The sequence below is a fragment of the Pongo abelii genome, chromosome 23, assembly GCF_028885655.2.
Source record: "Pongo abelii isolate AG06213 chromosome 23, NHGRI_mPonAbe1-v2.0_pri, whole genome shotgun sequence".
In the NCBI taxonomy this organism is placed as follows: Eukaryota; Metazoa; Chordata; class Mammalia; order Primates; family Hominidae; genus Pongo; species Pongo abelii.
In genome coordinates this window covers 56,671,380-56,741,006 of record NC_085929.1, presented here as the reverse complement: position 1 = coordinate 56,741,006, position 69,627 = coordinate 56,671,380, and the positions used below count along the sequence as shown (strand labels likewise).

General features: G+C 57.9%; 2 protein-coding genes and 1 long non-coding RNA gene across 3 annotated transcripts; 1 reads left to right on the top strand and 2 right to left on the bottom strand.

Moving 5' to 3' along the window:
• Positions 1–11,674: 11,674 nt before the first annotated feature.
• IL17REL (interleukin 17 receptor E like) lies at positions 11,675–16,447 on the top strand. The gene is made up of 13 exons (XM_054543836.1): positions 11,675–11,920; positions 12,128–12,237; positions 12,396–12,510; positions 12,749–12,793; positions 13,022–13,161; positions 13,789–13,860; positions 13,946–14,000; positions 14,688–14,860; positions 14,928–14,972; positions 15,231–15,288; positions 15,490–15,653; positions 15,898–15,978; positions 16,110–16,447. Exons 1-13 carry the CDS (start codon positions 11,812–11,814, stop codon positions 16,293–16,295), a joined length of 1,353 nt encoding a protein of 450 aa, XP_054399811.1. The 5' UTR covers positions 11,675–11,811; the 3' UTR covers positions 16,296–16,447.
• Positions 16,448–20,995: 4,548 nt separating this feature from the next.
• Positions 20,996–28,006, bottom strand: LOC129052764 (uncharacterized). The gene is made up of 2 exons (XR_008517924.2): positions 27,421–28,006; positions 20,996–22,113 (listed from the first exon to the last, which is right to left on the bottom strand). It is a non-coding gene; the product is annotated as an uncharacterized LOC129052764 (long non-coding RNA).
• A 19,445-nt stretch (positions 28,007–47,451) lies between these two features.
• PIM3 (Pim-3 proto-oncogene, serine/threonine kinase) lies at positions 47,452–50,800 on the bottom strand. The gene is made up of 6 exons (XM_002831286.5): positions 50,496–50,800; positions 50,288–50,397; positions 50,146–50,196; positions 49,705–50,074; positions 48,660–48,836; positions 47,452–48,585 (listed from the first exon to the last, which is right to left on the bottom strand). Exons 1-6 carry the CDS (start codon positions 50,578–50,580, stop codon positions 48,398–48,400), a joined length of 981 nt encoding a protein of 326 aa, XP_002831332.3. The 5' UTR covers positions 50,581–50,800; the 3' UTR covers positions 47,452–48,397.
• Between the last annotated feature and the right edge of the window lie 18,827 nt (positions 50,801–69,627).

Sequence of the window (69,627 nt, the reverse complement as noted above, 5' to 3'; positions counted from 1 at the left end):
AACCTAGAAACTCCACAAGTGTCTGGCCACAGTCTTCTGGCCCCAGGCGGTGGAAAGTCTCCGGGCTGCTGTCTGTGAAGTGAGCCCTGTTTTGCCAGGAGGGGGAGTGTCTCGCTTGCTCCCGCTGTAAGGAGCAGCCTCCACTCCTCTGTTTGTCTTTGGGGCTGGAGCTGCAGGGTCAGCCTGGAGCCGCTGCCACAGGGCATCCTGCAAACTTGCCCCACTCACATCCACGCTTACCAGTGGGAGCTGTCACTGCACAGCCAGATGCTGGCTGGGCAAGCACTCGCGTTCTTGGGGCTGACCTGGGGCACTTTCCAGAGCCTGGCCATCCCCCGGATTACAGAATGTGGCCTCTCCTGTTCTCAGGTAAGCTCCTGCCTCCTCCTAGGCCCCTACACTGTGGCAGATAAGGCCCTGGTTTCTCCTCAGATGGGTCTGGCCTGACGCTCTCAGCACATCAACAGGTGAGGGGTTGCAGGGCCCTGGGGGGCCTGAGGGCAGCGCTGGTGAAAGAAGGATGGGAGACCTGGCGTGACCCTGCCGAGCTGCTCTGGGAAGTGTTTGCTGGAAGCTCAAGGCAGGGTGAGCCCACCTTGGACCCAGCTGTGACCTCCAAGGAGGCTGTGTTAGAATCCAGGGCAGCCCGCAAGCCCATCCAGGGCTCCCACCCCACCCCCCGCGGCTGCTCTGAGCCATCGGGAACCCGCAACACCTGGGCTTGTGTAGACACCTGCCAAGGAAACACTCGGGGAATGTGCTGAGAGTGAGATGCTGGCAGTGGAGGTGCATGGGTTGGGGTGGAGGGCTCTCGCTGCAGTGCCCACTGACTCAGCCTTACGGGAGAGGGCGCTTCATCAGCACCTGCAGCAGGAAGTGTACCCAGCGTCCCAGGAAGGGGCCCCCATGCCCAAGGCTGGCCGAGGCACAGTGGGGACACAGGCATGGAAAGAGCACGGAAGGTGTCCCTGAAAGGGAGGACTCACTGAGGACCTGCTGGGTGCACCGTTCCTGGCATGGGGACGGCAGTGAGCAAGATGTGTCTTTAGGGCGGTGGCCTGGTCACCTCAGGGGACACTTACGGGACATCCAGCAGCTCCACAGGGCCTGAGACGGGTCCAGCAGAGGGCTCAGCTCAGGGAGGGGAGCAGCAAGGGCTGGAGTGCTGGGTGCCATGGGCAGGCTCAGATCCACAAGGCATTCGTGGAACAAGGAAGAAAGCAGGCTGGGATGTGTGGGAACCGGTGGGAGCAGGGGAGACGGGCGAGTTCAGGTGGGAGGGGTGTCCAACGGATGCCATCCTGCAGTGGAGACAGAACAGGGAGGGGGCAGGCCTGGGGATCCTGGCTAGGAGGGGGAAGGAGAAGCGAGAGATAGACCTCAGAATCGACTTTTCCCTCTGGGAGGAAATGGTCCCTGAGTTGGGAGACCTGGGGGGAGGCGGCCTTGAAATGCAAGCTGGAAAGCTTTGCTGAGGCGGCTGCGGCTGCTGGGTGTGCAGGCAGCCTCCCGGTCCGAGGGGTGATGGCGCTGTCCACGCTGGGACGGGCAGGTGATCCTGGGGAATGGGTGGGGACCAAGACTGAGCCCTCAGTACTCCAAGGAAAGGGGCAGGGGCTGAGGCGGGTGGAAGAGGCCAGGAAGGAGGGGAATTCCTGGAAGGGAGAGGAGAGGAGGGGTTTGGCGGGGCTGAGGGAGGGTCTCATGGAAGATGGGGTGGGGAGGGTTGAGCAGGAGGGGTCAAGCGGTGACAAGAGGAGCGGGAAGCTGGAGGTGGGTGTAGGGGCGCTGCCTGGGCAGCCTTGGACAGGGAGGTGGTTGCGAGGGGGCGCGGCAGCCCCTGCCCGCGGGGGGAAGCCAGCGAGGGGAGGCTGGGGCTACAGCCGCGCCCTGGGGGGGCCCGCGCGGTGACGGCGGGAGGCTGGGCCGCAGGCAGGGGAGCTTGGGCGGGGTGGGGCCGCGAGCAGCCGCCCTGGGGGTTCCCTACAGACCCCCCGACGCCGGCCGCTGGGAAGCCCCGAGAAGCACGACGGAAAACCCCGCGTGGGGGAGGCGCCCAGGGCCCAGGCTCAGCCCTCCCCGCCCCCGGTCCCCCCACCTTCCCCCCCAGCGCGCCGGGGTCCGGCTCCCCGTGCCCCGTGGGGGACGGGAGGGGCGGGGCAGAACCGCGCGACGTTCTGCGCCCCCGACGGCGGCCTGTCCTGCAGCCCCAGCCACTCGGGCCACGGGGCCAGCCCTGGGTGGGCTTCAGGGTCCGGGAAGTCAGGAGAAAGAGCGTTCGCCCTTCGCATCTCCAGCCTCCCCCCGGCCTCCGAGCCCCTAGCGAGGATTCTTTCTCTCCTGAAGTTGGATGCGGGGAGTCCGGGTCACAGTGGGCGCCCAGAGGGGCTCCAGGGCACCTGGTGGGAGGGAGGCCCGGGCACCCACGCCACTGCCCCCCTGCAGTTCCGCACAGCCGGCCTCACTGGGCCTCCCCGCGCTGCCTCCGCCGCTCCCTTTGTGCCCGGGCTGGTCTGGGCTGCCCTCGCCTGCCCACCTGAGGCCTGCTCGGATCACGTTCCCCAGAGGCTGCCCCAGGCGAGCCCGGCCCCTTTTGCCTGGGCAGAGCCCTCAGCAGCCTGGGGTCAGCTCCGCCGGCCCCTCGTTTGAGGCCCTGCTCCCCACCAGGGGCCGAGGCCGGGGCTTCCATCAGGACGCTGGGTCCAGCCTGTATACTCCGCCCACGGGCAGCGGGTTTCGTGGCCGTGGCAGGCGGAGGAGGGTCACGCACGGCGGTCTCTGGGGAGTTATTGGGGTGGTCGGCAAATGGGTGGAGACAGTGAGAACGAAGACTCAGAGGCCATCTGCAGAGTGAGGTCCTGGGCTGGACCCTGGAACAGAAAACAGTTCACTAGGAGCACGTGATTCCACACTAGACTGAATGTCACTAACTGCCCCCGATTCCACACTAGACTGAGTGTCACTAACTGCCGCCACCCATGTTGCTCCCCAGGTTTTGCAAATGCACGGGAAACTGTTGAGATGAGGGGATCCTGAGTAAACTCTCTGTAAATCTAAACATATTCCAAAATGAAAAATATTTAGAAAGAGATGTAGCCACCAGTAATGCCCGCTCGACAATTCAAGGAACAGAAGTGGGCCCGACTTTTATTTTTCCATGTTCCCACCTGGGCTAGGAGCAGAAGTCCAGGTCTCCATCTTGAGCTCCCCCCACCCCCACCCCCACCCCGACAGCCTGGGCTTCCTGGTCCGGTCCGTAGAGGGTCAGCTCTTTTCAAGAATGGAGCGGCTGTGTTGACCACGGGCTGCACAGTCCAACGCCCCAGCTCAGTGGCCGCCCCCAGGGGTCCTGGACTCTGGGGGTCCTGCCCTGCTCTGAGGGCGCCAGTGCCACCCTGTGCTCTCCGACATCAGCTCCCACGCCGTTGGGGCTGGGGTGCCAGGCGCCTCCTGCCTCACCAGCAGGCTGTCTGTGAGCAGCCTGTCCCACAGGACCCTTCTGCCTCGTGGGAGCCTGGCCACAAGTCCTCATGCTCCTCTTTGGGCACCCTTGGTCAGGTTGGGCTGGGGATGATCATAAATCAGGAATGCAGCTTGGACCTGGACCATCCAGGGCCTGTTCACTGCACTGCATGCCCCCGCCCCCGACTACCAACTCAGCCTCACTTCCTTCCAGGCCCATGAAATTGACCTCTATGAGGCCCCCCAAGCACTCCTTAGATTTATAACCTGCACCCCCCCCACACTATCTGGACCCCTCTTGCTCCTCTGGACCCCTCTGTTATGTTCCCACCTCTTTATTTTAGTTACATAAAATATAAGTTGCTGATTTCCCCGGTTTCGGATCGTTCTGTCTCCCCGTTCTCGGAATGTGAGCTCCTGGAGAGGCAGGGATGGATCAGTTTCCCTCTGTTCATGAATTCCAGCCCCTAAACAAGCCTGGCGCATAGTGGGTGCTCTCCTAAGCAAGCCTGGCACGTAGTGGGTGCTCTCCTAAGCAAGCCTGGCACGTAGTGGGTGCTCTCCTAAGCAAGTCTGGCGCATAGTGGGTGCTCTCCTAAGCAAGCCTGGCACGTAGTGGGCGCTCTGCTAGTGTCCACTTAAACGCACAAGTGGGTGGGGGAGCTGGGGCCTGAGGGTCCGGAGGGATTCAGACCACACTGTTTACTAAGTGACTGCTGCATGCCAGCCTTGGGCCAGGCCCCTGACACTGAGGAGGAGCCAGGATTCAGGGCAGCCCAGGACCCCCGGAAGTGAGGGACAGGGCAGGAGCAGGATGGGCTGGGGAGGGGGTGCCCTCAGCCGCTCACCCCTCTCACTGTTCTGTCCCCAGGGCTTTGCCTGCAGGAGCCACAGGAATCGTGAGTACATCTCAGCCCCGGGGGATGCTCAGGGCCTGGACTCCCCACCCCAGGCCACCAGGGCCGCTTTGTCCACCGTGGGAGGCAGGTCTGTCCTGCAGTGTCCCCAGAAGCTGGGGTTCCCTTCTGGGCAGGGCAAACCGCCATCACTCACCGATGCGTGTGGGACCCTGGCCACACCCAGGCAAGGCCACCCTGGCTCCTGGCCAGAGGTGGGCCTGCCAGAGAGAGTCCCACGTCTCCACCTAACGCACAATGCCTCATTGCGTTCCAAACTGGCCGCCCAGAAGCAGCAGGTGGAAAACCCCGTCTCCTCTAGCAAAGCTTTTTCCCTGTGTAAAGTGATCCCTACTAGGCCTTTAACTACCTTGTCTTTGTAAACAGAGTATCTATTTATAAAAGGACTCTGAGTGATGCAGACGCCATAAGGAAGAAAGTTAAAGCTCACTGGAAAGCCTCCATGTAGAAATAAACAGTGTTTACCTAGACAAACATTGCTCTAGGCATTTTGGGTTTTTTTTTTTTTCTTATTTTTGATTTTTATAAGAATAGACCTGAAGTCTTCCTATCTCTGGTTGGTCAACCAAACCCAGGCTGTTCTCAAACTCCTGGGCTCAAGCAATCCTTCTGCCTCAGCCTCCCAAAGTGCTGGGATTGTGGACTTGAGCCACCATGCCTGGCCTGTTCTTGACATTTGTGTAGCCAAATATACAGATATTTGCAGGATAAACAGATAAAAATTATTTTATAGAAATGAAATTACCTTATGTCATTTAAACTATTTTGTTTATTTTTACTTGAATTTAACAGAAAAATAGATGGCTAAACTTTACTTAAATATTTCTTCACCTCAAGGACCTCTAAGCTTAAGGGAGGAGATTAGATCAGCCTGGCCCCTGCGCAAGGATGACATGCAAATTCACAAAGCGGACTATATTAACAAACAAACAAACAACAAATGCAAAGCATGGCTGGTGCGGTGGCTCACACCTGTAATCCCAGCACTTTGGGAGGCCGAGGCGGGTGGATCACCTGACGTCAGGAGTTCGAGACCAGCCTGGCCAACATGGTGAAACCCTGTCTCTACTAAGAATCAAAAAAAAAAAAAAAAAAAAAAAAAAAAACTAGCCGGGTGTGGTGGCACTTGCCTGTAATCCCAGCTGCCTGGGAGGCTAAGGCAAGAGAATCACTTGAACCCAGGAGGCAGAGGTTGTAGTGAGCCGAGATTGCGCCACTGCACTCCAGCCTGGCCAATGGAGTGAGACTCTGCCTCATAAAAACATAAATAAAAAAAAAAAATAAAATAAACCTCTTTAGTATTTCTAATAGATTTCCTATCGAGTCTCCTTTTTTTAATAGATGATCACATATTCTGCAGCTAATGACAGCTTGTAAACCTATGTATTGGGTGAAGGGGGCGGATCTTGTGGAATTGGCTCAGCTCTCCAGGGCAATGTTGAATGAGAGAATTCCTGTCTGAGTCCTGATATTAACGGTAATGATTCCAAAGGTTTACTGCTCAATATTAAGTTTATTGGATGTTTGCACTAGATGTCCCTGATCTAGACAAAGAGGTGCCTTTCTTTTCCTAGTTTGCTAAACATTCTTTCATCATGAATAGGTATTGAATTTTACGAAAAATTTCTGCATCTATGAAAATTGTCATATAGATTTTTTAGTTTAACACCCCCCCTCCTTTTTTTTTTTTGAGACAGAATCTCACTCTTTCGCCCACGCTGAAGTGCAGTGGTGCAATCTCGGCTCACTGCAACCTCTGCCTCCTGGTTTCAAGCAATTCACCTGCTTCAGCCTCCTGAGTAGCTGGGATTACAGGCATGTGCCACCAAGCCCGGCTAATTTTTTTTGTATTTTTAGTAGAGACAGAGTTTTACCATGTTGGCCAGGCTGGTCTCGATCTCTTGACCTCATGATCCACCCACCTCGGCCTCCCAAAGTGCTGGGATTACAGGCGTGAGCCATCACGCCTGGCCCCAATCTGCTCTTAAAAATCACCCGTTGTATTTTAATTCTGTCGCAGTGGTTTTTTTCTAGGAATTCCATTTCTCTCAGGTGTGCCTGGTCCCTCATCACAGCCTTTCCTGCTGCCTGTATTTTCAAGCCTGTTTTCTCACCTGCTTGGCCTGTGGCGTGTTACTGGAGGACACCTGGGCCCACCCTCTCCGCAGCCTCACTCCGGGCTCTCTGCTTCCTGGTGTGCTTGTTTACCTTCAGCGTCTCAAAGTCCCAGGACGGAGGGCCTCCTGGAGGCTGGATTCCTGTTGCTCCTGGGTGGTGCCAGGAGCAGTGTCTGACTGTTGGGGCCGTTTAAACCAGATTCACAGACTGAGGTTTCAAGGGTCTTCCTGGTGGGCCCAGCCTGGGCTGTGAATCTGTACTGGGTTGTGGGCTTTTGGGGGAGTTTTCTCTCCCTGCTCCTCCACTCAGCGACTCTGGAACAGTGCCTGGGCTTTGGGGAGAGGGTCGGTCCAGTTCTGGCTAACTCAGGTCAAGGCCCAGCTCAACGTGGGGAAGTTCTTCCTCACCATGTGCTGGGGCCTCCCCACAAAGCCCTCAGCTCCCACTGGGGTGGAAATGCTCCTTCCATCCCCCACCCCTGTAAAGCAACCTCCTACACCCTGCTTTCCTCAGCACCCCCATCCTGATTATTTTCGCAGCTCTCCTATGTTTCTAGGAAGGTTTTTAAAAAACGTATGTTTTTTCTCCAGCCTAATTGGTACTTTTCAGCAGTTGAGTTGGTGCAAATGGCCAGGTCTCCCATATGAGGGAAGTGTAGTCCCAGCGTGTTTTTATTTTTATTTTTGGTATATTTTATTTTATTTTTTTATTTTTGGGGGGGTGGGGGGACAAGGTCTCGCTTTGTTGCCCAGGCTGGAGTATAGTGGCACGATCTCGGCTCACTGCAACCTCCACCTCCGGGTTCAAGGGTTTCTCCTGCCTTAGCCTCTCGAGTAGCTGGAATTACAGGCACCCAGCACCACCATGCCCAGCTAATCATTGTATTTTTAGTAGAGACAGGGTTTCACCATGTTGGCCAGGCTGGTCTCGAACTCCTGACCTGAAGTGATCCACCCACCTCGACCTCCCGAAGTGCTGGGATTACAGACGTGAGCCACCATGCCCGGCCCAGGTGTTTTTAAACACACAGAGTTGTCCTCAGCCTCCTCCTCTGTCAACACCAGCTTGAATTCCCAATTCCCCATCATGTTTTCCCATTCCCTGCTCTCGCTGCTCCTTTCTGTAACCCACTTGTTCCTGTTGAGCTCCCTTCTCCTTCCTGAAGCAAGCACATCTGTTAGGTGTTCTTTCAGTAAGACTCTGTGGATATTATTTTTATGCCTTATTTTGAATAAGGCAAAACATATTTATTTCTAAGTGTTTATGATGAATTGTGGTTTCACAGTTTTTTCCTCACAGTAACAATGAATTCTGTTTTGTACCACACTAATCTTGTGTGTTTCTGCTTTACTCACCCTTCCTTCTACACAACCTCCTCTTCATTTTGTCAGCTTAGTTGGGACAAGAGCCTGTTCTTATTTTTATACATTTAATTTCACAATGAGCAGCTTCTCCTCCTGAACCCATTTCACTAACTCTGTATATGTCCTCATTTTCCGTGCTCACCATGGGTCCTTCTCCTCCGTGGCGTCACCATTTTTTTTTTTTTTTTTACTTTCTGGTTTTGATTCCTTTCTTGGTTGTCTGGAATAAGTCTTTGTCTTTTTTCTAGAAAGGGTCAAAAGATGCAGATTTCTCATTTCTTGCATAAAGGAGGTTGTCTTTTTTTTTTTTTTTTTTTTTTTTTTTTGAGATGGAGTCTTGCTCTGTCACCCAGGCTGCAGTGCAGTGGTGCAATCTTGGCTCACTGCAACCTCTGCCTCCCTTCCTCTCCTACCTCAGCCTCCGGAGTAGCTAGGACTACAGGTGTGTACCACCACACCCAGCAAATTTTTGTATCTTTAGTAGAGACAGGGTTTCGCCATGTTGGCCAGGCTGGTCTCGAACCCCTGACCTCTAGTGAACTGCCCTCCTCGGCCTCCCAAAGTGGTAGGATTAAAGGCGAGTTGTTGGCCTCACACATATGGATGACAACATACACACCGAGTTCTAAGGCACAGTCATTTCTCTGAAGATTGCTGCATACCAAGCCCCGGGGATGATGCTCCAAGGGAAGGAAACACCAGCCTTGGGAACAAAGCTCCCCTCACTCCCTTCCCCACTCCCTAGAACAGCCTGGCTTTTTATCCCCAAACCATCCAGCTTTATTTTATTTTTAAATTTTCAATTTGTAGTTATTCTTTGCTAGTATATAGAAATAGTGTTTGGGAGGCTGAGGCAGGTGGATCACTTGAGGTCAGGAGTTCAAGACCAGCCTGGCCAACATGGCGAAACCCCGTCTCCACTACAAATTAAAAAATTAGTCGGGTGTGGTGGTACGCACCTGTAGTCCTAGCTACTCGGGAGGCTGAGACACGAGAATCGCTTGAACCTGGGAAGCAGAGGTTGCAGTGAACCGAGATCGCACCACTGCACTCCAGCCTGGGTGACAGAGTGAGGCTCCGTCTCAAAAAAACACAAAAAAACAAAAAACTAAAACAAACAAAAAAGAAATAGTGGATTTTTGTATATTGATCTTGTATTCTGCAACTTTGCTAAACTTATTTATTAGTTTCAGTGCCTTTTTTATAGATACTAGTGTTTTCTGCAGAGACCATCATGTCATCTACAAAGGTACACAACTTTACGTCTTCATTTCCAAGCGAGAAGCCTATTTCTTTTCCTGCCTCATTGTGTGGAGTAGGGTCCCCCCTGCAGTATTGAGTCGAAGTGAGAAAAGCAGGGATCCTTGTCTTGTTTTTTATCTGAGGAGTGGAAATAATCTATTCTTTCACTATGAAATGTGATGTTACATATAGATTTTTCACAGATCGTCTTTATCAATTTGAGGAAATTTCATTCCCTGTTTGCTGAGATTTTTTTTTTTAAATCAGGAATGGATGGTGAACTCCATCAAAAAATTTTTTCTGTGACTACTGAGATGATCATAAGTGGTTTTTAAAATTTTGTCAGTTGGGTGCGGTAGCCTCTCAAAGTGTTGGGAATACAGGTGTGAGCCACCATGCCCGGACTTTTTTTTTTTTTCTTTTTTTTGAGATGGAGTCTTACTCTGTCGCCAGGCCTCCGCCTCCTGGGTTCAAGCGATTCTCCTGCCTCAGCCTCCTGAGTAGCTGGGATTACGGGCGTGAGCCACCACACCTGGCTAATTTTTGTATTTTTAGTAGAGACAGGGTTTTACCATGTTGGCCAGGCTGGTCTCACACTCCTGATCTCAGGTGATCCGCCCGCCCCGGCCTCCCAAAGTGCTGGGATTACAGGCATGAGCCCCGACCGGCCCACTCCCTCAAATTCTCTTGGGTGGTTCTTTCTCCGCCTCTGGTCATTCCCTCACATGCATGAGTTCATGAATACTCCACTGAGTATTAGCAAAGTGCATATTCCCCAGAGCTCTCTCTGCGTTATCCTCTCCCCTCTCATACTCGGTCCGGCTGCCCAGACCCTCCATCCCAGTTCCTCCTCTCAGGGAGTGTGCCAAGCTCCACTTGGGATCCACCCCCATCACTGCCTGAGAACACTCCCCAGAGAGTGGCGCATTCCCAGAGCTCACTGTGGCTGTTTCCTGTCTCCCAGGACTCACTGTCCCTCACTTCCTCATGCCCACTGTCTTGAAACCATTGCTCATGGATTTTGCCTTGGTTTCCCCGCTGTCTCCGGCAGGAGGGTAAATCAGATCCCTGTGAATCCATCCGGACTAGAGTGGGAATTTGTAAGAGTTGGATTTCTGGCTGGGCGCGGTGGCTCACACCTGTTATCCCAGCACTTTGGGAGGCTGAGGTGGGCGGATCACCTGAGATCAGGAGTTTGAGACCAGCCTGGCCAGCATGGTGAAACCCTGTCTCTATTAAAAATACAAAAATTAGCCGGGCGTGGTGGTGCGCGCCTGTAATCCCAGCTACTCGGGAGGCTGAGGCAGACGTTGTAGTGAGCCGAGATCACTCCACTGTGCTCCAGCCTGGGCATCAGAGCGGGACTCTGTCTCAAAAAAAAAAAAAAAAGAAAAGAAAGAGTTGGATTTCTCACCCATAGCATATTAGGACTTCATTCCCATTGCCCCTTTGAGGCACAGAGTTACTGGGTGGAAGTTCTCAACTGTCAGTTGTCTAGGTTCTTGCCATGTTGAACAAAATACACAAGTAAAACAACAAAAAAGAATGGAGTAAGGAGGGCACAGATTTACTGAAGTGAAGGAGCACTCCACAGAGCGCGAGCAGGCCCAAGCAAGCAGCCAAGGGCCCCGAATGCAGTGCTCCACAGGGTTTTCATAAAGCTAAAAGAATTTGGTAACACTCCTAGCTGCCCTTTGGAGGTTTCCGGTGGGTTACACCCTGGGGAGGATAGGCCTGCAACCAATCAGAGGCTGAAGTGGAGTCTCATTATCACAGGAGGGAGGCTGTGGCCTGTGTGCTGCCTAATCTTGCCTGGAACTGGCTGCACCTGCTGTTCTTTTGCTTATCCCTTCGCCCCCGGTTACCCTCATTCCTTACTCTCCTGCCTCAGCAGGGTGCTGTGTTCAGTGTGGGCTCCGCTGAGCAGCAGCTTCACTGTCTCACCAACAGCATGTGGGTCCCATGCCTCGGTGGCCATGCCTTCTATAAAGAGGGTGGCAGTCCTCCTGTGGAATGGCTGGGTTGCCAGGCTCTGTGGCTCACGTGAAGTTCTGCTCTGAGTCCCACCTGCAAACCTGGCTGAGCAAAGGCAGCAAAATTGCTTAGCCCCCAGTGCCCAAAATGATACCCAGCTCCACATTGCCAAGGTCTGGTGACGCTGCCCAGAATGGCTTTTGGTCTCAGAGCAAAAGGCCCTGGGGGCAAGTCCTCCCTGTGAGGATGCGGCCACTTCCCTGTGGACAGAGGCCTGGGCTGCAGCAACCTTGGGGTCGCCTCCCAGGTGTCCCAGCAAGCCCGCGTTGGCCTTTTCTGCTGTTCATCTTTGAGCAGAGGCGACAGAGCTTGCCAGCAAGTCATGGTGGGCTTCCTGCCCCCTTGTTGGCCAGGTGGGGCAGCAGCTTCTGCTGCTCTGATGCAGACTGGTGTGCAGACTGCCCCCCGACCCGGGCCCACTCCTGGGGTCCCACAGATATTTTGAAGTGTGTCTCGGTGGGGGGTCACCACATGCCAGGGGGCTTGCTCCCCAATTGGCCTGGGGCAAGATAGTAAAGACCCCCTGGCAAAGACTGTGCAGCCCCAGGGCTCTCTCCCCCTTCACAGAACCACCCACAAAGCCTTTCCAAGCACCAGGGAACTCGAGGCCTCACACTCCTTCTCCCTCCCCAGGGAACATTTTTAACAGCTTCTGCCGGCCACGCCCTGTGTCCATGTCCAGGTCAGTCCTGGAGGCCCTGACGTCCTCCACTGCCATGCAGTGTGTCCCCTCTGACGGCTGCTCCATGCTCCTGCGTGTACGCGCCTCCATCACCCTGCATGGTGAGAGGTGGCCTCGAGGGTGGGAGGGCCAGCAGTGGGCCCAGGTGCCTTTTATTCCCATCAAACCCTGGGCGTCCTGGTGAGGGAGGGGGGCACTGCTAACCGCACTTCACAGACAGAAGGCAGAGGAACAGGGTCCAACGGCCCCGTCTGGAGGCAGGGGCGGCCCTGCTCTGATGCACCCTGCCGGGTCCTTCCTCCACCCAGAGCGCCTGCGGGGCCTGGAGGCCTGTGCCATGAGCCTGGACACCCAGGAGACGCAGTGTCAGAGCGTGTGGGTGGCCAGGGCCTCCCACCGGCAGCAGGTGGGGCAGCAGGTGAGGCCAAGGCAGGGCTCTGCCACCCAAGTCCCGAAGACTGGGCGCCACTCCTTGGCGCTATCCCTGGCTCTAAGCTCCCGCCATACAAGTGGAGCTGGCCGGGTGGGGTAGGCAGTGCCTCTGAGTCCACGCAGCTCACACCTGCACCTGCTCAGCTCCAGGTGCACTTTGGCTGCTTTGCGGTGAGCGTGGCCCAGCACCTCTACGTCACCCTGAGGACCATCCCTCATTTCTGCGGGGTCCAGCTGGACCAGAGGCACCTCGTGGAAGGTAGGGTCCCCAGGGCCCCCCTGGGCACAGCTGCCGTTCAGCCTCCAGGGCCTGGCTTGGGTTGGGACTTGCCCAGGGCAGGGGCCTGGCCCTCACACTGGACAGATCCCCGCAAGGCCTTTGGCTTAATTCGAGGTCGCATGGCAGAGGCACAGCGCGTGGGTGGGGGGCGGGTGGAGGAGGATGGCCCCTGAGGGCAGGGCAGCCCGCACCCCACCATTGCCTCTGCGGTTTGCAGACTGCGGAGAGGAGGACGTGGGGAGGAGCGTGCCCGACTGCCTCGGTGAGTTCCCTCCTTCGACGCCCCTGCGAAGACCCCCAGACGCTGCGACAGGCTTCCTCTCCCCGGGGTCTTCTGCCCCATTTGGGAAATCCTGAGGGGCCCTCGGGTGGGCGACTCCCAAACGTCTGAACCAAGCAGGAGCCACCACGTCGGGGCTCTCGGGACAGACAGAGCCCCGCGTCGGTGATCGCTGGTCCCAGCGCGGCCTCGACTTGCCGCCTCCTGCAGCGGGGAAGCTCAGCTACTGGGTGGACCGGAGGCGCAAGGCGATTCTGGTGCAGGTGCCCAGGGCCTCCGGGAGCCCCGACTACTACGTGCGGCTCTGCCTCAAGCGGTTCACCTGCGAGGACGCCGGCGCCCCTGTGCAAGTGAGCGCCTGCGCCCCGCCCCCGGTCAGCCTTAGGTCCCGCCCACCTCCGCGCCCCGCCCCCGGTCAGCCTTAGGCCCCGCCCACCTCCGCGCCCCGCCCCCGGTCAGCCTTAGGTCCCGCCCACCTCCGCGCCCCGCCCCCGGTCAGCCTTAGGCCCCGCCCACCTCCGCGCCCCGCCCCCGGTCAGCCTTAGGCCCCGCCCACCTCCGCGCCCCACCCCCGGTCAGCCTTAGGTCCCGCCTACCTCCGCGCCCCGCCCCCGGTCAGCCTTAGGCCCCGCCCACCTCCGCGCCCCGCCCCCGGTCAGCCTTAGGTCCCGCCCACCTCCGCGCCCCGCCCCCGGTCAACCTTAGGCCCCGCCCACCTCCGCGCCCCGCCCCCGGTCAGCCTTAGGCCCCGCCCACCTCCGCGCCCCACCCCCGGTCAGCCTTAGGCCCCGCCCACCTCCGCGCCCCGCCCCCGGTCGGCCTTAGGTCCCGCCCACCTCCACGCCCCAGCCCCCGGTCAGCCTTAGGCTACGCCCACCTCCCGTCCCCGCTCCCGCCCCGTTCGGCCCAGGTCCCGCCCACTCCAGACCACCCCCGCCCTCCCGCGCGGCCCCTCAGCCGCCCTTTCTGGGTTGCAGGTGACCGCCAACAGCGTCTCCCAGGCCGTCTCCCTGCCCTACAGCCAGGAGCTGCCGTGCCTGTGCCTGGAGGTCGGTGGAGTTGTGGCCTGGACTTGAGGCGGGTGAGGGGAGCACAGGGATGGGTGGGCTGCACTGACCCCAGCCCCTCCCACAGGGCTGGTCTGCGACCCCTGACGCGGTGCGGATCCAGATCTGCCCCTTTGAAAACGGCAAGTGTCCTGGGATGCCAATGGGCGGAAGGGTGGGAATGGCTGCGGCCAGCCTGACTCCACCATGAGGACTGACGTAGGGGGATAAGATAAGGGGCAGGCCCAGCCTAAATCCCTGAGCTTGCTCGGAAGGGCCTGTCACCAAGGGAACCTGCGCACATATGTGGATGTGCACACGTGTATGTGTGTGTATGTGTGTGCAATGTACATGTGTGCACACGTGGACCAGCTCACCTGGGAAAACCAAGGCTGAGGGGCCCAAGAGAGATGTCCTGCTCTTGGTTCTGCTCAGGATGCTGCACACACACACATGCACAGACACCCATGAACATACATGCCCATACACATGCACACGCATACACACGCACACGCACACCCATGCACAGGCAGGCACACCCACACCCATGGACATGCACCCATGCACATACACACCCATACACATGCAAACACATACACATGCACACACACCCATGCACAGGCACACACATACATAGGTGCACGTACCCATGCACATGCATATCCACACACATGCACACACATGCACAGACTTGGGCCAGGGCTCAGAGACCCATAGGAGGACTGCTCTGGACCCTGGCCCAGTGGTCACTTGAGTGGATGCTAGACCCCATGGGCCTGGCAGCCAGGGTAGGGCCCAGCTGACCTGTGTTTCGGGGAGGGTTCCTGCAGACACTGAGGCACTGGAGGTGCTGTGGGACACGGTCTACTACCACCCCGGGAGCCAGACACTGAGCTGGGAGCCCGCCTGCCCTGTGAGTGGCCATGTGAGCCTGTGCTGGCGCCCGGGGCCCGGGGCCGGCTGCCGTAAGCTGCAGCAATCCAGCCAGCTGGTGCATCGAAGAGTGAGTGCCTGATCAGCAGGGATGGGGGTGGGCATGGATGCCACAGCCTGACCCGAGCCCTCCTCAGGTGCAGTACCCGCTGGTGGACACCCAGCCCCAGCTCTGCCTGAAGGTGAGGGGCTGCCACAGCCTGCTAGTGCCCTATTTTGGGAGGGGCCAGGGGGCATCAGGGCAGGGAGTGGGGCAGAGGCCCTTGCCCAGCCCTGCAGTCCAGCCTCCCAGCTGTCCCTCAGAGCCCCTTCCTGGTCTGACAGTGGGTGAGCTAAGGGCCTAAGGAGGGGAACTGGGCCCAGAGCACCCTGAAGCTGACCCAGCCTGTCCCTGTCCTGCACACACTCCACCTTCCTGCACCCCTCAACCCACTTTGCAGTTCTCCACCAGTTGGGGGTCCTGGGTGCGGTGCCCTTTCGAACAGCGTCGCTTCCCAAGTAAGTTCTCCATGGGGCCTGCGCAGTGTGGACACAGCACAGAACATCCTTTACGTCACTCTGTGTTGGTCAGGGAGGTGGGATAACAGTGCCAAGCCAGTGTGGGGGAGGTACAGTGGGCAGATGCCAGGCCCACTGGGGAAGGAAGGGAGGCGGTGGGGTGCTGGGCCGGATGGGGGTCTCACCCTTCACTCCCCACAGCCTGGAAAATGACCATCCAGCCTTCGCCCACAAAGGGCCACCTCCGGGCCACCTTCTTCTCGTCCAGCCCCGCCCACTTCCAGGTGCACGTGTGTCACAGGAGGAAGTCACAGCTCCCTGTCTGCCAACGCACACTCCAGGCCAGCCCGCTCCCTTCAGTCTCAGTGAGCTGAGAGAGTGGGGCTCCATCCTGGGGAGGTGGGGGGGTGGTGGCAGGACCCCATCACTTCCCTGTGGTGGTCTCTGCCCCACCCGGGCCCTGAGCCCACCCAGGGTCTAGTCTACCTGGCAGGGAGGGATGGGGGGCCAGCCCTGCTTTGTGGGTGCTCAGAGGATGTGGGAGAAGGACAGTGTTTAGCCTGATCCGCCCCTCCTCCCATTGCCTGTGACCTGCCCTCCCCCACCCAGGGTGACCCGGCAGCCGCCCCTGCCTTTGCCTTCCTGGACCTTCCCAGGGAGGAGGCCTGTGCCCCAGGCATCTGCATCCAGGTGGGTGTCGCTGCTGTGCCCAGCCCCTACCCATCTCCTCCACTGCAGGACCTCAGTTCAACCCCCCTTCCCATCCCCCATCCCCGGGGGAAGCAGGAGGCCGTGTTGACGGGGCTGCCTTATGCCTGCAGGGCTGGAGGACCGATGTACACTTCTCCGTGCCCCAGCAGCTCTGCAACCTCCGCTCCAGCGGGTGCCCAGCTCTCAGGGGCCGCAGGAGGCCGAGGACTAGACCCAGGCCTCCCACAGCAGGCTGGGCATGGCGTGCACTGAACAGGAGACTGGGTGGGGGAAACGGGGAGACCATCCGGCCCTGAGTCAGGTCAGGCTTCTGCACCAAACCCAGGCCTGCGCCCACCACTGCCCTCCAGCCTTGCATTTCTCTCCACCACACACCGCTGGGGCTTCCCGCACGCCCTCCCTGGTCTCACTCTGTCACTGGCCTTGCCTCCTCCCTGGGGGTCCACCTTCCCTGATCAGAGCTCTGGTTCCAACCGCCAGTGACTTGGGATGTCCCTTTGCCCACCAGCCACCGAGGCCCAGGCTCCCAGGACCCAGGGTACATCAGGACAGGACTCTGCCCAGTGGACAGAACTAAGCACGTGTGGCCTGGGTGTGGTCAGGAGCATGGCTCTGCCTTGGAGTCCAGGAAGGGTCAGAGCTAGCTCTCCCACCTGCACCCCTCCCTGTGAGCTCAAGAGCTTGCCTGGCTTCGGGTGGGGTGAACCGCAAAAGCTACAGAGGTGGGAGGGGTGGGAGGGGGTGGATAGGACAGCCGGGCACCCAGGGCCTCTGGATACCCTTTCCAGGGAGCACCAGTGGGCCAGGCAGGGGTCTCTGGAATGTCTCCTCAGCTCAGCCGAGCCACAGCCATTTCAGGGCAGCCTGCAGCCTGCTGCCCACAGGATATGCCCAGGGCCGTGGCAGGACCCGCAGACCTTCAGCTCCCCCTTCTCCCAGCAAGACATTTTGGCCAAGCCTAGGTCCCCCTCCCCAGCAAAGGTCACCTCCAGCAGATCACAGACTAAAGGGGCAACGGCCACCTGCTGGTCAGGTGTCCCTAGGGCTGGCACCTGCCACTGTGGAGTGCCCATGCTATGCTGGGCAAGTCCACGGCCCCAGGGACAGGCCTGGAGGCAGCAGAAGGACTGGGCCTGGCTCAGGTGGGGGGATCTGGGGGTCACACACGCTCTTCCTTCACTTGTCTGCTGAGCCTCCCTGCAGATGGGAGGCTGCTGTCCACAGCCACTGGCCCCCCAGGACTGGGCAGCCCCCTCCCCTTCCCTCACACGTCTCAGCATCACACAGTGGGGGCAGGGCTGGGAGGGGGTGCCCCAGCCAGTACCACCCCTACATCTCTCTCCAGCTGCACCCACCCCCATAGGATGGCAGCCTGAGGCCAGGAATCTCCTCATGAACAAGTAGGTGCCAGGGACACACTGCTGGGGGGCAGGAGGCCAAGGCACAGCCGGACAGCTGAGCCAGGCCCCCCTCAGAGTGTGGGGTGTTCTCACCTGACCGTGGGGCCCAGGCACCTGCTGGTTCTCCTGGGGCTACAGCTCCATGGGGCCCTCAGGGGCTCTGGGTCACATAAAAGACCTTCAGCCCTGTCCTGGGTGCCCTGGGAATAGCAGGAACCTGGGTGGGCTATGCCTTCCCCAGATGGCCCAGGTGCTGGACCCCAGCCTCCCTCTCAGACAATTCATTGTCATGGTCACTGTCCTTGGCCCTGAAGACAAGGCCCTGGCAGCTGCCCGGAGCTTCCCCAGTGCTCTGGGGTGCAGGGTGCAACCCCACCCTTCCTGTAGCTGACCAGGCCCAAGGTGGTCAAGGATCACCCCAGTTTCTGCCCAGGGCACCCCACACTGGCTGGAGTGCACCTCTCCTGTCTGTGCATCCTCGGGTGCTGAGCTTCACTGGGGCACCCGCCCCACTCGGACCCCTCCGGAGGGTCTCAGCTTCCCCAGATCCCAGCCCCACTCACCCAGCAACGGTCAGTCACTTCCTGTGGTCTCAGAGGCCACCTGCCTGGGGGCCACCTGCTGGGATGTGCGGTTCTCAGACATTCCAAGTGGCACATCCAGGCCCCAGCCAGGGGTGCCCAGCAGTGGCCTGTGCAGTGGGCCATGGGGTCGGCCCTTGAAGGTCTCTCGTGTGGGTCATGTAGGCTCCCTGGCTTCCCCGCTGAGCCACCCTCTGGAGCCTGGACATCGTCTCACCTAAGTGCTGTGCAGGACCACGTGCCCGGCCTGTCCCGGTGGTGGTCGCACCCCATCTGCAGATGCACTCCCACCGCAGTCTGGGCCCAGGCTGCCCTCTTCCAGCTGGCCGTGGGCCGCTGGGCCTTCTTTTCCCTCCTGCAACGGAGGCTGCTATGCCCCACAGACTGGAGAGGGGGCTGCAGAGCGAGTAAGTCCCCTCCACTCAGTAAATGCTGGTCCAGGGGTAGCTGTTAAAATGGAGCTTGGGCCTGGCTGGATGGTGACGGCATCACAGACAAGTCTGGAGCGTGGGCGTCGTGGAGCCATCCCCACCAGGCTGGACCCGAGAGCACCCCAAAGGCGTGGGAGGCCGCACCCCCATGGGCATGTGGGCAGGGAGCACCTTGGGACTCAGCGGAGGGGCAGGGTCTCTGGGAGCGGATTTGGGGTCAGCTAAGGTCAGTGTCACATGGTGTGACCAGACATCCCCATCCAAGTGTCCCCATAAAGGAGCAGTGGTGGTGACACCCTGGGGATGCGGAGGTCAGGCCAGGTGAGGGGCTTGAGAAGCTGGGTTTGGGCACCAGGGGCAGGGAGGCCAGCGGGGGGCATGGAGAGGGTGCCCCTCCCTAGCCTGGAGGTCACGGGAATGGGGGGATGCAGGCTGCCACTCACTCAGGTGCCCCTCCCTAGCCTGGAGGTCAGGGGAATGGGGGGATGCAGGCTGCCACTCACCCAGGTGCCCCTCCCTAGCCTGGAGATCAGGGGAATGGGGGGATGCAGGCTGCCACTCACCCAGGTGCCCCTCCCTAGCCTGGAGGTCAGGGGAATGGGGGGATGCAGGCTGCCACTCACCCAGGTGCCCCTCCCTAGCCTGGATATCAGGGGAATGGGGGGATGCAGGCTGCCACTCACCCAGGTGCCCCTCCCTAGCCTGGGGGAGGTCAGGGGCACAGTGGGGGTGGGTGGGACAGCACAAGCTGCCACTCTGCTCTCTCCATGTCTCCTCTGGAGACCCCGTCCACCCCCAGCCAGAAAACAAGTGTCCCGGCTCAGCAGGGCAGCCCCCGCCCCAGGTTCCTGCTCCTGCCTCCTGGACCAGCCAGGGGTGCTCCCTGTGGTGCACAAAGACCCCTGCTCTGACCCAGGGCTACTCCGGGAATCCTGGCTGCTGTGGAGGTGGGGCTGAGGAGGATTGGCCAGAGCAGGGTCCCAGAGCTGAGCTCCTGCCTGACGGGTGTGGGCTCCCTCAAGCCTTCCACAGATGGGGGAAACTGTCTTTGGGGACTCTTAAGAGGCTGTGTTCAGATCTCAGCTGTCCTACTGTCCCTCCCAGACAAGGGAGGCACCTGCTGGAGGACACACGCGTGCTGCCACCAGGCGGCAGTGGCTCTTAGTGCTGGTGCTAAGCCGGATCAGCCGCCCCAGCACCCAACACGGAGGGCCCACAGCCCAGTGCACCCACCGCCTCCTTGGCCAGGGTCCCTGCCCTCCCTCCACCACCACCGCCGGAAACCCACCCCCACACCTGCCAGGAGAAAAGTGCTGAGGACCCTGGGCCCCCGAAAGGGGGGTGCGGTAGGGGCAGGCAGGAGCACCTGCACTGGGGCCCACAGCCCTGCTCACATCTGGGCCACAGTGTAACACGGGTGAGCCTTGGACGCCCGCCTGCCTCATTCACTCATCACGCACAGCTGAGCAAGCCTTGGGCTCTGGGCACCGACCCAGCACCGGGAACAAACAACACTGGCAAAGATCCCGGGCCCTGCAGCTGGGGGACCAAGTCTGGGGCTGCCTGGCACTAAGGAGGGTCTTGGGTCAGCATGTCAGTGCTGACACCAGGACAGTCCCAGGCAAACTGGGATCATGGAGCTGACCTTTGCATGGGAGAGACAACCAGAGCCAAGTGACATAAGTAAGCGAGGGGGCGTGGCTGGTGCCAGTGTGGGGTGAAGAATGAAGCTGGGAGAGCAATTGGGAGTGTGGGGAGCTGCAATCTGAAATAGGGTGGGGCTGGGCACGGTGGCTCCCGCCTGTAATCCCAGCACTATGGGAGACTGAGGTGGGTGGATTACTTAAGGTCAGGAGTTTGAGACCACCTGGCCAACATGGGGAAACCCCATCTCTACTAAAAATACAAAAATTAACCAGGCATTGTGGTGGGCGCCTGTAATCCCAGCTACTCAGGAGGCTGAGGCAGGAGAATCGCTTGAACCCAGAAGGCAGAGGTTGCAGTGAGCCGAGATCACGCCACTGCACTCCATCCTGGGTGACTGAATGAGACACCATCTCAAAAATAATAAACTAAAAATTAAAATGAAATAAAATAGGGTGGGGCCAGGCATGGTGTTGCACACCTGTAATCCCAGCACTTTGGGAGGCCAAGGCAGGAGGATTGTTTGAGCCTGGGAGATTGAGGCTGCAGTGAGCCATGATTGCACCACTGCACTCCAGCCTGGGTGACAGAGCAAGACCCTATTTCAATAGATAAATAAAATATAAAATTTCAAAAATAGGGTGGTCCCTGGGAGGCTCAGACAAGGTAATGTGTGAACAGAGACTGCAGAGGCAGGGCCTTTGCATTGCCCGGCTCTAACAGGGTCCCTGACTGCCTCATGGAAGAGCAGCGAGAGTCAGCTTGTGGAGGCAGGCAGGTGGGGAGAAGTGCAGAAGGTGAGGCCATCAGGGTGTCCTGGCACATAAGCGTGAATAAAAGAGACCAACGTTTTGGCCTCAGCTCCTTGTGGACAAATTTGTGTCCACACATTTGTGGAAAAATTCTTTGTGGACAAAGGATAGACAGAAAAAGTCATCTGTCTGCTCACTGAGATAAATGCATATCTGATTTCTTCCTTTGGAAAGGCTCATTAGAAACTCAAAAGAATGCAACTGTTTGTCTCTTATCTATGACCCAGAAGCCCCCTCTCCAATTTGAATTGTCCCACTTTTCCAGACAGAACCAATGTACTTCTTACATATATTGATTGATGTCTCATTTCTCCTTATAATGTATAAAACCAAGCTGTGCCCGGACCACCTCGGGCACATGTCAGGACCTCCTGAGGCTGTGTCATGGGCTCGTGTCCTCAACCTCAACAAAATAAAACTTCCTGAATTGACGGACACTTGTCTCACATATCTGGGGGTCACAGATATGTCTATATATTGTATGTCCATTAACACAGATTTATAATTACTGTTTTATGAGTTGGTCTTTTGAATCATATAAAAAAAACAGGAGTTACAAACCAAAACTATCATAATCCTTGATTTTCTATTTTCCTGTGTAGTTACCTTTACTTATACCACTGCCCTCTGGTCTCCAAGGCTTCTGATGAGAAATCTGCTAAAAATCTTATTGAGGCTCCTTTGTACGAGACCAGCTGCTTCTCTCTTGCTGCTTTCTTTGTCATTGTTTTTTTGACGGTTTGACAACAGTGTTTGTCACTGTGGATCTCTGAGTTTATCTGGCTTGCAGTTTGTTGAGATTCTGGGATATGTAGATTCATTTATTTCATCAAATTTGGGGAGTTTGGGGATACTATTCTTTCAAGTAATTTTTCTTCCCTTTTCTATTTCTCCTCTCCTTTCGGGACTCCCGTGATGTGTATGTTGGTATACTCGATGGTGTCCCAGGTCCCTCGGGTTATTCCATTTTTCTGCATCTTTTTTCTTTCTGCTCTTCAGAGTGGATAATTCCAATCGCCTTGTCTTCAGGTTCCCTGATCCTTTCTTCTATGTGCACAAATCTGACATTGAACCCCTCGACTGAACTCTTCACTTCTTCCTTTTCTTTTTTGAGACAGTCTCACTATGTTGCCCAGGCTGCAGTGCAGTGGAATGTGACTCACTGCAGCCTTGGCTTCCTGGGCTCAAGCAATCTTCCCACCTCAGCTTCCCAAGTAGCTGGGACTATAGGCATATACCACCACACCTGGCAAATTAAAAAAAAATTTTTTTGTAAAGACAAGGTCTCACTATGTTGCCCAGGCTGGTCTTAAATTCCTGGGGTCAGCATCCCAAAGTGCTGGCATTACAGGTGTGAGCCACCGTGCCCAGCTGAATTCTTCATTTCTGCTATTTTGCTTTTCAGCTCCATACTGTCCATTTGGTTCCCTATTATAATTTATGCATCTTATTGAGATTGCCTCTTGGTTCACACCTTGTTCTTCTGATTTTCTTTAGCTCCATGTCCATATTTCCCTTTAGCTTATTGAATATAAATACACACACACACACACACACACACACACACACATATATATATATAGAGAGAGAGAGAGAGATGGAGTCTTGCTTTGTCACCCAGGCTGGAGTGCAGTGGTGCAATCTCAGGTCACTGCAACCTCTGCCTCCCAGGTTCAAGAGATTCTCCTGCCTCAGCCTCCTGAGTACCTGGGATTACAGGTGTGTGCTACCACATCTGGCTAATTTTTGTATTTTTGGTAGAGACAAGGTTTCTCTATGTTGGCCAGGCTGATCTTGAACTCCTGACCTCAGGTGATCTGCCCTCCTCGGCCTCCCAAAATGCTGGAATTACAGGCGTGAGCCACCGCACCCAGCCTGCTTATTGAATATTTTTAAGATAGTTGATTTAACATTTTTGTCTGTACTTCCAATGTCTGGACAGCTTCAGAAGTGACTTCTATAAAATTACCTTTTTTTTTTTTTTTTCCTGTGAATGGGTCATACTTTCCTGTTTCTTTGTATGCTGTGTAATTTTGTGTTGGAACTGGACATTTCAAGTATTATAATGTGTGTCTGAGTCCACTTGTGTTGCCAAAGGAGCACCTCAGGCTGGGTAATTTATAGAGACTTTGTCTTGCTCCTGGTTCTGCAGGCTGTACAGGAAGCATGGCACCAGCATCTGCTTCTGGCAAGAGACTCAGGCTGCTTTTACTCATGGCAGAAGGAGAAGGGGAGGTGGCACATCACATGGTGAGAGAGACACAAAAACGAGGAGTGAGGTGCCAGGGTCTTTTTAACAAGCAGATCTCGGAGGAGCTACTAGAGGGAGAACTCACTCTACCGTGAGGACAGTACCAAACCATTCACAAGGCATTCACCCCAATGACTCAAATACCTCCCACCAGGCCCCGCCTCCAATGGAGATCCAATTTCCCCATGAGATTTTGAGGACAAATATCCAAGCTATATAAATGTGGTTAACTCTGAAAATCAGATTCTTCCTCCTCAAAAATTGCTGTTGAGGGCTACAATTGTCTTTTTTTTTTTTCTTTTTGAGATGGAGTCTCACTCTGTTGTCCAGGCTGGACTGCAGTGGCCCAATCTCAGCTCACTTCAATCTCCACCTCCTGGTTTCAAGCAATTATCCTGTCTCAACCTCCCGAGTAGCTGGGATTACAGGCACCCGCCACCACGCCCGACTAATATTTTTGTATTTTTAATAGAGATAGGGTTTCACCATGTTGGCCAGGCTGGTTTCAAACTCCTGACCTCAAGTGATCCACCTGCCTCAGCCTCCCAAACTGCCAGGATTACAGGTGTGAGCCACTGCACCTGGCCAATTATCTTTTTTTTTTTTGGAAGACAAGAGTCTCACTCTGTCACTCAGGCTAGAGTGCAGTGGTGCAATCTCAGCTCACTGCAACCTCCGCCTCCTGGGTTCAAGCAATTCTCCTGCCTCAGCCTCCCAACTAGCTGGGACTACAGGCTCCTGCCACCACACCAGGCTAATATTTTTGTATGTTTAGTAGAAACGGGGTTTTGTCATGTTGGCCAGGCTGGTCTCGAACTCTGGACCACAGGTGATAAGCCCGCCTCAGCTCCCAAAGTGCTGGGATTATAGGTGTGAGCCACGGTGCCCGGCAATATGTTTAGCGACTTTTCCAAACTATGTTTGCAAAGTCTGTATCCCTTCTTATGAGTAGTCATTGAAGTTTATTTCATTACCTCTGCAGTCAGCCAGTGATCTAATAGAGATTTTCTTAAATGTCAAAAAGTAGATCTCTTTACATCTTTCAATACAGGCCACATTAAGGAACTAAAAAAAAGAGAGAACTAAAATAACCCAACTCTAGGAGGAAGAAGAGAATAATAAAGATTAGTGTGGGCTGAGTGCGGTGGCTCATGCCATAATCCCAGCACTTTGAGAGGCTGAAGTGGGAGGATCACTTGAGGCCAGGAGGTTGAGAACACCCTGAGCAGCACAGCAAGATATTGTTTCCACAAAAAATTAGAATTAAAAAATTAGCTAGGCATGGTGGCACATGCCTGTAGTCCTAGCTATTCAGGAGGCTGCGGCAGAAGGATTGGTTGAGCCCAGGAGTTTGAAGTTACAGTGAGCTATGATCATACTATTGCACTCCAGCCTGGATGACAGAGCAAGACCCTGTCTCAAAAAAATATATATATATATACACACACACACATATATATGTGTGTGTGTGTGTGTGATTAATGACATATAATGACATAGAGAATAAAAAATAAGAGATATAAACAAAAGCAAAATTAGTACATTGAAAATACTAACAAAATTGACAAACTGTTAGCTAGATTGACAAGGAATAAAACAAGACTAAAATTACTAAGATCACAAATGAACTGGAAACATTACTACTGATTTTACAGAAATGAAATGGATTATAAAAGAATGCTATAAGCAACAAATTGGATAGCTTAAATGAAATGAACAAATTCTTGAATGCACACATACTACCAAAACTGACTCAAGAAGAAATACAAAATCTAAATAGACCTATAACAAAGAGATTGAATCAATAATCAAAAACCTTCTAACAAAGCAAAACTCAGGAGCTGAGAGCTTCACTGGTGAACCAAACATTTAAAGTAGAATTCAAGTAGAATTCTCAAACTATTCCAAAAAATTGAGGAGGAAGAAACACTTCCTAACTCATTTTGTAAGGCCAGCATTCCCCTGATATTAAAGCCAGAATGGCACTACAAGAAATAAAATTACGGACCAATATCTCTCATGAACATAGATGCAAAAATTCTCAACAAAACACTAACAAACTGAATTCAACAGTGTATTAAACAGATCATACGCCATGACCAAGTGGGATTTATTCCAGGAATGCAAGGATGGTTGAACATGCAGAAATCATTATGATTCAACACATTTATAGAATGAAGAGAAAAAAACACATAATTTCCTCGATGCAGAAAAAGCACTTCACAAAATCCAACACTCTTTCATTATATAAATGCTCAATAAACTAGGAATAGAAGGGAACTTTCTCAACATGATAAAGCCCATATATGAAAAGGCCACAGCTAACATTACATTCAATGGTGAAGGGCTGAAAACCTTCCCCCTAAGATCAGGAAGAAGACGAAGATCCCCACTTTCAACACTTCTATCTAACATAGTGCTGAATATTTTAGCCAGAGCAATTAAATAAACAAACAAGTGTCAAATTAGAAAAGAATTAAAATTATCTCTATTTGTAGGTGACATGATCTTATATGCAGAAAATCTTAAAGAATCCACAAAGAAAAACACTTTTAGAGCTAACAAACTGGACAAAGTTGCAAGGCACACAAAACCAATACACAAAAATTAGTTGCATCTGTATACACTATCAAGGAACAATCCCAAACTGAAACTAAGAAAACAATTCCATTTACAATGGCACCAAAAAGGCAAAATACTTAAGAATTAACCAAAAATATGGAAGGCTTGTACACTAAAAAACTTGCACACTGCAAAATACATCTGAAGGAAATTAAATAAGACCTAAATAAATGGAAAGACATCTGTGTTCATGGATTGGAAGACTTGAGACTGCTAAAGTGGCAATACTACCCAAAGTAGCCTACAGACTTGGTGTAATCCCTATCAAAATCCCAATGGTGTTTTTTGCAGAAATAGAAAACTCGATCCTAAAATTCACCTGGAATCTCAAGGGACTTGAATGGCCAAAATAATTCTGAAAAACAGCAAAGTTGGATTCATACTTCCTGATTTCAAAACTTACTACAAAGCTACAGTAATCAAAATTGTATAGTATTGGCATAAGGATAGACATGGAATAGAATTAAGAGTTAAACTCTCACATATGACCAACTGATTCCCAACAGGGGGAAAAGGCCATTCAATGGGGGAAAGGACAGTGTCTTCAACAAACGGTGCTGAGAAAATGTTAACCACATGCAAAAGAATGAACTTGGACCCTGACCTTACCCCATATTCAAAAAGTAACTCCAAATGGATTAAAGATTAAACTTAAGAGCTAAAACTACAAAACTTTTGGAAGAAAAGACAGGAGAAAATACTGGATTTCGCAACGTTTTCTCTTTCTTTCTTTCTTTTTCTCTTTCTCTCTTTTTCTTTCTTTCTTTCCCTTTCTCTCTCTCTCTCTCTCTCTTTGAGGCAGAGTCTCACTCTGTTGCCAAGGAGTGCACTGGTGTGATCTCGGCTCACCACAGCCTTCACCTCCCAGGTTTAAAGTGATTCTTCTGCCTCAGCCTCTTGAGTAGCTGGGACTACAGGCGCATGCCATAATTTTGTATTTTTTCAGTAGAGATGTGGTTTCACCATGTTGGCCAGGCAGGTCTTGAACTCCTGACTTCAGGTGATCCACCCACCTGGGCCTCCCAAAGTGCTGGGATTACAGGCATGAGCCACTGTGCCCAGCTAGCAACATTTTCTTAAACATGACACTGAAGGCTGGGCACGGTGGCTCACGCTTGTAATCCCAGCACTTTGGGAGGCTGAGGCGGGCAGATCACCTGAGGCTGGGAGTTTGAGACCAGCCTGACCAATATGGAGAAACCCTGTGTCTACTAAAAATAAAATTAGCCGGGTATGGTGGCACATGCCTGTAATCCCAGCTACTCGGGAGGCTGAGGCAGAAGAATTGCTTGAACCTGGGAGCCAAAGGTTGTGGTGAGCCGAGATCGCGCCATTGCACTCCAGTCTGGGCAACAAGAGCAAAACTCTGTCTAAAAAAACAAAACAAAACAAAACAAACAAAAAAAACGCTGAAAGCACAAGCAACAAAAGAAAAAATAGATAAACTGGATTTCATGAAAATTAACAACTTTTGTGAATGAAAGGACACTATCAAGCGAGTAAAAAGACAACCCACTGAGTGGGAGAAAATATTTGCAGATCATATCTCTGATAAGGGTCTAGTATCTGGAACATATAAAGAATTTCAACAACTCAACAACAAAAAGACACACAACCCAATAAAAACTGGACTTGAACAGACATTTCTCTGGAGAAGATATGCAAATGGCCAATACGCACATGAAAGAGCTCTCAACATCATTAGTCATTAGGGGACCGCAAATCAAAACCACAGTGAGATTCCACTTCACATCCATTAGGATGGCTATTATTAAAATACTACTGTGGGGCCGGGCACGGTGGCTCACGCCTGTAATCCCAGCACTTTGGGAGACCAAGCCAGGCAGATCACTCAAGGTCAGGAGTTCGAGACCAGCCTGGCCAACATGGTGAAACCCCGTCTCTCCAGGGGAGCAGCCCTGGCCCCGCAGGTGGGAGCCGGCGAGAAGGGGCGCCCGGGCGGTGTGGACGGGCTGCGGGGAGAGCGGGGAGGGCGTTCCGGGCGCGCGGCAGGAGGCCCCGGTCCTGAGCCCCGCAGAGGACGCGAGTCCGGCGCCGCCTCCACGACACGTGGGGACGAACAGCCTCGAGCTGGGGCGCGGGGCGGCCACTTGCCTCTCGGCGAAGACCGACGTCGCTGGGCGTTTTGCGGAGAGTCCTCGTGGCTCCGACTCGCCCCGATACCTGCCCCCGACGGAGCAGACGCCGCCCAGACCTCCCGCCCGGATTTCCGGGTCTGGCGTCCGCCCGCGCGGGGCCCTGAGGGAAGGCGGGGGCGTCGCGCTTCCGGGGGAGGCGAGAGGGAGGAGGGGGCGGGAGGAGGGGGCGGGCCGGGGGCGAGGCTCGGGCTTGGCTTACAGGCCCTGGAGGGCTGGGCAGGACCCGCGGCTGCTGCGGATGAGGGGCGGCCTCCGCGGAGCCCCGTGGCGGCGGGAATAAGGGCGGGGCGTCCTGCCCCCTCCACGCGCGGGAACCGGGAGCGGGGGCTCAAGGTCTCCCGTCTCCCCGCCCCCTCGCTTGAGCTTTTACTGGGGGAGTTGTCTTTGAGGACAAGCTCCTGCCTCAGCTTCAGGTTCCCAGGACGCGTCTTCCCCTCGCCGCTGAGCCACCCCGACGGGGCGCTCCTGGAGAGACCCTCCCTTCACCCCAGGAGGGACCCCACAGGCGCCTGCGTCCTGCGAAGGTGGCGATTCCACTGCGTGGCAGTGCTGCTCCCCCATCCCGGGGGAGTCTGGAGGGAGCCGGGTGGACACAGGCTCAGGGTGACCCTCGCCACCTGGATGGCCTCAGGGTGACCCTCACCACCTGGGTGGCCGGGGAGAGCGTCTCCATCTCTGACCTGTGCCTTTTTATCCATGAACGAGGACCCGAGGGCAGGCTGCCCAGCGGGCCGGGCTCCCACCCGGGCAGGGCCTCAGGCAGCTCTGCGCGCCCTGGAGCAGTGGCAGGTGCCGGTTCGCTCATCTGGAAATGCCCCCGCCCCCAGCTCCCCTAGGCCTTCCCAGGAACACCCACAACGGTTCATCTCAGAATACCGATGACCGGTTGTTCCAGCAGCATTTGCTGAGAAAATTTTCCTTTCTGCACTGGATGGCCCCTTTGCCAAAGATCAAAGGAGATGATGAGTTTCTGTGGGTGTATCGGAACTATGTGTTCCCTTCTGTGGATCTATGCATCTATCACTTTGCCGATTCCACGTGGTCATGACTGCTGTGGCGCTATAGTAAGTGTTAAACTCAGATAGTCAGCTGGCCGCGGTGGCTCACGCCTGTAATCCAGCATTTTGGGAGGCCGAGGCGGGAGGATCACCTGAGGCCAGGAGTTCAAGACCAGCCTGACCAACATGGCAAAACCCCATCTCTACTAAAAATACAAAAATTAGCTGGGCGTCGTGGCGGGCGCCTGTAATCCCAGCTACTCGGGAGACTGAGGCAGGAGAATCGCTTGAACCCGGGAGGTGGAGGTTGCAGTGAGCCGAGATGGTGCCACTGCACTCCAGCCTGGGTGACAGAGCCAGACTCCGTCTCAAAGACAAAGAAAATCGGATAGTCTGAATCCTACAACTGTTTTCTTGCTTTCAAATTTTAGTTATTCTAATTAATTACCCTTCCATGTAAAGTTTAAAATCAGTCTACATCTACCAAAGGAAAAAAAAATCCTGCTGGAATTTTGCCTGGTTTTGTGTTAAATCTGTAGATCACTTGGGGAGAAAGGACCTCTTTACTATGCTGAACTTTCAAATCCACAAACCCAGTAAGTCTTTCCCTTTATTTGATTATTTTCAAGAGCATTTTATAGTTTCCAATGCACAGGTTTCGTACGTTGTGTTGGATTTACATCCAGGCATGTTTTGGAGCTATTGTAAATTATAATCTTAATATTTTTTGGCTTCCTATTGTTCACTGTTTGTATATGGGAATAAAACTGATTGATTGATTGATTGATTGATTTATCAGACAGAGCCTCCCTCTGTCGCCCAGGCTGGAGTACAGTGGCACGATCTCAGCTCACTGCAACCTCCGCCTCCTGGGCTCAAGTGATTCTCCTGTCTCAGCCTCCCTAATAGCTGGGATTACAGGCGCCTGCCACCACGCCCGGCTAATTTTTGTGTTTTTTAGTAGAGACGGGGTTTCATCATATTGGCCAGGCTGGTCTTGATCTTCTGACAAAGTACTGGGATTACAGGCGTGAGCCACTGCGGCAGGCCTTGATTGATTTCTATGTGTTGACCTTGTAACCTGCAACCTGGCTAAACTCATTCATTGGTTCTATGTTCTTTGGGGTTTTTTTTTTTTTTTTTGGTGACAGAGTCTCACTCACGCTGTCGCCCAGGCTGGAGTGTTGTGCTGTCATACAATCTTGGCTCACTGCAACCTCCGCCTCCCAGGCTCAAGTGATTCTCCTGCCTCAGCCTCTCAAATAGCTGGGACTACAAGCATCCACCACCACGCCTGGCGATTTTTGTATTTTTAATAGAGATGGGGTTTCTCCATGTTGGCCAGGCTGGTCTTGAACTCCTGACCTCAAGTGATCCACCTGCCTCAGCCTCCCAAAGTGCTGGCATTACAGGTGTTAGCCATGGCACCTGGCCTTGTTCTTGATTTCTAATAGGTTCCCTGGGATTTTCTACATAGATAATCATGTTTGTCTGCAAATCAGGGCACTTTCATTTCTTCCTTTCCAGGTGGTATGCCTTTTATTTCTGGTCTCTCCCTTTTGTAGTAGCTGGAACTTCTAGCATGGTGTTGATAAAGAGGGTGAGGGTGGAAATCCTTACCTTGACCCTGGTCTTAGGACCAGGGGGAAGGCATCTAGGCCTTCACCACAAAGTATGCAGTTAGCTGCAGGATATTTGTTGATGTCTTTTGTCAGGCTGAGGAAATTTGCTGGACGTAGAAGTCTGAAAAATGTTGTGTCTTTTCTTTGTAGCCCCTATGAGTTCTGATGAGAAATCCAGTCATTCAAATCATTTTTCTTTATAGATAATACATCTGTAGATAGATAATACATCGATTTTCTCTGGCTGCTTTTAAGATTTTTATTTTTATTTTTGAGGCAGAATCTTACTCTATCACCCAGGATGGAGTACAGTGGCATGATCTCACTGCAACCTCCGCCTTCCGGGTTCAAGCAATTCTTGTGCCCCAGCCTCCTGAGTAGCTGGGACTACAGGTGCACGCCACCACGCCCGGCTCATTTTTGTATTTTTAGTAGAGATGGGGTTTTGCCACGTTGGCCAGGCTGATCTCGAACTCCTGACCTCAAGTGATCTGCCCCACCTTGGCCTCTCAAAGTGCTGGGATTACAGGTTGAGCCACTGCACCTGGCCTTAAGATTTTTTTGTCTGTAGTTTTCAGCAATTTAATCTTTGAAGTGTCTTGGAATAGATTTCTTGGTTTAACCAGGATGGAGTTTGCTCTGTTTCTTGAATCTGTTGGGTCTTTTACTAAACTTGATAAATTTTTCAGCTGTTACTTCCTTGAATATTCTTTCAGCCTCGTGGTCTCTCTCCTTCTAGGACTCCAGTGACACAAATATTAGCCCTGTTATCGTCCCACAGGTCCTAGAGTCTCTGTTCATTTTTTAAAAATTCTTTTTTCTCTCTCTTGCTCAGATTAATTTCTGTGAACATACCTTTGAGGTCGTTGACTCCTCTATTACTTCAATTCTGCTATTGAATCCATCCAGTGAGTTTTTTCTTCAGTTACATTTTTCAGTTCTGAAATTTCCCTTTGGTTCTTCTTTACATCTTCTATTTCTTTTCTGAGTCCTTCTATTTTAATATTTGTGTCAAGACTGTTTGCAGTTGCTGGTTTGAGCATTTTTACAACAGCTGTTTTAAAGTCGTTGTCAGATGATTCATGCGAGCCATCATATCATTGGTGTTCGTTGTTTTTCCATTCATGAGCTTAGATTTTCGCTTTCTTCATATACCAACTGATTTTTGTTTCTATCATGGAAATGTTGAGTGGTATATTATGACTCTCTGGGTCTTTTTTTTTTTTTTGTCATTCTTATTTTAGTCTCTTGTGCAATGTGGTTCCAGTATCAGTTCATTTTCCAAGCCTTTGCTCTTCTATTCAGGACTAGCCTTTGTGTGCACCACCTAGTGGTTACTCTGAGACCTCAGTGGAGGTCGGCCTGTTAGATCAATTCTCCAAGTATGTGATATGCTAATTAGAAGATCCATACACATGCAGATTAGGAGTGAACCCGGGAGTTTTAGGCATTTTATTCACAACAGGATAAAAAAACAATAAAATACCATCCGGGCGCTGTGGCTCACACTTGTAATCCCAGCACTTTGGGAGGCCAAGGTGGGCGGATCACCTGAGGTCAGGAGTTCAAGACCAGCCTGGCCAACATGGCAAAACCTCATTTCTACTAAAAATACAAAAATTAGCCAGACGTGGTGGTGTACGCCTGTAATTGCAGCTACTCAGGAGGCTGAGGAAGGAGAATTGCTTGAACTCAGGAGGTGGAGGTTGCAGTGAGCCGAAGATTGTGCCACTGCACTCCAGCCTGGGAGACAAAGGGAGACCCTGTCTCAAAATAATAATAGTAAAATACCTAGGAATAAGTTTAACGAAAATAGTGCAAGACTGGTATGCTTAAAACTGTATAGCATTTCAAAGAGATATTGAAGATCTAAACGAATGGATGGACATTCAGTATTTGTGGATTATAAGACTCAATGTTAAGATGACAATACTCTCCAAATTGGTTTGTAGGTTGAATGCAATCCCTATTGAAATGTGAACAGGCTTTTTGGGTTTGCTTTTTTTTGTTTTTGCAGAAATTATCAATCTGATCATAAAATTTATATGGAAATGCAAAGGATCCAGAATAGCCAAAATAATTTTGAAAGGGAACAAAATTGGAAGATTCACACTTTCCATTTACTATAAAACTACAGTTTTAGTTTATTACTGTATAAAACTACAGTAATAGAGTGTGTGCTGGCATGAGGATCAAGATATAGATCAATGGAGAATCCAGAAATAAACCCAAACATTTAGGGTCAGTTGATGTTTGACAAAGGTGCCGAGGCTTTCAGTTGGGGAAAGGACTCTCTTTTCAACAATGGTTCTATGACAGTTAGATATCCACATGTAAAAACATGCGTTTAGACCCCTACCTCACTCCATACACAAAAATTAACTTGAAATGAACCAGAGATAGACCTAAATGAAAGAGCTAAACCCATGAAATGGTTAAAAGGACGCATGAGGGGAAATCTTCATGACTGACCTTGAGTGAAGCAAAATGTTCTCAGATGCAAGACCAAAGGCAGGATCATGAAGGAAAATAGAGATAAATTGGATTTGATCAAAACTGAAAATGGTGTCCTTCAAACAACGTCATTAAGAAAATAAAAATTGGCTGAGCACAGTGGCTCACGCCTGTAATTCCAGTACATTAGGGGGTTGAGGCAGGAGTATCATGAGCCCAGCAATTTGAGACCGGCCTGGGAAACATAGTGAGACCCTGTTTCTACAAAAACAAAATAGAAATGTAAAAAAATCACGCTTGTAATCTCAGCACTTTGGGAGGCCCAGGCAGGCAGATCACCCGAGATCAGGAGTTCGAAACCAGCCTGACCAACATAGTGAAACCCCGTCTCTACTAAAAATACAAAAATTAGCTGGGCGTTGTGGCTTCTGCCTATAAACCCAGCTACTCAGGAGACTGAGGCAGGAGAATTGCTTGAACCCGGGAGGCGGAGGCTGCAGTGAGCTGAGATCGTGCCATTGCACTCCAGCCTGGGCAACAAGAGTAAAACTGTGTCTCAAAAAAAAGAAAGAAAAAGAAAATAAAAGTTTTTTGTTATGTATATTTTACAATTAATAATAAATATATTTTAAAAAATAAGACAAACCAAGTAAAAAAAGAAGACAAAAATTTTATTAGACATCTCAACAAAGAAGATATATAAATGGCTTTGTCTTTTAAACACATGACAAGATGCTCAACATCATTAACTACTGGGAAAATTCAAATCAAAGCCCAGTGGGAGCCAGCTCTGGCACATGCCTGTGGGTCAGCCCTGCTCTGCAAAGGGTGGCAGGGAAAACGCCCAGTGGGTTACCACTTCACACACTAGCATGGCTGTAATAAAAAAGGGCGACAAGAAGAAGGGGTGACAAGGGCGTGGGAACACTGGAAACTTCATATGTTTCAGACATATGAAAAATGTATAGCCGCCAGGCACGGTGGCTCACACCTGTAATCCCAGCACTTTGGGAGGCCGAGGCGGTCAGATCACTTGAGGTCAGGAGTTCAAGAGCAGCCTGGTCAACATGGCGAAACCCTGTCTCTACTAAAAATACAAAAATTAGCTGGGTGTGGTGGTGCATGCCTGTAATCTCAGCTACGCTGGAGGCTGAGGCAGGAGAATTGCTTGAACCCGGGTGGCAGAGGTTGCAGTGAGCTGAGATCATGCCACTGCACTCCAGTCTGAGTGACAGAGGGAGACTCTGTCTCAAAAAAAAAAAAAAAAAAAAAAAATTAGCTGGGCATTGTGGCAGGCGCCTGTAATCCCAGCTACTCAGGAGGCTGAGGCAGGAGAATCACTTGAACCCAGGAGGTGGAGGTTGCAGTGAGCTGAGATCAAGCCATTGCACTCCAGCCTGGGCGACAGAGTGAGACTCCATCTTAAAAAAAAAATTAAAAAATTAAAAAAAAAGTATAGCCAATTTCTTCAGAAGTAAAATGTGTATTTACTGTCTGACCTAACAATGCCATTCCTGTCTCCACCTGAGAGAAATGACAACATATGTCCACACAAGGAATTGTACCTTCGCTTGAGCAACACAGCGAGACCTCGTCTCTACTGAAAAAAAAAATTAGCCCGGTGTGGTTGTGCTCGCCTGTAGTCCCGGCTACTCAGGAGGTGGCTGATGCCGGAGAATCGCTTGAGCCCAGGAGGTAGAGGCTGCAGTGAGCCATGATCACGCCATGGCACTCCAGCCTGGGTGACAGCTAGATCCTGTCGCAAAAACAAAAAACCATAAACAATTCTACCTGGATGTTCATAGCAGCTTTATTAATAACAGCCAAAATGTGGAAACAGCTCGAACGTCCATCAACTGGTGAATGGCTAAACAAAATATGGCTTTGCTGCACAATGGGAGAGAATTATAGGAACTACCCACCCATGATGCTACAGTGTGGACCAACCTCAAAGGATTATGCTCAGTGAGAGCAGCCAGACACCAAACACTACCAGTTGTATGATTCTATTTATGCGGAATTTCCAAAAAAGGCAAATCTATCAAGGCGGAAAGCAGGTTAGAGTTTGCCTAGGGCTGGGGGTGGGAAGAGGAAGTGACTGCTCATGGCTGCGAGGGGACTTCGAGGCGATGGAAATTTCTAAAATTGGAGGGTGGTGATGGTTGCACTAAAATCATTGAGTCGTGGGTGGATCACTGAAATTGCTGGAAGTGGGTGGATTTTATGGTATGTAAATCACACCTCAATAAAACTGTTTTAAAAATACCTTTCACAGATTTTATTAGATTTCCATTTACATCTGAGAAATGTTTAAAGTGACTCAGTATTCGTTTCAGAGAAATTTTTTTAAAATTAATTTAGCCAGTGGAAAGAAATGAGACTGCCCTGGAGGTGCCCCTGTTGGACAAGAACTCCTGTCCCCACCCCGGCAGCAGGTCCTGGCCCCACGGCCTTGCCCCACAGCCTGTCCCCACCCCGGCAGCAGGTCCTGGCTCCACAGCCTGTCCCCACCCCGGCAGCAGGTCCTGGCCCCACGGCCTGTCCCCCGCCGACCACTCTGGAGCCCCACCTGCACCTGCCCGGCTCCCCGATCCCTCTGGCCTCCTTAGGGAAGGAAGTCTTTCCCCAAAGGAACTTCCACCTCCCTCCCTGTCTCTCTGCTGGGTTCTGCCACCACACACACCACACACACACAGCACACACCACTAAACACCACACACACCACACACAACACCACACATGATATATACACACCACACACACACACCACACACCACAAAACACCACACACCACACCACACACAATACCACACATGATACATACATACCACACACAAACACCACACAACACCACACACAACACCATACACACACAGCACACACCACACACACAGCACACACCACAAAACACATGACACACCACACACAACACACATGATATATACACACCACACACACACCACACACCACAAAACACCACACACCACACACCACACCGCACACAATACCACACGATACATACCACACACAAATACACAACACCACACACAACACACACCATACACACACAGCACACACCACAAAACACATGACACACCACACACACCACACATGATATATACACACCACACACACACTACACACCACAAAACACCACATACCACACACACCACACACAATACCACACATGATACATACATACCACACACAAACACCACACACAACACACACCATATGTGCACACACCACACACAGCACACACCACACACAACACCACACATGATATATACACACCACACACACATCACACACCACAAAACACCACACACCACAAAACACCACACACCACACACAATACCACACATGATACATACATACCACACACAAACACAACACCACACACAACACACACCATACACAGCACACACCACACACACAGCACACACCACAAAACACACGACACACCACACACAACACCACACATGATATATACACACCACACACACACACAACACACACCACTAAACACCACACACACAGCACACATAATACCACACGATATATACATACCACACACAAACACCACACAACACACAAACACCACACACCTCAAAACATCACACACACCACACACAAGACCACACATGATATATACATACCACACACAAACACCACACACCACAAAACCACACACACAACACACACCATACAAACACAGCACACACCACACACACACAACACACAACACCCCGCATGATATATACATACACACCACAAAACACCACACACCACACACACCACAAATACCACACATGATATATACACACCACACACAAACAACACACACCACAAAACACCACACACACACAACACACACCATACAAACACACAACACACGATATATACACACCACAAACACCACACACCACAAAACACCACACACACACTACACACACCATACACACACAGCACACACCAGTAAATGCATGACACACACACCACACACAACACGATATATACACACCACACACAAACACCACACACAACACACACCATACACACACAGCACATACCACAAAACACCACATACACCCCATACACACACAACACACATCATATATACACACCACACACAAACAGCACACACCACAAAACACCACACACACACAACACACACCATACATGATATATACACACCACACACAAACACCACACACCACAAAACGCCACACACACCACACACACACCACGAACAATACCACACATGATATATACATACCACACACAAACACCACACACCACAAAACACCACACACAACACACAAACACAACACACAAGACCACACATGATATATACACAACACACACAAATACCACACACCACAAAACACCACACACCACAAAACACCACACACGCACAACACACACGATATATAACACCACACACAAATACCGCACACCACAAACCACACATGCACAACACACACCATACACACATAGCACACACCAGTAAATGCATGACACACACACCACACACAACACCACACATGATATATACACACCACACACAAACACCACAAAACACCACACACATAACACACACCATACACAGCACACACCACAAAACACCACAAACACAACACACACACAGCATACACAAAACACCACACACACCCCATACACACACAGCACACACACACCAGTAAATGCCTGACACACACACCACACACAACACCACACGATATATTCACACCACACACCACAAAACACCACACACAACACACCATACAAACACCACATGCCACAAACACACCATACTTACTATACCACATACACTATACACAACACCACACATGATACATACATACCACACACAAAAACCACACACCACAACATAGACACAACACATGACACAAATACCACATACCACAAACACACCATACCCACCATACCACATACACACACTATACACAGCACACAATGCAAAACACATGACACACCATACATACCACCACATGATACATACACACCACACACAAACACCACATTCCACAAAACACCACATGACACACCATACATACCACCACATGATACATACACACCACACACAAACACATTCCACAAAACACCACACAACACACACCATACACACACAGCACATACCACAAAACGCATGACACACACACCACACAACACCACACGATATATACACACCACCCACAAACACCAGACACCACAAAACACCACACAACACACAACATACACAGCACAAACCACAAAACACCACACATGATATATACACACCACCCACAAACACCAGACACCACAAAACACCACACAACACACAACATACACAGCACACACCACAAAACACATGACACACACACCACACAACACCACACGATATATACACACCACCCACAAACACCAGACACCACAAAACACCACACACACAACACACATAACATGATACACACACCACACACCACATATCACATAGTCTATATATAACACCACACGATACATACACAACACATACACCATACACAATACACACGATACACACACACTACACACCATACACAAACACCATACATAAACACTGCACACAACCACACATCTTACACAAACACTACACACCACACAATACACATAGCACGCACACACACACACTATACACATCACACACACATCACACCACACACACACCCCCCCTATCTGCTGGAACCTCCCGGAGGGCGGCCACTGGCCTGTGGGGTTGCCAAGGGGGCCGTGGGTGGGACCGGGCCAGCCGCGGGGACCCCAGGCCGGGAAGGGATTTCCTCAGGTGTGGAGACTCGGCCCGGCCCTGCCTCGGCCCCTCCAGTGGGACCAGGGAGGAGGGGGCGGGGACGGGAAGGGACACAGAGCTGGACTGGAGGAGGTGGGGGCGCAGCGCCAGAGGGACCTCCGGGACACAGGAGGCTGGGGGCGGTGGGGCCGGGGTCTGGGGAAGCTAGGAAGGGGGTCCCGGCGGAGCTGCCAGACGAGGGTGCCCGCGGGTGGTCGCGCAGCCCGAGGCGGGGGCGGCAGGCCCAGGTAGGAGGGTCCAGGAGAGGAGGTCAGGGCTTTGTAGGGGGTCCCGCGGACTAGGCGGGGTGCGGCTGCCTGAGGGGCAGGAACCTGGAGGACTCTGCCAGGCTGGGGCGCAGGGGAGGCGCATGGGGCGTGGGCGCCCCCCCAGAGGCCCACGTGGGAAGCCCCCGCAAAACCCGACGTGGGCACCGAGGTGGTGGGGACGCCCCGACGGTGCCCCAAACCTGGCTACCCATTCCCGCCGTAGACCCCTCCCCCGCAAATCAGGGCTCCTCCACGCGGTGCCCCGAGGTCCCCAGAGACGGGGGCCTGAGCTGTGGATGGGATGAAGGGGGCACCCACTCCGCACCCACCGGCCGGTGATCAACCTGCTCGCCTTCTCATACCTGCGCCGACCCTACTGACTGACCTCAGGGCGGGTGGTCTCCAGCTCCTTTTCCCCGGGAGGGAGGAGACCCAGGGGGCAGAACCCCACTGGGCGCCCCACAGCCAGACGCTGGACGGCCCCGCACCTGCCCCCGCAGCCCGCCTGGGACCGGGCTCTCCGTGGAGGGCTGAGCTGGGGCCCCGCCAGTGCTTGCACCTGTGGTCCTGGAGACAGTGCGCCCGCAGGTGCCCTGGTGGGTGGAATCTTGGCCTCTCTCACCTCCCTCCTCCTCCCCAGGGACCCTGCCGGTCCAGGCAGCCCACAGCTCATCTGGCTGTCGGGGCGCTGCGGCCGCAGCAGGGCCTGGTGTCAGGTGCCGGGCCCTGGAGACCGCGTGTGGTGGGGACAGGGACAGAACGTACCGAGGCTGGGCCAGGGTGTGGGGGCGGGGAGGTCCGCGGGCCACAGTCCTCGGTCTCTCCCCGGACTCCGCGCCACGCTCGCTTCGGACAAGCGCGTCCTCGGCGCTGGGGAGGGAGGGGCCTCGCGTGGCCGCGTCCGTGGGCGGGGTCCTTTTGGCCAGCCGGGCCTCCTCGGCTCCCGGGTCAGGCCGACCTTTCACCTCCCAATCCGCACCATCCTCCCCCGCCTTAAAGATCTGGGCAGCTCCGCCTGCGCCGCTCCCCAAAGCGCGTTCCCGCTCCCCACGCGCCCCTTTCTCTGTGCCGCCCCCCGGCCCCCAGATCCGCCTCCTCCTGCGTCCTCGGCGCCCGGGAACCCACCCCGGCCTCGCGTTCCCTTGTGCTCGCTCGCAGCGGCTCCCCCAACTGTGGGGGACACAGGGCCCGGAAATGTTCTTAAACCCCCTCCGGGGCCCCAGACGGTCCAGCCCGCATCGCACACGGGAACACGTGTGTGCCCCCAAAGCTAAGACGCGCCTGTGACCGGCTGGTCGGGGCCCCAGCATCCTTGGACAGGACAGGCAGGTGGGCAGGGCCCGTGTGCTCCACTGTGCTCTCCGTTCGCCTCTCAGCTCCAGGCTCCTCCCCTGTCACTAGCGTCCCCCTTCCCCGCCTCCGGGAGGTGCTGAGTCACAGGAGGCGCCCCCACGTGCTGCTGTGCCCTTTGAGTGAAGGGAGGGTGAGTCACGCGGTGGCAGCAGCCACGTCATTTGGGGGCGGGGGAGGGGAGAACTGCTAGTCTTGGCTCCAGGCTCTTCCTAGGCCAGGTCCTGCCCAGGTGCAGACACGTGCATGCACACACACCTGCGCTGAAACAGGATCACACACATTGGAGCACACACATACATGGCAGACACGTGCCCACATGCATATACACATAGACGTGCACACATGAAATCACACCTGCACACACAGAGATTCACATGCACACACATACATGCACATGCACAAAAACCCAGACACACACACTTGGAACATGTATAGATTTACACACCCACCGACACTTTTCTACGTGTGCAGATGTGGACACACAGGTGCCTACACATCATAGAGTTGCCTGCATTCCTGGGTGGCCCTGTAGACCCTGCTGGTCCTTTCTAGAGGGAGGACTGAGGTGGCTGCTTCAGGGTAGAGCTGGGACTCCAGGACCCTCCAGGGCCAGGTCCTGTGCTGGCAAATGGGCAGTCCTGTGGGCACCAGAGCAGCCCCTGGCCTGCTCCACGGCTGGCATGGGCCACCCAGACACATGCCTGCCGATCCCTGCCCAGTCCTGTCTCACAGCAGGAGCTAAGGCCTGCAGCCCCAGGGCTCTGCTCAGGGCCCTTGTGCTTCTGAGGCCCCTGCTTCCTCCCCTCAGCTCATCCCACACGGAACAGACTGTTGAGGGGGACCCTGGGCATGGAGCAGACCAGGAGGCAGGGCCCAGGGCGAGTGCTGGATGGGACTGTGGTCCTGGCCCCTCCACCTGCCTCAGGGCCTTTGCACCTGCTGCTCCACTGCCAAGCCCTCTCCCCAGATCTCTACAGAGCTGCCTGTGCTGTCTCCCAGGCCCCACTGGGGAGCCCACCTGTGCAAAGGCTGACGGTGATCATGGTCCCAAAGAGCCCTCACCATGCTTCTGCTGCATCTGGAATAATCCCGCCAACGTAGGTCTTGGTCATGCCTCTCAGGCAGGGGTGAGCCCCTAGGCTCAGGAATGTCTGGTTCCCTCCTGAGTGAAAAGTGGGAAGATTTGGTGAGCAGAAAACCAGACAGGGGCAAGTGGAGGGTTGGGAGTCTTGGGGTGGCCCCTCTGGGATGCTCCGTGGGATAGGGCTGCCTCTGTGGGGACCTGGCCAGCAGGTTGTTCATGTGACCTGAGACTCAATCCTGGCGTTTCCAGGTCCCTGGTCCTCTCTACACTGACCCGCTCCCTCCTACACTGACCTGCTCCCCCATGTGATGTGAGGGCCCATATCTCATGTCCTTTCTAGACATAGAGGCCCAGAAAAGGTCCTGCTGCTTTCAGGGCACATTGTAGCCTTGGCAGCGTCCAGTGGCCCAGGACCCCTGTTTACTGGTTGCAGGCAAACAGCTCTGCCTGGCCTGGCCCAAGGGGTGGAGCCAGTCACTGGGCCCCAGGACCCAGGGCACCTGCAAACCAGAGCAGGCCCAGCCGCCTGATGGGAGCGTCTTCCCAGGTGCGGTCCAGGGCGGTCCCACAGCCCGGACCCTGGCAGGATGCTCAGAGGCCTCAGGGAATGCTCAGACCACCTTTGGGCTGGGTCTGGCCTGAGGACTGGGGCACCAGCACTTCCCTTCTCCATGCCCCCTGCCACCTGCTGGAGTGGCCAGTGGGGTGGGGGTCACTGATCACAGCAGTTCTGGTGAGGGGCCCAACGGACGCTGCCCAGGAGCTCCTCCGGGACATCCGAGCACCTGCCCTGCACAGGCCAAGCCCCAGAGTCCGGAGGAAGCCCACAGAGCCAGCCTCAGCACAGTGGCCACAGGGCTTCTGGCCAGGAGAGCGGCATGGGGCTACACCATGTGCTGGGCCTGGGGGGCCACCGGCTCCTCAGCTGGCCCCCACCTGTGTCAATGGAGCAGCAGAGTGCAGCCCAGGGCCCTGCAGGAGGGCAGGCGGCAGGATTAGGGGAGAGCTCACAGCCAGCCATGCCCTGGCCTTCCCGGGGAAGATAGGTCCCCCAAAAGCACGCCCACCCCAGGCCAGCCTCCTCCTGGCTTGCAGACCAGAGCCTGCTTGGTGCCTTATGACTTCGGGTGGGCGCCTGGCCTCTGGGCCTCAGTTTCCTCCATCTGGATCATTCAGAGCTGGGTCCAGGTGACCCATCCCCAAGAGAGACCCCTTGCTTGTTCATGGGGGAGCGAACACCCACCCCACCCATCCTGGCTGGCATCTGGGGCACGGCACCCCTGGGAGATCCTGCAGGGACCTGGCCGGGAGGACGGGTCTGGACCTGGTGCCTGCAGGTGCCTCCAGCTGCCCCCGGCTCTCCCACTGCTCAGGGCCAGGAGGCTCTGTGGAGGGCAGGCGAGGCGGGGAGGTCTGTGCTGCCCTGTGCCAGGCTTTGCAGGTCCCTGGCATCTGCAGGACACCCCACTCTGCAGGAGCAGGATCTATCTGCTCATCAGAACCAGCCCTGTGTGTGGAGCCTCGGGTCTGGGAGGGGCTCCCTCAGACCCAGATTGTCTCAGGTCCAGGATGGGGCTGGGCCACAGCGGGACCCTGGGCCATGTGGATGGCTCTGGGGCTGGAGGAGAGGGAGACAGGCTGCCCTAGGAAGGACTGTCTGGGAGACGAGACCCTTGAAACTCCAACCTGCCCTCCTCCAGGCTGGAAGCTTCCTGGGTCTCGTCCTCCACCCTCTGCCCCTCGCCCCCAACTCCCAGAAGACTGTGCCCAGGCTCTGTACCCCCCACCCCGCCCACATCCACACGCAGGCCTCTCTTCCCACACCTGGTCCAATTATTCTCTGCACGGGTGGTCCTTTGCTGATTCACTATCTAAAGGTGTCCTTTAGAAACATTCTGCCAAGTTCTGGACAGCATCCACCCCAGGGGGAGTCCTGAACAGGTTGTGGCCCTTGGTGTCACGTGACCACTGTGTACCGTGGTGAGTGCGTCGTTCCAGCTGTCGGCGCAGGCTGAGCCACACAGATGCTGTCCTGGCTCACTCGGCAGCCTTGGAACTGATTGGTTTGTCCACAGCTATGCCCCTAAGGGTGGCCTGGTCAGTAAACAGGTCGGGGGAGGGCCTAAGGCTGGCCATGCCCCACAGCCTGCCTGGCACCCACACAGGGGGCAAGGTTCCACTCCGACATCCGTTCTTCTTGCCATGCTGCTTGACCACCTCTCCTGGCCTCCTCACCCTCTGGGCCCAAGGCCAGCCCAGCTTCCCAGAAAGAGAGACTGGGACACAGACCTTCTGTAGCCATCAGGGCCCTGTTCAGTTTCTTTCTTCCAAAGCAGCTCCAGAAACGAAACCTTAGCATGGCTTTGGTGCGAAAGCTGTGCGGAAAAGGGAAGTGATTCCTGGAAGCCCCTGTGAACCTTCCCCCACCCCGTGCCGGGCACCCAACTGGCCTGGGAGCCCCAGAGCTATAGCAGAAACAGCACAAAAGGAAACTGTAGGAAGCCACCTGTGCAGCTGCGGGGCTGTCCTGTGGGCAGAGGCTGAGCAGCTCCCTGGACGGGCGGTGGCAGCCTGGACAGGCAGGGGCTGAGGGCTGACCACACACCCATTGGACCCTCAGGCTGAACTCGCGGTGTGATGTGACACCAGCATCACACCAGGCCCCGGGGAGTCAGGCAGAGCAAGGGAAACAGAAGGGGGTGCTAAGCCCACACCGGGTCTGAGGCACCCAGGGTCCTCCAAAGGAAACGGTCAGGACACCAAGGCTGGATGGGGGCTGCTGGGGGATCTGTGTGGGCAGCATCCAGGTGCGGCTGGGCCTAGGGTCCCAGGCAGGCGTTAGGGAAGGGTGTCAGCCAGTCTGCCCACAGAGCACAGGGGAGATAAGAGCTTGCTGGGTCTCTGTCCATCCCTGACCCCAGCCCCTGACCCCTGCTGGGGTTGAGAGAGTACAGGGCCCAAGCCAGATTCCCAGCCCGGAATTTCTCAATGAGTCCTTCCCCTTTCTGCAGAGAGAGGCCTCTCATGGCGGTGCTAGATCCTCTGGCACGTGGCTTCCAGGCCCACCACTTCCCGGGCAGCCCTGGCGAAACCCTGAGCTTTCGTTTCACAACTGAACAGCCTCTGCCCCCCGGGTTCCCGGCAGTCAGGCCTGACAGGGAAGGGCGGGGGCAGGGCCTGCCCCTCCAGCCTGGCCACCGCTCTCCTCCTGGCCAGGGCCCTGCAGGAAAGCCTCTCCCAGGGTGCCGTGCCCCAGATGTCGACCAGGATGGGTGGGGTGAGGGTTTGCTCCCCCATGAACAAGCAAGGGGCCTCCCTTGGGGATGGGTCACCTGGACCCAGCTCTGAATGACCCAGGTGGAGGAAACAGCCTCAGAGGCCAGGCGAACACCCGAAGTCATAAGCGGCCAAGCAGGCCCAAGTCTGCAAGCTAGGAGGAGGGTGCCCTGGGGTGGATGTGCTTGGGTACCCCATCTTCCCCTGAGAGAGGCTCAGGGCGGTGGGCTGGTTCTGACCTGGACTCTGGCCCCAGATCCTGCAGGCAGCAGGTCCAGACCAGTCACCTGGTGTAGACCCTGCAGGGGTGAGCCTGGCTGGGGATACACATCATCCCTCAACCCGAGTGGCCAAGGGGTGCTGCAGCCCTGGAGGCTCCTAGGCAGGGTGGGAGGGGCCCAGTCCATAGGGAAGGACCCACCTAGGAGCCCACAGAGGCCCCGCAGGAACACAGTGGATTCTGCTGGGCTTCGACCCCCAGGGAGGGGCCAGACCTCAGGGTCTAGGGTGGGGGCCGGGGGGAGGAACCAGGCCTACAGTCACTTGGATCCTGCCAGAGCCCCAGGGAGTGTCTAGGGGCAGGATGTGCGGGAGCCCAGACAGCTGGGGGGCTGGAGGGGGCCGGGGAAGGGTTGGGGAGGCCCTGAATCCTTCCTCTTCGTCCAGCACCCAAAGTCAAGTGGCCCAGCAGAGCCAAAGCAGCGGAGGTGGGACGGGGCTGGCGGGGGAGCAAATTCCTTGGGCTTGGGCTCTGGAGCTCTGCTTGTCTCTGGACTAGGATGGCGCCCTCAGAGACGTCTCTGAAAGTTCACTATGGGCTGCCCCAGGAGCCAGAAAAGGCCCACAGGCATCCTCCACCAGCTCCTGCCGCCCCTGGGCCGTGGTGCTCAGCCAGGCAGACAACGTGTGGCCAAGAGCCTGAGGAAGGACCCGAGGCTGGCTGGGCCCTGTCTCCTCCTGAGTCAGGGGTGGAGGGCTATGTCCAGAGGGCCCCCCAAGCGCGCCATCCTCTGTGCTAGAAGGCCAGAGCTATCTCGCTGGAAGCCTCAGCCCAGCACCCTGCACCTGCACCCATTCCCAGGGCCCTGGATGATGTCCCCACCCTGTAGGCCACCTTAGAGGGGTCCCCAGCCAGCCCTCAGCAGCAGTGTGCGGGGTACAGCAGTGGGAAGGACCAGAGTCCTATTCTGACATCTGCCCGAGGTTCCTGCCTCTCTGGGCTTCAGTTTCCCAAAAGCAACCTGCGTGGAGGGCCTTTGCCTGGATGAAGCTGGGGCTGGGGAATGCCCATGGCAGTTGGCCCACGAGCAGGTGGGTGGCAATAGCTGCTGCCCGAGGGTCCCATTTTGGCAGTGGGGAGTGGGGTAATGGGAAAAGCCTCACTGGACCAGGCTGGACTCAGGGCACGCTGGTTGGGCCAGGTCTATGGGAACCGGTGGCTTGTCCTTCCCGGCACCTTCTCATCTCCCCTGCTGGGCTGAGGCTGTAGGGTGAGATGAGGGCCCCGAGGGACCTGCCTAACTGAGCAGCTGCCCTCCAGGCGCTCCTGGACCTCCATAGCAGAGGCCACAGACACCCACTGATGCCCTCAACAGTCACAACCTGAGCCGGGAACCCCCACCCGAGCCCTCTTTGCCTCTTCAGGGGAAGAGTGACTTTCGTTTCCTCCTGTTTCACTTTCCCAAACTTCCCGCCTCTGCCACAGCCTCTGGCCTCCGGCCTGGGACAGTCTTCTGTCCAGTGCGGTGCTGCCTGCCCTGGGCTCTTTATCAGGGACTCTTATTCGGAGGAGCAGGTGGGAGGCAGGGGGCAGACACGGCTCCAGGAGCCAGAGAGCCGAGTAGGTGCGCTTGGCAGACTGGGTGATGCCCCAGGTTCGGGTCCACTGCCAACATGAGGCACCCCACAGCCCAGCACGGGGTGGGCAGTTGAGCAGAAGGCCCCTGGGATGGGGATGGGGGAGCACTCTCACTGGGACCCTCCACCCACCAGGGAACATTGTGGCCAGGCCCATTGCCACACCCGAACCTGGTTCATACCCCACTCTCACCACACACCCGCCAGGCCAGGGTCTAACTATAACTGACTGAACACCCCGATACCCTCCACCAGACCCCACCGTCGTGTCCTCCGCACGTCCTTGGCACTGCCCAGAACACACTCCCACCCCATGTGCCTGGCAAACTCCTCCTTATCCTTCAAAACCCCCAGCCACCCTCTGAGGCAGCATGGACTCCCTCCCCCACCCCCGCACATCTCTGTTTCCACCAAGCCAGGATACAAGTGTGGCCATTCCCACTGGCAAGGCCTCCCTGGGCAGGGGCTGCAGAGATCCTCCTGGGACCACCCAGGAATGATCTCCTGACTAGTGGGGGGTGCTGCATCCTCAGGGCCTGGCTCCCTGCCTCCACCTCGGAGGCACCCCAGGAGCCAGCTGCTCCTCTCCCTGGGTGCAGCATGGGCTAGTGGGGTGGGCCACAAGCCACATGAAATAGCCTGTGGCACTGGGGAGGCTGGCACCCAGCTGGGCCTCCCCCGTTTCCCCTGTGGGCAAAACTGCCAGCCCCACAGGAAACCTGTCAGGTCACCCAGCAGCCAAAAGCCCCTTTCTCAGAGCCCCTCTCTTTCCCCAGAATGCCCAGCCCAATAAATACAGGATTATCCACTATGTACAAAAAAATTTTAATTGAAATACCTGTATAAAAAAATATGATCTCCAGACATCTCACTTTTGAACTGAAAGAACCCCCATCTGCGATGCCCGCACACACCGCATTCACAGAAACACAGGTACTGAATAAATTAAACGCTCAGGCTCTGGCCCCACCCCAGCTTTCAGAGCCCACAAGCAGACTGTACAAAGTCAATAATTTAAAACCCGCACCCAGGGCACAGTGCCTGGAAGTGTCGGGGTCACCCACTCCCCTTAAGTTAGCCACTATACAAGTTCATTTTCTGACAGGCGGGGCCAGGACAGACGCCAGGCACAGGAATCAGGGCCTGGGATCCCCGGACCACAGCCACCCCCTCCCCTGCCTCCCCACTGTCCCCTGGGGCCTGGGAGAGGCAGGCTGCTCAGAGGAAATAACCTCAACAAATAAATTAAACAATAAATAGCCCCGGTGGGCCGAGGGCACCTCCAGGGGGTCACACCATAAATAACAAAGTTGGCGGCGGGTACGGCTCGCGTGGGCGGGCGGGCGTGGAGGCCGGGACTTGCATTGTGTGTGCAGGACGTGCCCAGACGCACACCGCAGGACTGAGGGCGGGAGGTGGGCTTGGGACCCTGCGCCGGCGGAAAGAGCTCCGGGTGGGCAGGCAGATGGGAAGGCCGCCTCCAGACACAGCAGCACAGAGGGGCGTCTGGGGTTCAAGTATCCACCCAGGGCAGGCGGGACCTCGACCGGAGCGTCTTTGGACAGACAGAGCTTGAGAAAACCAAGTCCCGCGGGACCAGCGTTCAAAAGGCACTCAAAGCGAAGGTCACCAGGGGTCAGAGGTCACTGCTTCCGCAGGAGGACACGGCCCAGGCAGGAGAAAGTCAGGGTCTGGGGGGCGTCCCAGGTCTGGCCAAGGCAGGTGGTCCCCTAGCTCCCAGTCAGGTGCAGCTCCTCACAAGCTCTCGCTGCTGGACGTGGTGCTGGCCGCGTCATCAGGGTCGAGGGTGCACAGCCGCAGGTCACAGCTCTCCGGGACGCCCCCGTCAGCCCCCAGCATCCAGGGATGGGCCGCAATCTGATCCAGCGACGGCCGCTCTGAGGGCCGCAGGGACAGGCACCACCGGATCAGCTGCTGGCACTCTGTGCAGAGCGGAGAGGTCAGGGAGGGCCCAGGCAGGGCGAGGCCCCCACCCCCGCCTCGAGCCCCCACGCACCCGGAGAGACCCTCCTCCGGAAGAGCAGGCGGCCGCGGAGGATCTCCTCGTCCTGCTCGAAGGGGATGTCCCCACACACCATATCGTAGAGCAGCACGCCCAGGGACCACACGGTGGCCGAGCGCCCGTGGTAGCGGTGGTAGCGGATCCACTCCGGGGGGCTGTACACTCGGGTGCCTAAGGGGACACAGGGCTTAGCACGCCCACCACAGGGGCAGAGTCGCTCAACAGACGGCGAGGTCCCTGCTGGTTAACTCCTTGGCCTGAGTCACAGGAAGCAAAGCCAGGCCTCAAAATCCTGCTCGTCATCACCCTGGAAAAACCCCGGCAGGCGATGGGGGGGCTGGGGGAGGGGCTGGCCGTCCCCCTCCGCTGGCCGCGGGGGAGGAGCAGGTCACATGAGCAAGGGCTTGGCTTTCACAACAAACAGACGCGCAGTGAGGCTACCAGGGAGCAGCGCGGGTCCCTTACCGCCCGGCGCGCCTGCCTGCGGGAACTGGGGGCGGGGAGAGAGGGAGGGAGGAGGGAGAGGCGAGTGGGGAGCCCCGGCTTCCCCAAGCTCCGCAATGCGGGGATTTCTGCCGCGGCGCTCCCGCGCTCCGTAGGCACGCAGCTCCCGCCCCCACGCAGGGGAGGCCCCGCCACTCCAACCAAGCCGCGGGGGCCTCCAGGCTCCCGGCGCAGACCCAGCCCGGCTGCGCCCTGCGTCACGCAAGGAGACTCCTCCGCTACCGCCCCCAGCCGGGGGTCTCTCGGGCCGGAAGGATGTCACGCGCCTCCCACACCGGGGCAAGAGATCCCGTACTCCCCAACGCGGCGGAGGAAGCAATATTGAGAGCACCCCTAGCCCCCACCCAGCACGATCCCTCTCTTCATCCCTCGCTTAGCCCTCCCCAGGGTAGCGCGTGGGCCTCTGCCCCCACGAGAGCAGACCCAGGGCGCGCGGCCGCCCAACAGTCACCAGCCCCTCCATGCGCCGCCCACCGCAGGCGTTAACCGGCCGGCAAGGCCCCCGGAACGTTCCCTGCCCCGCGCCCGCACTCACCGTCGAAATCGGTGTAGACCGTGTCCTTAAGCAGCGCGCCCGAACCGAAGTCGATAAGCTTGAGCTCTCCGGAGCGCAGGTCCACCAGCAGGTTTTCGTCCTTAATGTCGCGGTGCACGACCCCGCAGCTGTGGCAGTGGCGCACGGCGGCCAGCACCTGCGCGAAGAAGCGGCGCGCCAGCGGCTCGTCCAGGGCGCCGCGCTCCGTGATGAAGTCGAAGAGGTCCTGCGCCGGCTCGGGCCGCTCCAGCACCAGCAGGAAGCCGTCGGGCCGCTCGAACCAGTCCAGCAGGCGGATGACGCCGCGCGCGCCGCCCGCCGCGCCCACCTTGCGCAGCAGCACCACCTCCAGGGGCACGGTCGCGCCGCCCTGGGGGACACGGCGGTCAGCAAAAGCCCCGCGCCCGCCCGCCCGCCGCCGCCGCCCGTGCCCCAACTTACCAGGCTGCCCCACTCGGTCACCCGCTCCTTCACCACGTGCTTCACGGCCACCTGCGGGGACGCGGGGGGTCAGGCCCGGCCAAGCGAGGCGCGAGGCGCAAGGCGCGCGAGAACCCCGGGCCCGCCCGACGGTCCGACTCACCGGGAGCCCGTCGGCGATGCGGCTACCCGCGTAGACCGTGCCGAAGCCGCCACTACCCAGCACGGCGCCCACCTGGTACGCCTTCTCGAAGCTCTCCTTGTCCGCCTTGGCTGCAGGGAGGCGCGGGCGGGGTTGGTGCTGCCCGGGGCGCCCCCGGTCCCCGCCCTGGCCCCGGCCCCGGCCCCGGCCCCGCCGGCCCCGCGCGTACCTGGCTGCAGGATCTTCACCGGGAGGTGGTCCACGCCGCCGGGCCCGCAGAGGTGCGCCAGGGAGCCGAACTTGGAGAGCAGCATCGCGGGCGGCGGCCTCCCCGGAGCCCGGAGCCCCAGGCGCCGAAGCCGCGGCCGATCCGGGCGAGCGGCGCGCCGCGGACACCGGCCGTCCGAGCCCGAGGTGGTCCGCGCGGCGCAGTGGGCCCGGGAGGCCCGCGGGGACCGCGTAGACGCGCAGCAGGCGGAGCGCCTCACCCGCCCCGGCCGCCTCGCCCGGGGGTTTTGGGCCGCGGCGCCGCGTATCCCTCCGCGGGGGCGGGGCGAGCCGGGACCCCGCCCCCTTCCGCCCGGGGCCGGCGCGGCGGCAGCGGCCGGGCGCTCGCTGGGGAGACGGCGGGGCAGCTGGGCGCCTGTCACCGGGCGGGCGAGGGCCGGGTGCGGCGGGCGCGGTGCCGCTCCGGGACTCGTTGCCGTAGCGCAGCCGCGGAGGCGCACGGCGTGTCGCGTCCTTCGCGTCGGTCCGCTCTCCGCGCTCGCGCTCGCACTCCGCGCAGGCGCAGCGCCCGCGCGGGCGGCGGCCGTGGCACCTCGGGCAGAACGAGGAGGGGCCGCACGAGCCAATGGAAGCCGGAGTTTTTAAAGAAATCCGGCGCCCCAGCCAATGGCGGGGCGAGGGCGGGGAGAGCCGTTTCCGGGCCCCGCCCCCATAAGCGCCTACGAAGGTCACCCGCCGGCCCCGAGCAGGGTTCTTGGGGGCGTGGGAGTGCGGGAGGCGACGTCGGCTTGTCCCGCCGCCTCGAGGTGACACACGCCGCGAGTCTGCGTCCCCGGCTGTCTGCGCACCCCGTCGCGCACGTGGCCGGGCGCGCGGGGAGGTAGCGCCGGCTCCTCTGGAAGCCCTCCCAGCGGCAGCGCCCCCAGCCTCGCAGCCCCGGCGGGGGCCGAGAGCGTACCTGGCTGGAGATGTTTCCTCCTCACCCTGGGCTCTGACCTCACCCCCGCAGCCCGAGGGCCCTCCCTGGAACCTCTGCCCTGCTGGCCGGTGCCTGGAGTGGCCCCGCCCGGCTCCTGCCTTCTGACACGGTCTTGGCCGCCCTCCGGGCTCTCCAGCAGCTGCTGTCCACCTCAACCAGGGAGCCCACCTTGATTGCTGCGACAGCTGCACTCAAAGGCTGAACAGCCAGGGTAAACATTGCCCTGGTCTGGACTTCACCCTGTCGTGCCCCTTCCCCGCTCTCTGTACAGAAGCCTGACTCACCTGTGTGGTTTGGTGCAAACCCACAGATTGCCAACATTGGTCCAAGGTCACTGGCTTGAGAGCAGCTCAGGGTTCCAGGACGTGAGTGGCCACCTGCCAGCCCCAGGGCTAGTGGGTTGAGAGTTGGGGGCCAGAGGGCCCAGGGGCTGGTCCTCTTGGCACTGCTAGGCGTTCTCAGTGACCCTCAGGGGTCTAAGTATTGTGGCAGACGTCCCCGGGCGGTCTGGTGTGACCGTCAGCGTGCACACATACTTGCCTCGGAGCTTCCAGCCTCCCCCGAGTCTGACCTCTCACCTCTATACAGTCACCATCGCTCTCTGCACTGACCACTCACACACCACTCCCCTGTTCGGCCCTTCTGAGGCTGTGGCTCTCGGGACTGGCCCAGGCCCACCTGCCATCTGGGCGCCCTGTGGGGCTCGCTTTGTCCCCCACTGCCTGGGCCCATGCCTGTGCTCCTGGGGGCTCCTCTCTTGCCTGGCTCATCTCTTCCTGTTCCTTGGGTCCTGTCACCTCAGGATCAAAGTCAACCCGACATTGTCTGTCCCCCAGTCCCCTCCCCCTCCAGCCCCTGCTTCCTAGAGCTCTGTCCAGTTCTCTCCTGCAGTACCAGGGCAGAGTTGGGGCTGGTGGGTTAGCCTTCCCCCCACCCACCACGCACCCAGCGCAGGGCTCCCCCGAGATCAGATCCCTGGTAGGATGACACCCCGAGCCTACCCCTCCAGCAGTATCCACACAGCACCTGCGAAGGAGGAGGGGCTGCTGCCCACGTGGTCCTCCCGGGGACCTGCTTGAGGATCCAGTGGGGCCGCCCTCTTCTGTGCTGGACATGCAACAGAGGTGGGCAGAGACGCTGGAGAGCAGAGTAGGTCTAGGGGGTGACCACTACAGTTGAGTTCATGTCAGTCTGGAGGGGCAGGGTCCTCAGCCTGACATGTCAGGTTAGTTTTCCTTGAGTCTGACATGTCAGGCTCCAGGCCAGTCTTCCCTGAGTCATCCTGGCCGTAGAAGACCAGGCTCTGGCGGGTAGGCACCCCACCCTGGCTCTCCCTAGGCCCCGGGTCTTGCTCTGAAACTCTCAAGTGTCCCTTAACTAAGAGCCAGGAGGACTCGCTCCTTCACAAAGTGCGGTGTGCTGGAGATTCCTCCGGGCCTCCAGATGGGATTCCTGCCAACAGGCCTCTGTGAAATCCTCCAGAGAGCTCCTGCGTGGGGGTCCAGCAGCCTGGCCCTGGGGTGGAGGGCAGGGCAGGGCCGGAGGCAGCCGTTTCCCTAAAAGTGTGACATCTTTGTAACCACGTCTGTCCAGACACTGGTGTATGTTGTAGGTTTGCTGTTGTACGCACTTATATGTGTGTGTGCAGCGAGGACCCTTGCACTGACGGTGAGTTCCGTGCGGGGTCAGCGTGGACCCCAGCCCTTCACTCTCCCCTGGGACTGTTTGATATTGAGGCCTCTTTTGGACTGTGTCTGGCCCAGGCCACCACATCTGATCTAGTTGGAGTACTGGGGTCCCCAGTAACCCCAGATGACCCTGCTCACCTTGTCCTGCGCCTCCCCTGCCACTGGGCACAGCCCAGCCTGTTCCTCAGCTTGGCAAACAGATATGGGTCATCCCAGTTGTGGAGCATCTGCGCTCTGCATATAGGACGAGAAAAATCTGAGAGGCGTCAGGGCCTCTCACCCTCTGCCCTGGGCCACCCCTTTCCCATAGGTCCCATCAACACCCCACCCCCCAGCCAAGTCCCCAGCAGTGCAGGACACCAGCCCTGCCTGTTTTTTCCTGGTTTATGGATGGCCCATCCAGTGGGCCCCAAGGGCAGGCCAAGCCCATGGGCCAGAGCTGGGGCCACTCCTGCAGACAGGAGGTGAGCCAGGAGGAGGGCTTGGCAAGGTCTTGGTGCGGGGGCCGCTCCGCCTGGGTACTGACTGCAGAGGGCCTGGCCCAGCCCCTTCCTGTGTCCTCTCACCCCCCACCCCACCTGAAGCTCAGGCCAGCATGGCATGGGTGCTTCCTTCCCTTGGGCTATCCTGCTGAGAGGGGCAGCCTTGCTCGAGGGCCAGGGCCTCTGCCTGTCCTTGGAGCAGGTGTTTCCCAGGGCAGGGACAGGGGAATGGAGCAGAGCCTGTCAGAGGGTCTGCATACCCCAGTCCCCAGCCCAGCCCCTGAGCCATCCCATCCCGACAGCTTGACCTGGAAACAGCTGGCCCTGCTCCGCAGTGGACACGGCAAGTCCCCCCAGGTCCCCCGGCCTGCTGGAAGGAGGGTCACACTCTTGCCGTGGTGACCCAAGCCAGGCTGACCTGCCTGGATTCAGGAGGATGAGGAGGTGGAATGCAAGGTGGCTGGGACCACTTACAGTCTCCCACACATACATGCATGCTGACACTGCTCACACGCACCAATTCACAAACACTCACACACAGAATCACACTTATAGACACCCCCTCAAAGCTGGGGCATTGCAGAAGGGAGTGTTAACAGGGTTCATGCTCCACGGGCACCCCCATTCCCGCTCACCAGGCTGTGTCCCCACTGTCCTGCCTCCCACCAGCCCATCCCACCCCTCTTCCCTCCTTCCCTGGGGATCCTGTCCACCCCCAGTCTTCAAGCCAATGACCAAGGCCTCCTTAATCAGCCTGTTTCCAGTTGCCCCGTGCCTATCCCACAGGGTCGCCCGGCCTTGTCCTGTCTGTATCTGATGCCCGTCCAACCCAGGCCATGCCTGAGGAGGGGGTGTCCCCTTACCTGCCCCCAAGCCCTTACCGAGGCCTAGCCCATTCCCAAACCTCCTTCCAGCCAATCCACCCGCCCACTCCCACCCTCATCCCAGGCCCCAGTGTGAGCCCCCTTGGCCACCCTGGTCTTTTTCCCACTGTGTGCCCCTCATGATCCTGCCTTGGACCCTCTGTGGCTCCCCTGGGCCACCAGAGTACAGGCCTTCCTCCCCAGCCCATGGGCCTGGCCCCCGCCAGCACCTGCTGCCACCCAGAATCAATGTCCCAATACGGCTGCCCCAGGCCCTGGGCTGGAGCTCTGTGTCATCTCCCTGCAGACCGGACTCCCCCAGCTGTACCCAGCTTGGGATGGGCACCTGCTGCACCTCGTCTTTCAGCCCACACAGGCTGCAGCGGCCAAGACTGGGTGCTCCCAGGGCAGTGGTGGGGGCAGGCGATGCCTGTTGTGGGGAGAGGCTCTTTCCCCTCTGGCCTCCACTCTCAGTCGTCGCAGCCTCTCACCCGCTGCAGATAGGAGCCAGCAGAGCTGTGCCAGGATTTTGCAACGTTTCACCAAAGGCATCCCAGGGTTGGGCCTGGGGTGGAGTGGGGCGCCTAGTCAGTGGGAGCCGGGGGTGTGGGTGGCCTGTGTGAACTCTGGCCCAGCCACTGTGGCTGCCTCTTCCAGCCTCTGTCCCTGCCTGGAGGACACCAGTTTTACCCCTCAGCTGAGGCCTGGCCTGTGTTGGAGAGGCTGCTGTTCCCACCAGGTTACCCCCACCTGCTACCAGCACAGACTATTTATATTCCATAAGCCACCCGGGGCCTGGGCCCCCAGTGAGCATGGCCGCCTGGCATCTGTCGCTTGGACTCTGCAGAAAGAGTCCTGCACAAACATAGAAGATGCTGTGGGAGCGTCCTGTCCTGAACCCTGTCCTCGGTGGAGCAGATGCTGAGACCCAGCTGGAGGGGGGCTGCCTCTGTTGGTCGCCCGGGGGCTGCGGTGATGGCGAGAACTGTGGCTTCAGCGCAGCAGCCTCACTGGATCCTCCAACCTGGAGAGCTGTGGCCTTGCCACGTCCCAGACCACGACTCAGCCTGAGACGGAGCTGTGTGGCCTGTGTGGCCCAGGCCTGGGCCGGGGGCCAGGGCAGGCGTGCAGGGCCCCCTCCTCACCTGGGACCTCTGACCTGTTGACGAGGGACAGGCCACCCTGGCCTTGGGCCTGGACCACAGCCCTACCCACTTCATACCTCTTGGCCTTTGGCCCTGCAGTGTCTTCCCTGGTAGCCCTTTGGGGCCGTCCTGGGACCTTGGCTTGGGTCCCTGCTCTTCCGCTGACCCAGCCCAGAGTCACAGACACATCCCCAGACTCTACCAGGCTCAGTCTCCGGAGAGGCACTGCGATTGCTGTGGAGGCTGTGCACAGAATCTGACGACATTGTACCAAGGAGCACGTCCCACGGCACACAATGGGTGCCCAGTAGAAGAGCCTGTGGTTTTGGGCACAGACCCTGGGAGGAGGGCTCCTGGGATGAGGCGGCTGGGCAGGGCCCAGCGTGCCACATGGCAGTTCTGCCTGCTCCCTGCTGAAATCCTGCAGGCCAAGAGCCGCAGCTGGTCACGGGGGCCCCAACTTGCTCTTCCTGTCCTGGCCTGGTCCACACGGGGCTGGGGAGGCAGAGTTGCCCTCAACAGCTCACATCTGACCCCACTGCGAGGGCTCAGCTTCTGGGCCCAGGCTGGAGACCTTGGAGGACTCGGAGTGGGCTGGCCTCTGCCTGGTTCCCAGACAGGACGGGCCCCAGCCACTTGGCTCTGGCCCCCAGCATTCTGATGAGGAGGAGACTCAGGAGAGGTGGTGGTGGGGGTTCCCTAGGAGCCAGAAGCCGGGTCTGGCCCTCCTCCAGGGTGTCTGTGCAGCTGCTGCAGGCTCACACACACGCCGAGCCCAGCTCCCCCGTGGGTCTCACCCAGGGGCTCCCCGGAGGAGGTCAGGAGGGCATTGGGGGGGAGTCACAATGTGCAGAGGTGAGAGTGGGGTGCTCTCTCCCACCCAGAGCCAGGCTGGGGGCCACCAGGCCCCATGGGTCCCCGGTCAGGCTTGTACAGTTTGGAGCCACCCAGGGGCTTTGAGGAGCCGGAAGCCCAGGGCCTGCAGCAGGGGTAACGCTTTCCTGGGAGAGTTTCTGAAGCTTCCAAGGATGGTCCAAGGGCTGCTCCAAGCCAGTGTCCAGCCATGAGGAGCCGGACCTGCAGATGGAGTCCCAGGAGCTCGGACCCCCCCAGGGGGCCTGATCACAGCAAACATTCCTTCAGAGCATGGGCTCAGAACGCCGTCACCACCCCAGAGATGCACGCACCTCCGGGGCTCCTGGATCCCCACTCCTGTCAGAGGGGGCAGCCGCCTTCCCAGGCATGGGGACTTGGGGGCAGGTCAGGCCTGTGAATGGCAGCTGGCCCAGCTGGGCACTCAGACTGGAGTGTTGCTGCCAGAGCTTGAGCTCTGCCCACAGACAGCTCAGGGCAGGACAGGTGACAGTGTCAGGCCGGGCTGTGTCTGGCCCCTCCTTGCCAGACCCGGGCAGAATCCACACAGCTTGGAGCTGGCAAGTGGGCACTCCAGGCCCTTGGGATGTCCTCTTCAAATGGCTCAGAGATGGGCCTGGGGGAGGGGAGAGAGTCCCCCGCACCTGGGTTTGGTGGGGGCAGTCAGTGGTTCCAAGAAAGGACCTACGTGGCCCAAAGTTCTGCTTGTGGAGAAAGGAAAAGGACAGCACCCATGCAAGCCTGTCTCCTCCTTTCCAGGCTGCTGGGAGTGGCCCCCGGGCTGTGTTTAGGGGCCGGATCCTGGCAGCCACCGCCTGGACGTGACACTGGGCCAGGGCTGGGGACAAGTCAGCTGGATGAGCCCCAGGAAGTGATGTCCTCCAGGCTGTGCCTGTGTGGCTCTGCGGGGACCTTCCACACTCTCCTCCTGCGGCCTTTGCCGGAAGGACCTGGGTCTGTTCCTAGGAGTTCCCCAGGGCCAGCCTGGGTGGCCATGAAGAGGCCCCGGGGGCATTTTGACCCCAGGATGCAGCAGGAGCAGAGCACGGGGCTCCCGGACCCAGGAAGGGGCACCTGTGGGTGTGTCTGTGTCAACATCCAGGGCCTGCGGTGGATGGGGGGTCTGGCCACCCTGAGTGGCAACTCGGCCTGCCAGCCCTTCCCGGCCCCACTGCTGCTTCCCGGAACCCCCACGAGCTGTGCCCTCACAGGCCCTTCCTGCTTCACCATGTTGCGGGGACAGGAGTGCCAGAATGGCTGAGGGAGGCGGATCCCAGGACTGCCCCTGGGTCTAGGCTGGGAGAGTCCAGAGGGCCCTGCTGAGGCCTGGCAGGCAGGCGCTGTGCCCTGTCCCCACCTCTGTCCAGGGTCCCCCCAGCCCCTCTGACGTGGGGCCGTGAAGTAGCCTGGGTGGAGTGTGACGTTCAGGAGAAGTGGCCAAGTTGTTTTCCAGCCTCTGGCCCACTTCCCTATTCCTGGGAAGTGACATTTTGGGGGTGGGGGAGAGGAAGGGGGAGAGGAGGGCAGGTGCCCAGAAGCCAAGCGGCCTCTGACATGGGGAGGCCCCAGCGCCTGCCCAGCTCATCCCTGAACACCCTGTCTGCTCTTGGCTGCGCCCCAAGCCAATGGCAGTGCTGTGGGTGACCCAGGGCCGAGGAGCTGAGAAGGACTCAGTCTGGCCTGGAGGGCGTCCGGGCAGTCCCAGCGGAGGGTCAGTCTAGGTCAGGGCTCAGGGAGCAAGTGCTTGTGTGCACACCTGTTCCCAGGTGAGCGTGGGGGTGTGTGCGCATGTAGCCAGCCATACGTGCCAGGCAGGTGCCTCCAAAGGCACCTTCACACCACCCCCTCGCCCGGGGGTGTAGCTCCTGCGGCTCCTTCCCTCTGCTCTGGAGCCAGCCCCACTGTGCCCAGCCCCTTCTTCCACTGGGTGCTGTAGCCTCCCAGCCCTCAGGAGGAGGGCACTGCGGCCCTGCCTGGGGAAGCTGAGGGACAGGGCTTCAGGGTCTTGCTCACGCGTGTCCATCCATTGTCCAGATGGGGAGCCTGAGACCCGGGGCGTCACCTGCCTGTCCCCATATCCCACAGTGGGGCACCTGAATCTCGTTGGGGCTGGGGCAAGGCCTCACAAACCCCTTGTGTGGAGCTCTCTCTCCTGCAGGCATCTGGGCCTGGGCCCTATCCAGGTCCTCCTCACCTCCCCCGGGCTCCATGAGGGACCATGAGGGTTCACCAGTGCAGACCTGTGGGGGCCGAGCGGCCAGCACAGCGGGGCCACGCCCAGGGGAAAGGGGGGATGAGGCACCAGGGGCAGGCTGCGTGCGCACACACGCACACACACAACCACACACAAGTACACACCACACACATGCACACACACCACACACGGTGCACACACACCACACACATGTTCACACATGCACGCGTACCACACGCGTGCACACACACACACAGATACCACGGGTCCTCCAGGCAACACCCCTGCAGAATCATCTCAGAGAAATGCAAAGAATGGAAAGAATTCTGCACTTTTACTCTTGGTGGGCTCCTCCACCTCCAGGAAATTCCCCATCCAGCGCCCTGGCCCCTTCAGCGGCCCAGAGCTCCCCACTGTCCCTGCCACCCTGCCCCGACTAGGTGTTGGGGGTGGTTGGTGTCCCAGCAGGATCCGCTCTTCAGGGTCGTGGGTGCCAGGCCTGGTTTGGGCCCCAGAGGACCAGCTCAGCCTGCAACCCACTCTTCTGTGTCAGCTCTACTGGGGCCGGGCCTGCCGACGGGGGAGTGAGGGCTGCAGTTGCTGGGCCCAGGCACTCCTTACACCTCAGTCAGGTGGCCTCTCTTTCCTGTTCACTGACTTAGCCCCAAGATCAGAGGCACCTCAATGGAGTCTGTGGCCCGGTGGGGCCTCCACCCTGAGCCCACCTTCCTAGCTGCGAAATGGGCCTTGTGGTCACACCCCAGCATTGCCACTGGCCAGGCCTAGGGCACTGGGAGGAGCTGAGTCTTGGAAGGATGTGGGTGGGAGGGAGGTGGGCTGGGCTGAGTGGGGGCACACGGGCCTCAGTTGAGGGCCTGTGGTCCTGAAATCCCACCTGGGTCCTGAGCTCCCAGCAGAGGTGACTCAGCAGCCTGCCTGGGCGTGGATCCCTTCAGTGAGATCTGGGCAGAAACCAGCCACAGGTGTGCGGGAGCTGGTGGCCCTTCCAACTGGCCCTGCCCCAGGGTTTCAGGGCTCTGGAGGGCACTGGTCAGCTACCCTTGGGCTGAGGTGGGTGGGCACAGCCAGGGGGTGGGAGGTATGGAGTTGAGTCTTAACCCACTCAGGGCCAGGCCCCAGGCCAAATTTGGCCTCCTGATGGGGCCTGGTGACCTCCCTGCCTCTCTCGGCCTCCACTCGGTGCCGAGATACCCGGTCTCTGCATCCTGGCCTGTGAAGACAGGTGGAGGGGCTCTGCCTGGGCCTCGACTCTGCCCTCCCCTGGGGCCCATCCCTGAAGTCTTGGCTGCTGGTACCTGCTCCCGCCCTGGCTGGGCAGGTGGGCCTCGCGCAGGTGGGCCCCGCCCAACCTCTTGCCACAGGGCACTGCTGTGACGCACGCAGCTCCTCCTGGCCGCAGTCCACAGCACACGTGACAAGTGCGCAGACAGATGCAGGCTCACACACAGCACCCGGTCAGGCTGGTTTTACCTGGCCGGCCCTTGGCCTGAGGAGGGGCCCACGCAGCCAGGCCTGCCAGGAAGCTGTCCTCAGCCCCCTAGCCTCCCCACCCCCGTCCTCAGTCACCCAGCCTCCCAGCTCCCTTCCCCCATCCTCAGCCCTCCAGCTCCCCGCCCCTGGCCTCAGCCTCCCAGACTCCACGCCCCCGTCCTCAGTCCCCCACTAGCCTCTCCACCCCCTTCCTCAGCACCACCTTAGCCTCCCAACACCCTTCCTCAGCCCCCACCAGCCTCCCCGCCCCTGTCCCAGTAACCTCCAGCCAAGGTTCCTCATTTGCGAGCCAAACACTGCCGTCCAGTCTAAGGCCCCTGTGAGGCTGGCACGAGAAGACGTCATAGCTGGGGTGGGGAGTGGGAGGAGGGCGGAGCCTGGTGGGCAGAGACCCCCAAATGTGGCTGAGTGGGCGGATGGACTGTGGAAAGGCAGCCGCCCCCTGCCTGGCCTCACCAGGGGCCCTTCTGGCTATTAGGGGCCCCCAGACGTGCCTGTCCTGTGCTGCCCTGGACTCCTGAGCCCTCGGCCCACAGGGCCTGGGAGAAGCTGCTGCAAACCCTCCGTGTTGCCATAGAGCAGGCCTGGCAGGGCGGCCACCCCTGGACCCCAGGCAGCTCCAGCAGGCGGCTGGGCCCGGTCCTTCCAGTTACTTGCTTAGCTGGGTAGAGAATTCCCTCATCAGCCAGTGTACCCCTGACAACACAGCCCGGCCCAGGCCCCACATCCCCCTGCCCCCACAAACACAGCCCGGCCCAGGCCCCGCACCCCCCTACCCCAACAAACACAGCCCCACTCAGGCCCCCCACCCCCCTATAACACAGCCCTGCCCACGTCCCACACCCCCGAACACAGCCTGGCCCAGGCCCCACCCCTCCCACCCCCAACAGCACAGCCTGGCCCAGGCACCATGCCCGCCTCCCCCCGCTATACCCCCCTGTCCCCCATATCCCCCCATCCCTCTGTGCTTCCCGGTGGTTGATGGTGACCCCAATCTCCCTGTGCTACTGCAGGGCGGGAGGGGTATGCCTGACATGAGGCCCTGCAGTGGCTGTGCCGGGCTTGTCTGGCGGACCCAAGGGCCTGGGTCCCTAGGACGGTGCAGGAGGTCCAGCTCCCTTGGTGTCAGAACCTCTCCTGAGCCCCTCTAGAGTGGAAAGTCTGACAGCCAGGGCCCTCAGGCAGGTGCGGCTCTCACGGCCTGTGCCCGCCACACCTGAGGCCTCACCTCTGGCCAGCGGGGGGACACTGTGAGACCCACACTGCAGAGGGTCCCAGCCCTGGGCCTGTGCCGCCTCCAGCATGCTGGACCCGCCTGGGGAGTTTCTGACGGCCCACCCCCCTCTCCAGCCAAGGACCTCTCCCCAGGGTCCCTCCAGTGGGAAGCCTGCGTCCCCGCCAGTTGAGGGGCTCTGCCCCAGGGGCAGGGGCCACTGATCTGCCCACTAAGTATAGAGAGACCCGTGAGCGAGGCCTGGACGTGTGGAGCCCGGGCAGCAATGCCGGAAATCTGATCCTCTGCTCTGAGAACCTGGGTCCTGCTGGGTGGAGGGGTGTCAGGGTGGGAAACAAGGAAACATCGGGGACTGGCTGTGGGGACGCAGGCAGGGGCGATGGTGGAGGAGCAGGGTGGGGGCACAGGCCAAGAGGGCTGGGTAGCAGGGTTGGCGGAGGGTGTTGTGTGTGGGAGGCCGTGTGGACAGGGTTCGAGGGGCGTGGACAGGCCCGGGGGTGGGGCAGCTGGGCACACAATGGGCCCTTGTCCTGCAGGCCGTAGCTCCTGGGCGCCCTAAGCAAATACACGCCCTGTTCCCGGCTGCACACCATGTCCTGGGACGCGGCCGTGGCGTGGGGCCAGCCGGGAGGGTGGCTGCAAGGCCAGGGCACGCGCCCAAAGGTTCCAGTGCCCGTGGGCCTCCATGTGGAGCTGTCCCTGCTGCAGCCTGGGTGTGGCACTCGTGCCCTGGCCAGCCCCTTGACCACCCAAGGAGCCCCGTCAGGGAGAGCGGCTTACTCTGCCCAGCCCTGCTGGCGACTCCTCTCCTGCCCAGCCAGGCCCCAGACCCAGGGCAGCCTGCAGAACTCTGGGCCTCCACTCCCGCCACCTGAGTGTCTGTCCTGCGTCTGCCCCGCCCCTGCCCACAGGCAGCTGCAGCCCTAGACGGGCCTCAGCCCTGGGCTTTCTCAGTACGTCTGGGTTGGGGCAGAGGCCAGGCGGGCAGGGCTTGGCTCTGGTCCCTGCCGAGGCCCTTCCTAGGTGTGGAGTCTTTCTGGGGCGCCAGTGGGAGCTGCAGGTGGGCCCTGCCAGGGCTCCTCACCCAGCCCTCTGGCCTGCCCCAGGCCTGTGGCCCTGAGAGGGTGGCGGGGGCCTGCCTTCCCCACCTGTGCTGAGGACAGCCCTGGCCAGGGCTGGGGGACAGCGGGGACAGGGACGGCCCCTCCCCCAGGGGACCTGGGCAGGTGAGGAGAGGAGCCCTCTTGCTGGGCTGGTGGGATGCTCCGCCAGACCATCGGGGGTGTGTCAGGGGCAGGGCTGGAGGGCGGGGGTTTTGCTGTGGGTTCCGGCACCAGCAGCTGCTCCCCACTCTCTGCACCTCTGCCCTGGCAGCAGCACGAGCTGACTGCTCACTCTGAAGGAGTGCCTGAGACACCTTGCCACCTGGTAACAGTGTACCCTCAGCATACAGGCTTGACAGGATCCAGAGAACCCAGGGGAGACAGACACCAAGAAAGACGATGGCAAGAAAGTTCCTGGCCAGCCGCATCCCCCACCACGTCAGGCAAACTCTTGCACATACCGTCAAGAGCCGTGAGGGCTGGTCAGCCTCTCTGGCAGCTGATGCTGCTGAGCCCACCCTCTAGGGGACCACGGGAACCCCCAGAGCACAGCCCTGCCCACCCCAACCCAGACACCCTGAGAAAGCCCAGGGCTGCGGCCCATCCAGGGCTGTGGCTGCCAGTGGGCAGGGGCGGGGCAGACGCAGGACAGACACTCAGGTGGCGGGAGTCGAGGCCCGGAGTCCTGCAGGCTGCCCTGGGTCTGGGGCCTGGCTGGGCAGGAGATGGTCACTGGGGGGCTCCGGGCACAGCGCAGGGAAGCTCTGGGTAGCCAGGCCCCTGGGCGGCTCAGCTGCAGTGGGCCCAGGGCTGGCCTCCATCAGCAGGGCTGCTGTGGCCGAGCGGACAGCCTCATGAAGTGCCCAGTGCCCGGTCCTGTGAGGTGGCCACTGAGGGCCCATGCACCCCTCACCAGGGTGGGTTCCAGAGGGATGGGACAGTGTTCCTAGCTTTGCCTTGAGAGCCGTCTGGACCACCTGCCCCTGTGGTCCCCCATGTGTGCCTGGAGCCTGCTTCACAGGCTGCGTGAGGACAGGACAGCAGGCATGGGGGCTGCCCCAGAGTCCACTGGCCCCGGAGGACAGGAGGGAGCCTGTGTCCCTCAGCCAGCGTCCCAGAGCCCGGCCACCCTGTCTCCCGGCAGCACTTAGGCCCAGAGCCTGACCACCCCCAGCATAGGGGGCTGCCCAACCCGGGCACAGGCTCACCCTGCCGGCCTGGATGCCTGGGTCTGCCCCAGCTGGGCTCTGGGTGGGTGGGGAGCAGGCTCACAGCTCTGCCTCTGGAGCCCACCCTGTAGGGGACGGCTCTCACACGCTCAGCTCCAAGGGCTGGGGGGCCATAGAGGGGCTTTAGGAGGAATGGAGACTGGGCCTGTTGGTGGGCACAGGGCTGAGAGACCCTCCCTCTTGCTTTGGAGGCAGCCAAGGAGGGCAAGAGGCCTGGGCCCCCACCCCACGGGCCCCCACCCCACGGACCCCCACCCCACGGACCCCCACCCCACTGGTGCACCAGCAGCCACGAGGAAATGAAGCCACACTTGGCTCCCAGTGGACTTGGCGGTGGCCAGACTGGGCCTTGAGGCTGCAGCCCCCGCGCTGGGCAGGGATCGGGTCCCAGGCCAGCCTGGACGTGGATCTGGGTCCTCTTTCGAGAGACATCCCTCAGTTGCCAATAGCTGTGTCCAGGAAACTGCAGGACCCCACGGACCTGGGCCCCACCCTGGACAGACACAGCTCTGGGGAGGCGAGGGGCCCCAGGAGGGGCATTTGCATGACAAATGGATTCCCGGGAAGCTGGTGCCTGTGTAATCTGTGGCTGTGTGAGAGTGTGCACGTGTGTGTGCCTGCGAGTGTGCAGGACTGGCTCCGAGGGGCCACACGGCCAGCCGCAAATCCCAAGCTCAGGGCCACCCAAAACCAAGGGTCCCTGCCTGCGGGGCTTGAGCGGACAGTGGCCTGTGGGTAAAGAAGCCTGCTGCTTATGGGGAGAACCTGGCTCTGGGCCACGAAGTCAGGGTCTGGGCCCCCTTTGGGCCTCAGAATATATTTTCATGTGTGACACAGGCCAGTCACCTAGCCAGCGGCAGGTCTCATGGGAAGACCTCATCCTGGCCCAGCTCAGGGCTCCGAGAAGGTCAGTGTCCCAGGCCCAGAGACCTCAGTGCCAGCACCCCCAGGTCCCTATGCGCTGGTCCCTTCTAGTTCTGCCCGCCCCTGCGGGCCTGCCGGGGTGTGGAGCAGGTCAGGGCGGATTCTGAGCAGACGGGGAGGCTGGGAACGCTGTCCTAGTCAGTGGTAGAGACAGGCGGCCTGGGTCTCAGCTCGTCCTGCCTTCTCCCCTGAGTCCCACTGTCCTTCCTGACCGCAGGGAGCAGCCACATGATTTGCAGAGCCCAGCGCACATGAGAATTCAGGGTTCATTGTTCAAAATGCAAGATGAAATGACATTATAGGTGCTAACATATGAAGCTCGTTCTTTTTTCTGTAATCCATTTCTCAACTTGTCATGGTGTTTTCTGTTATCCAAAGTTGTTGGATAACACACATTTATCCAAAGTCTTTTTTTTTTTTTTTTGAGATGGAGTCTCACTCTGTTGCTCAGGCTGGAGTGCAGTGGCGCAATCTCAGCTCACCACAACCTCTGCCTCCTGGGTTCAAGTGATTCTCCTGCCTCAGCCTCCTGAGTAGCTGGGATTACAGGAATATGTCACAATGCCTGGCTAATTTTTGTATTTTTAGTAGAGACGGGGTTTCACCATGTTGGGCAGGCTGAACTCGAAACTGACCTCAGGTGATCCATCAGCCTCGGCCTCCCACAGTGCTGGGATTATAGGCGTGAGCCGCTGCCTGGCCCCAGTGCAGAGTTCTTGACTTGCAGCCTTCGTTGTCCTTGTCCCAGTGCTGCCAGCCGCACCTGCCAGGGGCTCAGGTCAATGCTCTGGCGTCCTCCAATGCCCTGGAGTCAGCCAGCAAGCCCAGCTGGCTCCACCTTCAACACCATGATGGTGATCTGTTGCTCTGCTGTGTCACAAACGACGCCAAATTTTAGAGGCTTAAAACAACACACATTTATGACTTCCCGGTGGGTCTGGAATCCAGGTCTGGTTTAGTAGTTCCCCTCTGCCCCAGGGTCTCCTACAAGGCTAAAATCAGGGAGCTGTTTGGGGCTGTGGTTTAATCTGAAGGGTCACGTGTACATCTTAAATTCTGCGTAAAACAGTTTTATATAATAAAAGGCCACTTCTCACAGCATCTCTGGCCCCTAAAGGGGCAGAGTTTCCTTGGGGGGCTGGTGAGCAGTGACACTGTAAAGGGGCGGAGTTTCCTGGGGGGCTGGGTGAGGAGTGACACTGTAAAGGGGCAGAGTTTCCTGGGGGGGCTGGTGAGCACTGACACTGTAAAGGGGTGGAGTTTCCTGGGGGGCTGGTGAGCAGCGACACTGTAAAGGGGTGGAGTTTCCTGGGGGGCTGGTGAGCAGCGACACTGTAAAGGGGCGGAGTTTCCTGGGGGGGCTGGTGAGGAGTGACACTGTAAAGGGGCGGAGTTTCCTGGGGGGGCTGGTGAGGAGTGACACTGTAAAGGGGTGGAGTTTCCTGGGGGGCTGGTGAGCACTGACACTGTAAAGGGGTGGAGTTTCCTGGGGGGCTGGTGAGCAGTGACACTGTAAAGGGGTGGAGTTTCCTGGGGGGGCTGGTGAGGAGTGACACTGTAAAGGGGTGGAGTTTCCTGGGGGGCTGGTGAGGAGTGACACTGTAAAGGGGCGGAGTTTCCAGGGGGCTGGTGAGGAGTGACACTGTAAAGGGGTGGAGTTTCCTGGGGGGCTGGTGAGCAGTGACACTGTAAAGGGGTGGAGTTTCCTGGGGGGGCTGGTGAGGAGTGACACTGTAAAGGGGTGGAGTTTCCTGGGGGGCTGGTGAGCAGTGACACTGTAAAGGGGTGGAGTTTCCTGGGGGGCTGGTGAGCAGCGACACTGTAAAGGGGCGGAGTTTCCTGGGGGGGCTGGTGAGGAGTGACACTGTAAAGGGGCGGAGTTTCCAGGGGGCTGGTGAGGAGTGACACTGTAAAGGGGTGGAGTTTCCTGGGGGGCTGGTGAGCAGCGACACTGTAAAGGGGCGGAGTTTCCTGGGGGGGCTGGTGAGGAGTGACACTGTAAAGGGGTGGAGTTTCCTGGGGGGCTGGGTGAGGAGTGACACTGTAAAGGGGTGGAGTTTCCTGGGGGGCTGGGTGAGGAGTGACACTGTAAAGGGGTGGAGTTTCCTGGGGGGCTGGTGAGGAGTGACACTGTAAAGGGGTGGAGTTTCCTGGGGGGGCTGGTGAGGAGTGACACTGTAAAGGGGCAGAGTTTCCTGGGGGGGCTGGTGAGGAGTGACACTGTAAAGGGGCGGAGTTTCCAGGGGGCTGGTGAGCAGCGACACTGTAAAGGGGCGGAGTTTCCTGGGGGGCTGGTGAGCAGCGACACTGTAAAGGGGCGGAGTTTCCTGGGGGGCTGGTGAGCAGCGACACTGTAAAGGGGCGGAGTTTCCAGGGGGCTGGTGAGGAGTGACACTGTAAAGGGGTGGAGTTTCCTGGGGGGCTGGTGAGCAGCGACACTGTAAAGGGGCGGAGTTTCCTGGGGGGGCTGGTGAGGAGTGACACTGTAAAGGGGCGGAGTTTCCGGGGGGCTGGTGAGGAGTGACACTGTAAAGGGGCGGAGTTTCCTGGGGGGGCTGGTGAGCACTGACACTGTAAAGGGGTGGAGTTTCCTGGGGGGCTGGTGAGCAGTGACACTGTAAAGGGGTGGAGTTTCCTGGGGGGCTGGTGAGCAGCGACACTGTAAAGGGGCGGAGTTTCCTGGGGGGGCTGGTGAGGAGTGACACTGTAAAGGGGCGGAGTTTCCAGGGGGCTGGTGAGGAGTGACACTGTAAAGGGGTGGAGTTTCCTGGGGGGCTGGTGAGCAGCGACACTGTAAAGGGGCGGAGTTTCCTGGGGGGGCTGGTGAGGAGTGACACTGTAAAGGGGCGGAGTTTCCGGGGGGCTGGTGAGGAGTGACACTGTAAAGGGGCGGAGTTTCCTGGGGGGGCTGGTGAGGAGTGACACTGTAAAGGGGTGGAGTTTCCTGGGGGGGCTGGTGAGGAGTGACACTGTAAAGGGGCGGAGTTTCCTGGGGGGCCTGGTGAGCAGTGACACTTTTTTCCGGGTCCCAACCCCTCAGGGCATCATGCCGTCAGGAGCTCTGGGCTGGTGCAAGCACACCCCAAGATGCAGGGCCTGGCTGTCACTGTGGCTGTGGCGGGCTCCTGGTGCTCTGGGTGCCTGGCACTGCAGCCTGAGGTCTGGGGTAGAGGCTGCCACCTGGTGTGCTGGCGATCCTGGGCCACCCAACACCTCCTCCACCAGCAGGGATTTCAGAGGCCCAGGTACCCGCATGGAGAGAACAGGTGCTCAGCAAAGGCCAGGTCCAGGAGGAGGCAGGACCCGGGAGGCCTGGACAACCCCAGGCCTGCCCTGAGCGTTGGAGGGCCCCTTCTGCCCACAGCCTTGGTCCCCAGGCCCAGCAGTATGAGAGCCAGTCTTCCCAGGCCAGGACAGGGTTCAGGCAGCTCTGTGGGGCTGAGGCCTGGCCATCCTGTGTCACAATCTCCTCCATGGACAGAGTGAGGTGGCCCTGCTGGGGGTGACCAGGCCTGGGCCTGTGCTTGGCAAGTCTTTGGCTGATGGGATGTTAGATGCCAGGGGCTTCCCAGAGGGGCAGTGGGGGCAGGAGTGCAGCTGAGGATGAGCAGGAGCCTCCCCATCCCTTTCGGGCCCACACTCAGAACATGCAGTTCCGGCAGGGTGGCTTGTGGCCAGCCGTGGCCAGGTGACCCGCAGGTGGGGGATTCTGGCGGGTCTTGAAGTGGAAATGTCCGTCCCTACCAGCCAGGCCTGGATCCTCAGACTGCCAGGAGCCTGCCCACCGGGCTGCTGCTCCTCTTGGGGGCCCAGGGCTAAAGGTGTCTAGCTTGGCAAGGCTGTGAGTCTGGGCCTCCCTCCCTGGTGCTAAATGCATGCCAGCACTCACACACCTATGCACACATGCCACCCCCGTGCGTCTGGCTGGCTGGGTGCTGCTCCCCGGAATCCCCTCCTCCAGGAAGCCCTAAGCCTGCGTTCACCTTCTTCCTTCTGGGTAGCGTGACCTCCGATGACCCCAAAGGTGGGGATCCTCATCTGTGGAGAAAACCTGACCTTCCTGACATGCCTGGTGGGTGGGTCCTTCCCTAAAGGCCTGGGCAGGGGGGTCCTCGAGGGCCCCGAGTTCCGCTCTCAGTTCAGGATGGGCTGCATGGCACCCAGAGCTGGCCTGGCTGGAAATGAGACAATAGCCAGACCCACCCTGGAGGGCTGGTATGGGGCGCTGAGGGACCTGCAGGGGCCTGGAGAGCTGGGTACTCCTCGGTGACCAGGGGCCAGGCCGACCCAGGGCCTCCTGCGGGGGCTGTTCAGATGAGATGATCTTTACCACACGGCCCCACCCACTCACCCGCCCGTCAAGCAGCTTCAGGGGCTCTGCTCTGGGTTTGGAGGCTTGGGGAGCAAGTTCCTTAGAGTGATTTTTAGGAAAGAGTGATTTTCAGGCAAAGCGCTCAGAGCCACCAAGGCCATTCCGTGAGGAGCTGGCATTCCAGTCTCCCTGGGCCCCTCTCGGCCTGCGGCTGGGTGGGCAGCAGAAACTCCCCCACCCAGGGGCCACCCCACCCCACCTGAGACAGCTAGGGGTCCACACCAGCCGGCTGGGTATGGGTGAGGCCGACCCCGGGTCTGGAGGCTCCGGCGCCCACCACAGCGCGTCCTGTCTGCAAGGCCGGCCCTCCTTCTCCCGGGCCCCAGCCCGCCTGGCCCCAGCTCACCTCCAGGCAGGCCCAGCCCCTGCGCAGGGAACAGCCTGGCTTTGTGTCCTCCCCAGACGCTCCGGCGCTGCTTGTGGCTTCAGAAGTCACAGTACAACATTCGGATCACTCCTCCTTCCCACATGCAGCCACCACTAGCCCGGGAGGGCAGGATGGGAGCTGGGCACCTCCAGATCTGGGGTCAGCAGA

Excerpts from the sequence above, each read along its gene's own strand:
- IL17REL (XM_054543836.1), top strand. The coding sequence starts at position 11,812 with ATGTCCAGGTCAGTCCTGGAGGCCCTGACGTCCTCCACTGCCATGCAG. Across the intron at positions 12,511-12,748 it reads CCAGAGGCACCTCGTGGAAG|ACTGCGGAGAGGAGGACGTG; the intron begins GTAGGGTCCCCA and ends TGCGGTTTGCAG. Across the intron at positions 12,794-13,021 it reads GAGCGTGCCCGACTGCCTCG|CGGGGAAGCTCAGCTACTGG; the intron begins GTGAGTTCCCTC and ends CGCCTCCTGCAG.
- PIM3 (XM_002831286.5), bottom strand. The coding sequence starts at position 50,580 with ATGCTGCTCTCCAAGTTCGGCTCCCTGGCGCACCTCTGCGGGCCCGGC. Across the intron at positions 50,197-50,287 it reads GCATCGCCGACGGGCTCCCG|GTGGCCGTGAAGCACGTGGT; the intron begins GTGAGTCGGACC and ends GCGTCCCCGCAG. Across the intron at positions 48,837-49,704 it reads GGTCTACACCGATTTCGACG|GCACCCGAGTGTACAGCCCC; the intron begins GTGAGTGCGGGC and ends GTGTCCCCTTAG.